The 72,089-nt window shown below is 42.0% G+C and overlaps 1 protein-coding gene across 2 annotated transcripts; it reads right to left on the bottom strand.

Annotated features, from left to right (window-relative positions):
* Positions 1-31,651: 31,651 nt before the first annotated feature.
* On the bottom strand, positions 31,652-66,611 carry LOC109888517 (alpha-N-acetylgalactosaminide alpha-2,6-sialyltransferase 5-like). 2 transcript variants are annotated; one of them, XM_031822446.1, is made up of 6 exons: positions 66,465-66,611; positions 65,502-65,681; positions 41,756-42,168; positions 34,864-35,082; positions 34,459-34,566; positions 31,652-32,121 (listed from the first exon to the last, which is right to left on the bottom strand). In XM_031822446.1, the coding sequence occupies exons 1-6, from the start codon at positions 66,477-66,479 to the stop codon at positions 31,881-31,883; spliced, it is 1,176 nt and encodes a 391-aa protein (XP_031678306.1). In that variant the 5' UTR covers positions 66,480-66,611; the 3' UTR covers positions 31,652-31,880. The 2 variants fall into 2 exon arrangements, with proteins under 2 accessions (XP_031678306.1, XP_020335278.2); XM_020479689.2 differs by lacking the exon at positions 34,864-35,082.
* Between the last annotated feature and the right edge of the window lie 5,478 nt (positions 66,612-72,089).

The raw sequence follows: 72,089 nt of genomic DNA, 5'->3' as shown, positions 1-72,089 counted from the left end.
AAAGCACACCTGCTCTTTCTATGACAGACTGACCAGATGAATCGAGGTGAAAGCTATGATTCCTTATGGATGTCATTTGTGAAATCCACTTCAATCATTGTAGAAGGAATTTTAAGCCTTGAGACAATTGAGACATGGCTTGTGAATGAATGTGTGCCAGACAGAGGGTGAATGGACTACTAAAAATATTTAAAGTGGAACTGACAGCATTTTAACATGAAATCTTATATAAAAGAATCTGTTCATATGCACCCTCAGGAAGAATATGACACCTTTTTGTTTACATATTCTGACAAGCCAGCACTTAGATATGGCAATTTTTATGTTTTCATTCATTCATAGAATGTTTTGGAATTACATATATAAAGGCATTTGAAAATTCTATAGCAATATAGAGTGGGAAAGCAGCCGTGCGTTTGGACAATTAGACACTGATGTAAATAAAACCAAATAAGGAAATGTCTGGTCCAGGACCGGAATCTACACAGACTGGTAAGCGATAGGCCTACTGTAGCTCCGATTGCCTATATGCAAATAAGCCATAAGCAACAGTGCAACTTTAGATCCTTAGAATGCGTTCGCCAAAAGCCATAAAATACACCTGAATGGATTTCTGCAAATATCACGGGAGTCCTCTTACACACTTCCAAGGTGCCTTCCCTCCTGGGAACAAAAACAGAATAACAAAATCACTGCGTCCTATTTACACAAACAGGACATACTAAAATGATCTCTGCAACAACCAACATAACCATACCAATCAGCTCTCTCAACACAGGACACACTCATTTGTCTTATCTCAGCTATCATCTGTCTTCTGAGGAACAGAACACTGGCTTATATGGCTTATATTCAGAAGGAGTTGGTAATTGAAGACAGCTGTACCTGACGAGAGGGCGAGGTCAGCTCCAATCAGCAATGGGGCCGACCAATCAGCTGCTTGGGGGGAATTTCAGGAATCCATCGTGAAACACACACATAAACAAAACCACAACACAGAAACTGGGGAACGTAACAGGAACATTAAACAAACGGTCTCAAACTTTTTCTACTAGTTGGCCATCAAAATTGCACTGATAAACGATGGGTGATGCCTGCTCATCCTTCTGCAGCTTGTCCGCCCATGCATGCTTGTCCCAACCCACGTTTTGACAACTGAATGGGAACTTCCCTGCCTGCCAACCAATCTTATCAATGCTAAAATACATTTTATTGACAACTAAGGGTGCGGTTGTAAATTGCCTCCAGTGTGTCAGAGTGCACTCTGGGTTGTTCCTAAATTCAGAGCATTGTCAGATTTTCTCTTCGTAAATTCAGAGCACACACTCCACTATTGACACTGGACGCTCTGGCCTAGCAGTAGGGTTGATCCGAGAATTCCCCACAACGGCAGTCAAACATCCAAGCTAACTGGCTAAAGTTGGATAGCTTGCTAGCTACTTCCAGACACAAGTGAGAGAACACATCACTCTGGCCATTTTACTCACCCTAGCAGAGCTTTTTAGGATGTTTACATGTTATCAAGAGTGTTAGTGACTAACTGTGCTGCTGGAAACATTAAAATTATTTTTTTTGACGACGTTTACTGATACCGGTCATATTCAGCGGGTGTTGCACGCTCATAAATTCATCAGGTATTCTGCATTCTGGCACACTTAGACTAGACTGCTCTGAAATCGGAGTAGTCATTCAAGTTCAGCATGCTCTAGCAAACAAGCTAGCTAGCAAAGCGATTTATATTTCTTTCTAGCTAACCAAATGACACTTGCGCCTCTAGCTGTAGCCACCCCAAAAAAATATGAGGGTGAAAAGTAGGCCACTCACTCACTCCTCCAATAACATAACATCCTCCCAGCAGCTAGCTACCTATTCTAGAGCAAAATGCAAGTTAACTAACAAATAGCCTACCAAAATGTCAGAAATGATAACAGAAACATAACTAAATTAGGCACAAAAAACATTTCCTGTACCTCCTGTCAAGGGATCATTCCGCCATCTCGGACTGTAGCCTACAGTGAATTTTCTATATTTACGGTTAAGGTCGGGTGCCTTCCTCAGATTTTCACTTTATCATATATAGTCGTGCGGCTGTAGATGGGTTATTAGCAATTGCGTGCGGATCCGGGTGAACAAACAGCTGACCCGCACACCACTAACTGGGACAGTTTGTGTTTAGGACTTGTCTGCAAGCTTTGTGTACCACCCTAGAAAGGGAAGAACCTAGGAAGAAATCTAGAGAGGAACCAGGCTCTGAGTGGGTGGCCAGTCTTCTTCTGGCTGTGCCGGGTGGAGATTATAAGAGTACATGGCCAGATCGTTCTTCAGGATGTTCAAACGTTCATAGATGACCAGCAGGGTCAAATAATAATCACAGTGGTTAAAGAAGGTACAACAGGTCAGCACCTCAGATGTAAATGTCAGTTGGCTTTTCATAGCCGAGTATTCAAAGGTAGAGACAGCAGGTGCGGTAGAGAGAGATTTGCACATTGTTACAACACTGTATATAGACATAATGTGACATTTGAAATGTCTTTATTCTTTTGGAACTTCTGACTTCTGTGAGTGTAATGTTAACTGTTCATTTTTATAGTTTATTTCACTTTAGTTTATTATCTACTTCACTTGCTTTGGCAATGTTAACATATGTTTGCCATGCCAACAAAGCCCTTAAATTGAAAGAGGAAGAGGGAGAGACAGGATTGAAAACAGTTGGGGATCAGGTTTCCAGCAGAACCCTGACCCCCAACTGGATCAGCAGAAACTGGGGGGGGGGGGGGGGGGTGGATTAGAGCATACTTAAGTTCAAACAGGACACCAGGTAAGACAGATTGACACTAGCCCCCCGGCACATAGACTATTGCAGCATGCATACTGGAGGCTGAGACAGGGGGGATTGGGGGACACTGTGGCCCCGTCCGATGATACTTTCAGACAGGACCAACCAGGCAGGATATAACCCCACCCACTTTGCCAAAGCACAGCCCCCAAACCACTAGAAGGATATCAACAGACCACCAACTTACTACCCTGAGACAAGGCTGAGTATAGCCCACGAAGATCTTCTCCACCGCATGGGCCCGAGGGGGCGCAAGACATCTGTGACTCAACCCACTCAAGTCGAGTATAGCGGGGAAAAAAGCCTGGCACGATGTGACGCACTCCTCCTAGTGACGGCATGTATGGGCACCAGTAATCCAGTGACTCAGTCTCCGTAATATGGTCAGAGGCAGAGAATCCCAGTGGAGAGAGGGGAGCCGGTCAGCGCCTTGCTGTTCACTTTTGCACACCTGGGCAAGACTACACTCAATTATAGGACCTACTGAAGAGATGAGTCAATAATGAAACCACAAATTAATTTTGGGTCCATGTTCTTCCACATAATGAACGCCTACACCCTTTGACATAGTCTATAAACCCTTTGCGTTAATCACAAATCAATGTTGACAACTAGTGTGACATTGGACTCATGACAAACTGCATGAGCAGGTAATAAAAGTCCATAAGAAGTTGTAAAATTACCAACAGTACTTTTTGACAGTCATCACCAGGGTACAAAAGCAAGTCTCTAGTCTAGCTTCTGTACATCCTGTGCAGTGGGGCGATGGATGTATTCCCACCTCCTCCTCAGCAGCAGACTCTTAATAACACCTGAATAAGTGACATGACACCTTAGAGAGGCATGGGCTGCGTCTCATACGGCACCCTATTCCCTATATAATGCACTACTTTTCACCACTTTTTATCCGGTATAGGGCTCTGGTCAAAAGTAGTGCACTATATAGGGAATAGGGTGCCATTTGGGATGCACCTGAGGGCTTCTCTGGTGTGAACAGCAAGTAATGATGTGCAGCAGCGCCTAGGCAGGCCATTCTGTCTCTGTGTGGTGAGAACACAGGATCAGCAGTGGCCATGGTAGCTTCACAGGGAAGCTAATCACACTCGCTTTCCCCCTGCACCAACCAACAAATGGGCCTGCTGTAATATACTGACTACTCAGAGCTGGTTGGGAGACTGTAGTGGATTGAGAGAAATTGGGAAATGGCCTGTAATGCGAGCTCTTTGCCACTCATGTCTCGACGGGCTGCATCAGAGCAGTTTTTACTGGCTCTATTACGGAGTCTTGAGTTCCCGCCAGTGGCAGTCTGAGCGTCCCCTTCCTCCAAACCTCTCTGTCCCCATCACCCTTTTCACACCATATCTCCAGCCCCAACGTGCTCTCCTCCACCCTTCCTCATCTCTTTATCACCATCCTCCCCTCCCTCCATCTCTCTACTCCCATCCAAACCACCCGGACCTCTCTCCCCTCTCTTTGCCATAATCTCTCTATCCCCATCTCTAACACACCCCTCTCATCATGTGTTCTCTCACCATGCTCTCCAGGGCACTTTTTTTCGCCTACAGAGGCTGCCGCTGTCGCACAGGGAACCCCGAATACCCCACCTGTAATTTGCAGACTGAGAGAGGCAAATGTTCATATCACAGGCTACACTTAGCTAGGTCAATGAGACTAGCAGATGGGGTTATGTCAACCTATCAGAGTACATTATCAGACTGAAAAAGAGAGCAGGTGAAGGACTGCTAGGATTATGATATATGAGATTGGTGTATTCATTTACATCTTTATGCAGAGAATAAATCAATCTAGAAAAGTCATCAAAAATTACCCCTCTCTGCTGGTATCATGCTCTGCTGCGAACCTTGAACGATGTTGGTTTTGATGACCTATTCCAACCTTAAAGTTAGTTAACTATTCCAACATTTGTCAGTTGAAGCTATGGCTGCTGTTAGAAACATAGAAGACAGCACACAAAGTACACAGTGGTTCCACCTCCGTGTCAGGAGCCTGCACATTAACCTGTCAGGACAGTCAGGAGTTTATCAAACGTTAACAGGGAAGAGACTGATCCTCAGAGAAAAGCAAACATGCTGATTGGAATCTTTTGTCAAGGGGACATGGCTATAAGTAACGAGAAACATTACAGGGATATTGTAGAAACATAACAGGGATATTGTAGAAACATTACAGGGATATTGTAGAAACATTACAGGGATATTGTAGAAACATAACAGGGACATTGTAGAAACATAACAGGGATATTGTAGAAACATTACAGGGATATTGTAGAAACATAACAGGGATATTGTAGAAACATAACAGGGATATTGTAGAAACATTACAGGGATATTGTAGAAACATTACAGGGATATTGTAGAAACATAACAGGGATATTGTAGAAACATAACAGGGACATTGTAGAAACATAACAGGGATATTGTAGAAACATAACAGGGATATTGTAGAAACATTACAGGGATATTGTAGAAACATTACAGGGATATTGTAGAAACATAACGGGGATATTGTAGAAACATAACAGGGACATTGTAGAAACATTACAGGGATATTGTAGAAACATAACAGGGATATTGTAGAAACATAACAGGGATATTGCAGAAAGAGTGCACAGGGACCTAGCCTACACTGCTTCTGTCAGTGTTGGGAGAGGACACTCACTCACATAGGTTTAAAGAGCTACACTTGACATGACACCAGTGCTTACCTGCTTTCAGCCCCAAATTTTTATCAATAATAAATAAATTAATATATATATATTGCCTATTTTGCATGTTATTTTGGCATTAATACGTGTCACATTTGCAAACGATGTAAAAAAACAAAAACAATGTTGTTTATAAAACCACATACAAACATGGTCTCTTTTTTGTTTTCTTGAGTAAGGCAGCTCCAAAATGCAGGTATTTCAGCCTAGCTCAGTGCTTTCTGTGGTGGGGCAACCCAGCAGAAAGTAGGAGCATTGCGCCTTGATTGGCTCAGTGTTCTGTCGCTCATGGGGACACTGTGTCACAGGCAAAGTCTAAGTCCTTAGGAAGGGTAGACATCAAACATTTCAGCCCTTTGGGTCCTGCCATAGAATTACATTAGAAGAGCCATTCCAAGAAGGCTCAAGGTCAATGACCACAGATAAAATGACGTCAAATCACGTTATATGTACAGTAGCTTTGATTGGACTGATCATGTCAACATCTTACTTTCAAAATCTTAGCTAGCAGTCCTATCATGAATCAAGCTGACAATCTACTGGCAAATCCTTTTTAATCCTTGTCACATGAAGAGAAATAATGAAGAGAAATTATAGATTAAAGGTATCATTGCTCATTGGCTATAAACATTACACAACAAGTTGTAAATTGTAAATTAAACAATGAGTGGTTTGGAAGGAATCAGTGGCTATCTATCTGCAAGCATTGCAAAGGAACCAACAGCCTGTTATTCAGAGGAGTGACTGTGTTTTCCCACCATCAATCCAGAGAATGCCAGACTTTGATGACAAAATTTGCCCACAAAAGACCGCCTCGCCACCTTCCTCCTTAAAGGCAGTAAATGAGGCTGAATGAACTGTTTTGCTGCCAGACAAGGCTCTGTTGATAGCCAGGTGTAGCAGTGGTAAGGTATTGGGTCTGCTGTTGGGATAACTTTATGTAGGATTGTGTTTCCTCTTCTCTTCCCCAATAAATGTATTTAGATTCTGGCCCAATTACCCACAAAATGTATATCATGAATGCATTTAGTCACCATTTTATCTCTGCAGGCTTTATATTTGAATGTATTTCAAAGCCAGCTCTTGAAAATAGTAGTTTGGATGTAGATGGTGAAAATCTATTGAATGATACTGAAAATGCTGGTCAGGAGTTTTCTTTTAGGAAATTCACTGATAAAGAAGTCATGGATGCTTTGTTAACATTAGGCAAAAACAAATCTACAAGGGCTGATCATTTGGAGCCTGGTCTGCTTAGGTGTGCAGCACCCTTTATTGCTGGCTTGGTAGCCTGCAGTTTTTATTTAACATTGTTATCAGGAAGTATTCCAAAAGCATGGAAACCCATATATGTGCTACCACTGCATAAGGGCGGGATATAAATGCTCTGGACAACTATCGCCCCATTTCAATACCAACTTGTTCATTGATCTGTCAAAGGTGTTCAACACTGTTGAGCATTCTGTTTTGCTGAAGAAATCATCAAGAGTAGGCCTGGGATATACAGCCTGTTTATGGTTTCAGAATGATCTTAGTGACAGAACTCAGATCATCTTGACAGATGGCAAAAGGTGTTCCTCAGGGTTCGATGCTGGGTCCATTATTGTTCACTTTGTATATTAATGACATAGGAAACACTGTTAATACTTGTAACATTCATCTCTATGCAGATTACACAGTTTCCTATTCCTGTGCCACCCCAGTGCTGCAGGCCATTTGTGAACTTCAGCATGACCTTGATTCAATTCAGAAATCACTTACAGATCTTACATTTGTGTTAAATACAAGTAAAACCAAGCTCATGCTGTTCTCTAGGTCCCTAAATGTTGACCCTGACGACCTGTATATTTGCTTTATAAATGGAGCCCAAATTGAACTTGCTTCTCAATATAAGTACCTGTGTCATGCCTGCTTCCACTCACCCTCCTTAGCGCTACGCACACCTGTCACCATCGTTACGCGCATCAGCGCTTCTTTGGACCCACGTGGACTCCATTACTTTGTTGATTGCTTCTTCTATATCTGTCTGTTCCTCAGTTTGATTCCTGTGTTAGCATTATTGTCGTTATGCATTATTGTCGTTATGTCCAGACGCTGTGCTTGTTTGTTTTATGTCAGTTATTTTTTAAATGTTCACTCCCTGTACTTGCTTCTCGTCTCCCAGCGTTTGTCCTCACAGAATGCTGACACCAATATTGGAAGCATCAGGGAGTTCTGTTTTTTATTTTGGTTGGTGACGTTGGGCCCGGACCAAGGGGGCCTCAGCTGGCTCGAGAGCCATATCATGCCTCAACGGGCTCATTGGGCTCCCACTCCTCAATGGGCTCGTCGGGCTCCCACGCCTCAGCCGGATCGTCGGGCTCCCACGCCTCAGTGGGCTCGTCGGGCTCTCACGCCTCAGCGGGCTCGTCGGGCTCCCACACCTCAGCCAGTTTATCTGTCTCCCATGTCTCGTCTGTCCCGTCAAGCTTTCCCAGGTGGGATGCAGGCTGGCTCCCCTAGACGGGGGGACAGTTACTGTCACGACTGCTCCCGCTCCCCCTCTCTGGCGCTCAAGGGTGCCAGGCTGCCCATCATTACGCACACCTGTCACCATCATTACCCGCATCAGCGCTTCTTTGGACTCACCTGGACTCCATTGCTTTGTTGATTGCCCCTCCTATATCTATATTTTCCTCAGTTTATCCCCGTGTCAGCATTATTGTCGTTATGTTTCCCTGTCCAGATGCTGTTCTTTGTTTTATGCCGAATATTTATTAAATGTTCACTCCCTGTTCTTGCTTCTCGTCTCTCAGCGTCTGTCCTCACAACCTGGGTGTCTGGATTGGGTGTCTGATCCTAGATTGTTTTTTTATATAGAAATAAATCATGCCTTAGTATTAAAAATAGGAAAAAGATTGTTCAAACAAGTCTTCTCCCTGTATTGGATTTTGGGGATATTGTTTATGTGCATGCGTCAGCCTCTGTTTTAAAACCCTAGGACGCAGTCTACCATTCAGCAATACGTTTTATCACGGGGGACAATTTTAGGACTCATCATTGTAGTCTGTACAAAAATGTGGGATGGATCTCTTTGTAAGAAGAGAGCTACATTCTCTTTTATTTATTTACAAAGCAATCTGACAGAAACTCCCTCTATATGTAACATCATTAATTAAGATAAGAATCATAAGTTACCAAACCAGTTCACAGGAACGGATAACACTAGAGATTCCTCCAGTCTCCACAGATTTGGGGAAGTCTGCGTTATGTTTTTTGCCACTAATTTGTGGAACAATCTGCAGTTACTGCAGTTAGATGTGCTGGTGTCACTCAGGCATTTTACATTATTGATTGAGGACCTCTATGTAGTTGAATGCTTTTATTAAATGTACATTTTTATTGTGTTGAGTTATATTGTTTTATACACGTATGTGTTGTTTTAATCTTCTGTTTTTATTTTAATGTGTACAGGGCTCCCTTGTAAAAGAGAATTTTAATCTCAGTGTGACTCCTTGTTTAATTAAAGGTTAAATAAAATAAAAAAATGAAAACATAGGCACTAACAGGTTGTGGGCACGGTTTGTCACCGTTATAGTGCAATTAATGTATTGTTTAGTGTTGTGTTGTATAGTGGCTTTGATGGCATGCATCCCACATTCTTTTTGCCCCACCAAGATGTTCATGCTAAAATGGCCACTGCATGACACACCCGCCTGCAGTTAGTATAAGATTCATTGAGATTGTGTGTTCATTAGTGGTCAATGCAGGATCAGGACCTAGGGGCAAATTTTGTGAAATAACTATGTGAAGCATGGTCTGTTGCATGACCCTGGTGTTGTAAACCACATTATGTGCTCTGTCTTCTCCAAGGATTCCTTCCCATGTGGTCAAACCCAATAACGACTCAAAAAAGGGAGGAAAAACAGTTCGGTGTAAATTCAAGTACGGGGCTTCCAGCATTTCGAAATGTCTATGGGAGTTTTTCTCAAGGTTGGGACAACATCTCCATCTGCTGGTTTAAGAAGCACACTTCAACCACTGTTATTTCTGAAGGCTCGTATCAATCTCCACTCCAGTTGTTTGGGAACAAATTTAAAAAGGATGCATATCCTTCTGAAATGTAATTGCAGAGAAATATATTCATATATTAATGTACATTTTATTCGGTTACATATGATGCCATTTCTTAAGATTTCAAAATTTACTCGGTAGACTAGCTAAATTACAAAGACTAGGTGATTGAAAATATACCTTTATTGTTGATGAACAGAGAACACACCCCAGTTATCACCACTACAGTAGGGTCTATGGCAGAAACTGGCCCTAACTGGCCCGAAACCCGTTGTACATATAATGTCGGGGCCTGTAGGGCTGGGGTCGGGTCGCAGAGCTCTAGAGTCTATGGGAGACACACCCAGTTAGGTAGACCGGAACCTACTTTTTTTTCCAACGGTAAACGGCCTGAGTGAATTATCTTAATTTATCCACCATCTTTGGAAGTACTACTGTCACCATGAACTATTGGAAGATTCTCAATTGGGCAAAAGTCTGTCCCCTCCTTGACTCCTCCGTCCTCCTCTCCTCCATGACCCGGAAACCGAAAAGTGGCTGCCATATGTAGGAGTGTCAATTTGTTAAAAGGTGAACGAAAGAGTGTCCTCCTCGACTCGATAGCCACTAAAGATGGTGGATAAATGAAGATGGCCCATTCAGGTTGTTTACCATTGAAGAAAATGGTCATTGACTGAATATGAAACCAGACAAAAGGAGCGAGTGAGATGTCTCGCTTCCTCTTTCATCTCTGTAGCCTCCCCCGAGGAAGCACAAGGTCTCCTTCCACTGCTTAGCCGACAGGCGATTGGCCGACTGACTGATCACTAAGAAGTCATTTTCCCGGTGCACTTGGAACTATTGTTGACCATAGACTACCCACACACTGCAAAATGTCCCACTATGCCAACAATCAGGGGTGGACTGGCCATCTGGCAGGTGGGCCTGTTGTCGTGTCTTTTGCATCATTAAAAGTGAAGACTGTTATTTTATCAAATCAATTCTCTGTAATTATTATTACGTGACTAAACTAATCATGTAAATGTAATTAACTAGAAAGTCGGGGCACCAAATCTTCAGATTACAAAGTTATTTTAATATCTGATCAATTACTCTTCTTATTAATGAATTATTCTTTACCTCACATTAGTCTCATTCCAAACGTCGTAAATTGTTGGTTATCTGCAAGAACCCAGCCTTTACTATGAATCATCCATACACCAATTGGCTTAATCATTTATTTACTAACTAACAAAAAAATGCATAAACAGACAAACAGTAGATATATGTTACTAACAAGGATAGGGAAGATTCCCTAGTGGGCTAGCCGATATGATGGCTTGGTGGACAAAGGGAAGTGGATGTGGACTGAGCCAGAGCGGGAAAGACAAAAGGGGTCACTACCCACAGTTGATAATTATATTAATTGAAATGCTAATCCTTTGCACATAACGCTAACTCATTCGGGAATAATTGCAACCAACATATATTTACGCCCAGGTGTCGTCATGATCTCTGTTGGAATCCGGTCCGTCTGCTGGAGTCAGTTCATCTGAGTCTCTTTCTCTCTCTCTCTCTCTCTGAAGATCAAAATATTTTGTGGTTAGAATGTATACTTCAGAGTACCATTCAGAAATGTTCATATAGAATAGATGTTTCGGTGGTTGTCGGTATTCACATTCCAGGTTTAAATATTTTTTTAGCTGCAGACTAGTAATTAGTATCTAAGATTTACTCTTATTCTGTGGGGATCAATAGTCTCAGAGTATAACCATTTCCAGCAGTGAAGCCAATGCTCTATGTGGTATGGTTAGGAATTTAATACATTTTCGCAATCACAGCTCACGCTGTGGGTTTGCTTAGTCTAAACTCAAACCTGTGCCACCTCAGTTTCCATCGAGGTACACGTGGTCTGAAGAGGATTTCCTCAGGAGGGTTTTTTATTCGTAACAGTCGAAAGGGCAGTTCTATGACTCCTGATCATGTCTGTGCTCACAGGGGCGGGCCAATAACTTAGTTCAACTTTAACCTCTTGAGTGTAGGGGGCAGTATTTTGATGTTTGGATGAAAAACGTACCCAAATTAAACTGCCTATTTCTCAGGGCCAGAATCTAGAATATGCATATAATTGTCAGATTAGGATAGAAAACACTCTAATGTTTCCAATATTGTCTGTGAGTATAACTGATATTGCAGGCGAAAACCTGAGGAAAATCCAACCAGGAAGTGCTGTTTTTCCTGAAACCTCTTTGTTCCATTGCATGCCTTCCCTCCATTTAAAGGGATATCAACCAGATTCCTTTTCCTATGGCTTCCACATGGTGTGAACTGTCTTTAGACATAGTTTCAGGCTTTTATTATACCATATTTTGCAAATAAATTCATTAAAAATCCCACAATGTGATTTTCTGGATTTCTTTTCTAATTTTGTCTGTCATAGTTGAAGTGTACCTATGATGAAAAGTTGAAGTGTACCTATGATGAAAATTACAGGCCTCTCTCATCTTTTTAAGTGGGAGAACTTGCACAATTGGCCCCACTGTATGTGTTTCCTGTCCTCTCTGAGGTCACCAAATGAAACACACTTGTCATACCATCCCTTAAGTGTCCATGGACCATTCCCACCTTCTCACAAGTGGACATTTTCTTTCATATTCCCATTTTGGGGATTTAGGAGTTCGCCACATGAAATCCTTTGTTGTCTCTGCATTTTTCTCTCTCCATGACCAGGGGGAGAGAGTCTCTGCCAGGAATTTATTGCCTGAGATAACATAACCTGGGTGTAGGAGAGTGACAGAGAGGGGTAAGCCACTATCTATACCCAGAAAGGGCCACGTCATGACACTGTCTCAGTTGGGTATTTTGCACAAAAACTATCTGGATAATCATGGGGGCCTCAAGGGAAAAATTAGACGGTGTGGGTGCCTCAAGGAAAAAAATTGTGGTCCCAGTCCGTCCCTGCTCACAATCTAATCAAATGTAAATAGTCATTGTTCAACTTTCTCCCAAACTCATAGACCACAGTCCCATCAGATGGACACAAATGGCCACTATGTGTCAGGGCAAACCAACAGTAATATTTCCTAACACTCCTCATAACCTTCCATTTAAAAGGAGACAATCATTTGATTTGATATGATTTGATCTCCAGCACCTGCTAAGTGTTGGATGTAGGCAGGCTCAGTATTGGATGTGGGTAGTGTCATGACGTGGCCCTTTCTGGGTTTAGATTGTGGCTTCCCCCTCCCTCACTCTCTCCTACACCCAGGTTCTGTTATCTCAGGTCTGAAATTCCTGGTGGAGACTATCCCCCTTTTCATGCAGAGTGAGACCACAGATTTCACGTGGTCGAACTCTTAAATCCCCAAAATTGGAAAATAAACTATATGTCCACTTGTGAGAAGGTGGGAAGGGTCCGTGGACACTTAAGGGACAGTTATGTTAAGTGTGTTTCATTTGGTGACCTCATGAAGGACAGGAAACACACATAATCTCTGAATGTGTACATTTCTCAATTATGGTGTTTGCATCTAATTCTTGTATAAAATGAATAAGTAAAGATGAAACTATTTGTGAAATGATGCAATATGTTAACCTTTACTTTTGAGAGAATTGTATTCCCTTTAAAGTTGAACTAAGTCATTGGCCACGCCCCCGTGAGCACAGACATGATCTGGCATCATGGAACCACCTTTTCTATTGTTACAAATAAAACCCCCTCCTGAGGGAATCCTCTTCAGACCACGCATACCTCGGTGTAAGTTGAGGTGGCACAGGTTTGAGTACCAAGACTAAGCAAACCCACAGCATGAGCTGTGATTGCGAAAAGTTATTGAATTCCTAACCGTACCATGTGGAACCTTGGCTACACGGCTGGAAATTATTAAACTCTGAGACTATCGATCCCTACAAAATAAGAGCAAATCTTAAATACGAAGTATTGTACATTTCTGAATGGTACTCTGAGGTATCCATTCTAACCACAAAATACTTTGATCTTCAGGGAAACAGAAAGAGAGAGAGAGACTCGGATGAACTCTCCAGCAGACGGACCGGATTCCAACAGAGAAAACAACAATGGCATACACCGTAAATATGTACTTGCAATTATTCTCAAATGACTGGCCGTTCATGTGCGAAGGATTAACATTTCAATGTATATAATTATAAACTGTGCAATGAATCCATTTTGTCTTCCCCGCTCTTTCTCAGTCCACACCAACTTCCCTTTGTCCACCAAGCCGTCATATCGGTTTAGCCCACTAGGGAATCTTCCCTATCATTGTTAGTAACCAATATCTACTGTTTGTTTGTTTATGCATTTCTGTGATTATTTAGTTAGTTAGTAAATACATGATTAAGCCACGTTTGGAATGAGACCAACGTGAGGTAAAGAACAATTCATTAATAGAAGACTAATTGATCGAGTTATATTCTGAAAATAATCCATTTGTAATCTGAAGATTTTCCTTGGTGCCACAACTTCCTAATGAATTACATTTACACGATTAGTTTAATCACGTAATAATAATTACAGAGAATTGATTTGATAAAATAACAGTCTTCACTTTTAATGATGTCAAAGACACGACAGTGGGCTCAGTATTAGATATGGGTCGGCTCAGTATTGGATATGGGTCGGCTCAGTATTGGATATGGGTCGGCTCAGTATTGGATGTGGTTAGGCTCAGTATTGGATATGGGTCGGCTCAGTATTGGATATGGGTCGGCTCAGTATTGGATATGGGTCGGCTCAGTATTGGATGTGGTTAGGCTCAGTATTGGATATGGGTCGGCTCAGTATTGGATATGGGTCGGCTCAGTATTGGATATGGGTCGGCTCAGTATTGGATGTGGTTAGGCTCAGTATTGGATGTAGTTAGTGTGGTGGAAGAATTTGGGGTGAGCTGTTGTAACTTCTCAAGGAATATATTCTGTGTTGGACTGTGATATAATGATGGATAATAATGGACCCCTGTTATTATGTCTGCACCCTAACACAAGGCCATTATGTTCCAGAACTGTTACTCTTTGAGTTCTTTCCTGTGAAATCAGAGATAGATCTCCCCTGCAGCTGCTTGATTAAAGATGTTTCTATTATATCATTAAATAGTGTCTGTCTTAATCTTTGGATCGAGTTTTCCACAACATTTGCTGTCATGAGGTAAGAGTTAAGAGACCTTATTCCAAAATCTCTGTGAGGGACTGTCTGTCTGTGAGGGACTGTTTGTTTTCCAGCCAAGCCTTAATGGTGAAAGATCTCTTGTCCTCCTCATCCACAAAATGTTGGGGTTCAATTTGGCAAAACTATTTTCCTATAATAATGAATCTGACCGGTGAATGGTAGGATCTAAAGAAATTGATCCAGAATTGACATTGATCAATGGGAGTAAAACCTAAGGAAACTGGTTCGGGGGAATCTAAGGAAATTGATTCAGAATTGACCTTGATCAATGGGAGTAAAATCTAAGGAAACTGGTTCGGGGGAATCTAAGGAAATTGATTCAGAATTGACATTGATCAATGGGAGTAAAACCTAAGGAAACTGGTTCGGGGGAATCTAAGGAAATTGATTCAGAATTGACCTTGATCAATGGGAGTAAAATCTAAGGAAACTGGTTCGGGGGAATCTAAGGAAATTGATTCAGAATTGACATTGATCAATGGGAGTAAAACCTAAGGAAACTGGTTCGGGGAATCTAAGGAAATTGATTCAGAATTGACCTTGATCAATGGGAGTAAAACCTAAGGAAACTGGTTCGGGGGAATCTAAGGAAATTGATTCAGAATTGACATTGATCAATGGGAGTAAAACCTAAGGAAACTGGTTCGGGGGAATCTAAGGAAATTGATTCAGAATTGACCTTGATCAATGGGAGTAAAACCTAAGGAAACTGGTTCGGGGGAATCTAAGGAAATTGATTCAGAATTGACCTTGATCAATGGGAGTAAAACCTAAGGAAACTGGTTCGGGGGAATCTAAGGAAATTGATTCAGAATTGACATTGATCAATGGGAGTAAAACCTAAGGAAAATGGTTCGGGGGAATCTAAGGAAATTGATTCAGAATTGACCTTGATCAATGGGAGTAAAACCTAAGGAAACTGGTTCGGGGGAATCTAAGGAAATTGATCCAGGGAGTAAATCTAAGGAAACGGATTTACATTAAATGCTAGTCATAATATGTATATAATTAAATACAAGCACAATATGTACTGTATAGCCGATTTCAGACAGAGGAAGTGAATTGAAGGATAGAGCATGTTTAATGAAGTTGGTAGAAGTAAGTGAGAAGGTTGAAGGTAATTACAGGCATGTGACTGTAATTATTTGGTTTGTATTAGGACGGGTTGAGTATAGAGAGAAAGTGATTGACCAGTGGTGGAATTGTGGAATAGTGTCGGTTGAGAGACGTCGTTGGATAAAGAGAGATTAAGTAATAAAGGTGCATATAATGGTTTACTAGAGTTTTGATAAAATAACAATTAAAAAAATGGAGAGAACCCCAAAAATTGAAGTTATTCGGTGTAATAATACAGGACTAAGAAAACAATTTGAAATAACGGATGGTAAACCCTCGGAGAGTCCCCTCCCCCAGCTCCTCCTACACAGCCTCAATCCCCACCACCAGTGGTTTTGTATCATCCACTGAAAATAGAAGCCCAAACAGCAGTGTTACACCGCTACCCTGCTTGAGTAGATTAGACCAAAATGACATCCTGTGTTATGACTGATGGTTTAGATGCCCATGGTTTCTCGAGCAGAATGACTTATATTTCAAGCACTCTGGAATGGCGTCTGATGCAGAGGGAGTTAACTGCCCCCTGGTATCAGTATATGTGTGTGGGTTACCAAAGAAGGCCTTTGAGCTACACAAACAAATGACTCCAGGTTGGCAGGCTAAAACCTTACTGGAATTACTATCCTAGCTCAGCATTAGATGGAAACTATTAAGGATAAATCCACCAAAATGTACTGTGGATTACAGGCAGCTCAGCTGCAGGTTTACACGGAAGGGGCTTTTCAACCTGGGGGCCGCTCCAGGGGTCGTGGGCATGGGCTGAGTGACTGGGTGGCGACAACGGAGCAGCCAGAGGGGATAGGAGTAGGGATAATAGGAGTAGAGATAATAGGAGTAGGGATAATAGGAGTAGAGATAATGAGGGCTGTTTCTTTTGTCACAACCCCACCCACTGGAAAAATGAGTGTCCAAGTAGGTTGGAACCGCAAAGACAAGGATACAGATCAGAATAGGGATGCCCCTCAGGGGAAACAACATCTTTAATACAGCAATACCCACAGATATAAGAAGACCAATATAGCCCAAACATTATGGTAAAAATACAAGGGAAAGAAATTCCATTGTTGGTAGATATGTGAGCCACTACATCTACTTTTGGTAAAGTTACAGGACTTGACCTACCCCTAACCAACAAAACTATAAACGCTTATGGGATTTCCTCAAACCTCAGTAATACATTTTGAAATAAACACGCCCTGTTCAATAGGACCAATTCATGTTAAACATGATTTTTTGTATTCACCCTCTCAACCGCTTAGGATCTAAACCAATGTGTGAGTAGGCAACATTGAAAGACAGTGATAAAGACAGTCAAATTGAAAGATTCATGGTACTATCAGTTATCAAATTTAATGTGTGCTGACAGTATGCGAATGGTAATATGTTATTATTGGCTTTCAGATAGCACTCTAATAATGCAATATCTTAGTAATTTGAAGGATGGTAATATAGGCATAGTACTCCCGAATTAGCATTTTTAGGACTGATTAAGATGTAGACTAAGTACATGTTTATTTTTTCTTCAAGGTCCATTACCACGTTTCCTGATGAGTTTAACAATGATTCTGTCTCTCCCTTTGAAATTCTTCCTGAGACAGGTGCCTTGGGAGAGCAGTTAGTAAAACTCTGCAGTACTTGGCTGTTACGGGAGCACCCAAATTAAGTAAGGCCATTTGTTTGTTGTTGCCCTTTCATTTTTACCACACACACACCAGCATACATACACACAACCCCCTCATTTATACTTATGAATATTTGTTAGTGGTGTTAATACCATGCCTGATTTATCGTGTGGGGTTTTTCTCTTTGGGTTTAGTAGGTTCTGTACGGTTAGAAAGGACGCACCTTAAAGGGCACCCAAATAAAATGACTTGTGAGAAGGAGAGAGACAGGGTGCTACCACTAAAGGAGAGAGACAGGGTGCTACCACTAAAGGAGAGAGACAGGGTGCTACCACTAAAGGAGAGAGACAGGGTGCTACCACTAAAGGAGAGAGACAGGGTGCTACCACTAAAGGAGGGAGACAGGGTGCTGCCACTAAAGGAGAGAGACAGGGTGCTACCACTAAAGGAGAGAGACAGGGTGCTGCCACTAAAGGAGAGAGACAGGGTGCTACCACTAAAGGAGAGAGACAGGGTGCTACCACTAAAGGAGAGAGACAGGGTGCTACCACTAAAGGAGGGAGACAGGGTGCTGCCACTAAAGGAGAGAGACAGGGTGCTGCCACTAAAGGAGAGAGACAGGGTGCTACCACTAAAGGAGAGAGACAGGGTGCTACCACTAAAGGAGAGAGACAGGCTGCTGCCACTAAAGGAGAGAGACAGGCTGCTGCCACTAAAGGAGAGAGACAGGGTGCTACCACTAAAGGAGAGAGACAGGGTGCTACCACTAAAGGAGAGAGACAGGGTGCTACCACTAAAGGAGAGAGACAGGGTGCTACCACTAAAGGAGAGAGACAGGGTGCTACCACTAAAGGAGAGAGACAGGGTGCTGCCACTAAAGGAGAGAGACAGGGTGCTACCACTAAAGGAGAGAGACAGGGTGCTGCCACTAAAGGAGAGAGACAGGGTGCTACCACTAAAGGAGAGAGACAGGGTGCTACCACTAAAGGAGAGAGACAGGGTGCTACCACTAAAGGAGAGAGACAGGGTGCTGCCACTAAAGGAGAGAGACAGGGTGCTACCACTAAAGGAGAGAGACAGGGTGCTACCACTAAAGGAGAGAGACAGGGTGCTACCACTAAAGGAGAGAGACAGGGTGCTACCACTAAAGGAGAGAGACAGGGTGCTACCACTAAAGGAGAGAGACAGGGTGCTACCACTAAAGGAGAGAGACAGGGTGCTACCACTAAAGGAGAGAGACAGGGTGCTACCACTAAAGGAGAGAGACAGGGTGCTACCACTAAAGGAGAGAGACAGGGTGCTGCCACTAAAGGAGAGAGACAGGGTGCTGCCACTAAAGGAGAGAGACAGGGTGCTACCACTAAAGGAGAGAGACAGGGTGCTACCACTAAAGGAGAGAGACAGGGTGCTACCACTAAAGGAGAGAGACAGGGTGCTACCACTAAAGGAGAGAGACAGGGTGCTACCACTAAAGGAGAGAGACAGGGTGCTGCCACTAAAGGAGAGAGACAGGGTGCTACCACTAAAGGAGAGAGACAGGGTGCTACCACTAAAGGAGAGAGACAGGGTGCTACCACTAAAGGAGAGAGACAGGGTGCTACCACTAAAGGAGAGAGACAGGGTGCTACCACTAAAGGAGAGAGACAGGGTGCTGCCACTAAAGGAGAGAGACAGGGTGCTACCACTAAAGGAGAGAGACAGGGTGCTACCACTAAAGGAGAGAGACAGGGTGCTGCCACTATGGGAGAGAGACAGGGTGCTACCACTAAAGGAGAGAGACAGGGTGCTACCACTAAAGGAGAGAGACAGGGTGCTGCCACTAAAGGAGAGAGACAGGGTGCTACCACTAAAGGAGAGAGACAGGGTGCTACAACTAAAGGAGAGAGACAGGGTGCTACCACTAAAGGAGAGAGACAGGGTGCTACCACTAAAGGAGAGAGACAGGGTGCTACCACTAAAGGAGAGAGACAGGGTGCTGCCACTAAAGGAGAGAGACAGGGTGCTGCCACTAAAGGAGAGAGACAGGGTGCTACCACTAAAGGAGAGAGACAGGGTGCTACCACTAAAGGAGAGAGACAGGGTGCTACCACTAAAGTCGAGAGACAGGGTGCTACCACTAAAGGAGAGAGACAGGGTGCTGCCACTAAAGGAGAGAGACAGGGTGCTACCACTAAAGGAGAGAGACAGGGTGCTACAACTAAAGGAGAGAGACAGGGTGCTACCACTAAAGGAGAGAGACAGGGTGCTACCACTAAAGGAGAGAGACAGGGTGCTACCACTAAAGGAGAGAGACAGGGTGCTACCACTAAAGGAGAGAGACAGGGTGCTGCCACTAAAGGAGAGAGACAGGGTGCTGCCACTAAAGGAGAGAGACAGGGTGCTACCACTAAAGGAGAGAAACAGGGTGCTACCAGTAAAGGAGAGAGACAGGGTGCTACCACTAAAGGAGAGAGACAGGGTGCTGCCACTAAAGGAGAGAGACAGGGTGCTGCCACTAAAGGAGAGAGACAGGGTGCTGCCACTAAAGGAGAGAGACAGGGTGCTACCACTAAAGGAGAGAGACAGGGTGCTACCACTAAAGGAGAGAGACAGGGTGCTACCACTAAAGGAGAGAGACAGGGTGCTGCCACTAAAGGAGAGAGACAGGGTGCTGCCACTAAAGGAGAGAGACAGGGTGCTGCCACTAAAGGAGAGAGACAGGGTGCTACCACTAAAGGAGAGAGACAGGGTGCTACCACTAAAGGAGAGAGACAGGGTGCTACCACTAAAGGAGAGAGACAGGGTGCTACCACTAAAGGAGAGAGACAGGGTGCTACCACTAAAGGAGAGAGACAGGGTGCTACCACTAAAGGAGAGAGACAGGGTGCTGCCACTAAAGGAGAGAGACAGGGTGCTACCACTAAAGGAGAGAGGCAGGGTGCTGCCACTAAAGGAGAGAGACAGGGTGCTACCACTAAAGGAAAGAGACAGGGTGCTACCACTAAAGGAGAGAGACAGGGTGCTACCACTAAAGGAGAGAGACAGGGTGCTACCACTAAAGGAGAGAGACAGGGTGCTACCACTAAAGGAGAGAGACAGGGTGCTACCACTAAAGGAGAGAGACAGGGTGCTACCACTAAAGGAGAGAGACAGGGTGCTGCCACTAAAGGAGAGAGACAGGGTGCTACCACTAAAGGAGAGAGACAGGGTGCTACCACTAAAGGAGAGAGACAGGGTGCTACCACTAAAGGAGAGAGACAGGGTGCTGCCACTAAAGGAGAGAGACAGGGTGCTACCACTAAAGGAGAGAGGCAGGGTGCTGCCACTAAAGGAGAGAGACAGGGTGCTACCACTAAAGGAAAGAGACAGGGTGCTACCACTAAAGGAGAGAGACAGGGTGCTACCACTAAAGGAGAGAGACAGGGTGCTACCACTAAAGGAGAGAGACAGGGTGCTACCACTAAAGGAGAGAGACAGGGTGCTACCACTAAAGGAGAGAGACAGGGTGCTACCACTAAAGGAGAGAGACAGGGTGCTGCCACTAAAGGAGAGAGACAGGGTGCTACCACTAAAGGAGAGAGACAGGGTGCTACCACTAAAGGAGAGAGACAGGGTGCTACCACTAAAGGAGAGAGACAGGGTGCTACCACTAAAGAAAGTACAAAGGTTCCTTGAATTCCCTTATGGTATAAAATCATTTCCTTATGGAGTTACAATTATTCTAATTGTATTTGTTATTCAGATTTGGCTTATTTTTATTTCACCGGCAGTGTTTTGTTTTGGAGGGACACATAGGGGCGGCATGTAGCCTAGTGGTTAAAGCGTTGGACTAATAACCGAAAGGTTGCAAGATCAAATCCCCTGAGCCGACAAGGTAAAATTCTGATCTTCTGTCCCTGAACAAGGCAGTTAACCCACTGATCCTAGGCTGTCATTGTAAATAAGATTTTTTTTTTTACTGACTTGCCTAGTTAAATAAAGGTTCAAAAAAATCACAGTATGAGTCATGTGTCCAAAGGGGGAATGTTAAGTGGTTGTAGAAATGTATGCAATCAAATTTACTACGATAGCTGCACATATCTGTGCCCAATGTCTAATTTTTCAAGAACACAATGCATGAAAGCAAGTACCGACCTCTTTGTCTAGCCTATCAGTCCCCTGGGACTCTTTAATAAATATGTAAATTGATTTTGTTCACATGCCTGCCTGTAAAATAAAAAAATATATGTTGGTAATGGTTGACAGCTATTCCAAATGTATTGAAGCCTTCCCCACATCAAATTAGGAAGCAAAGACTGTGGCTAAGTGCTTGTTACAAGACATTGTTACACGATTCGGTGTACCACAAAGTTTAGATAGTGATAAGGGGACACAACTTGAAGATAATGAAAGAACTACAGTGTATTGTGACATGATGCAAGTTAAGAGAAATGTGCACGTACCGTTTCACCCGGAAAGTTCTGGACTTGTTAAACACTATAATGGAGTTCTGAAAAATAAAATGGCAATATATGTGTTCAAACAGGATTTACCTGGATGGATGTGCTACGCATCGTCTTGTTTTCAATGCGTTTCTACCCAGTCAGGAAAACTGGCCTCAGTCCACATGAGGTACTGATGGCCCATCCCATTAGGACCCCCACGTCACCACCAGCTGCAGTCCCAGATCTGCATCTGTTGGATGACACTATGATGAAGTACTGTATAGCTCTGTATAGCCTTTGAAATCCAGGTGGAAAGGACCACATCAGATCGCCCTAAGTGCTTAGGTACTGTAGGTGGTAGCCACTGTAAACAATCTAGATAACGATTGGGGTTGAGATCTGTTTGCATGGGGAACATTGGAACTCTCATGTTGCAAGGTCTACTAAACCTGGTTGGAGTCCTTGTGCAATCATTCTGCCTGTTCTCATGCCTGATGACATTGGTGAGGAGATTATGTGAAACAGCAGTATCTCCTCCTCCCCAGATGGTCATGCCCACAGAAGTAAACTTGAATGACCTGATGGATCTCGCCACTGTTTCACCCTTTATTGGGGAACCAAATTGCCCTATTGGATATGATAGTGCCTACTGCCAGCGACATGACCTCGATCCCTATGAATAAAATTAAATCAAACTTTATTTGTCATATGCGCCGAATACAACAGGTGTAGACCTTACAGTGAAATGCTTAACCAACAATGACATTTTAAGAAAAAAAGTGTTAAGAAAGTATTTACTAAAATAAACTGAAGTTTATAAAACACTTTTTAAAATAAATAATAATAATAATTAGGAGCAACAATAAAATAACAGTAGCAAGGGGGTACCGGTATAGAGTCCATGTGAGGGGGCACTGGTTAGTTGAGATAATTGAGGTAATATGTACATGCATTTTGAGGTAAAGTGACTATGCATGGAGAATAAACAAATAGTGGCAGCAGCGCACAAATGGGGGATGGGGTGGGGACAACACAAATGGGGAATGGGGTGGGGACAACACAAATGGGGGATGGGGTGGGGACAACACAAATGGGGGATGGGGTGGGGACAACACAAATGGGGGATGGGGTGGGGACAACACAAATGGGGTGGGGGATGGGGTGGGGACAACACAAATAGTCCAGGTAGCCATTTGATTAACTGTTCAACAGTCTTATGGCTTTGGGGTAGAAGCTGTTAAGAAGCCTTTCGGACCTAGACTTGGCACTCCGGTACCGCTTGCCGTGCGGTGGCAGAGAGAACAGTCTATGACTAGGGTGGCTGAAGACTTTGGCAATTTTTTGGGCCTTCCTCTGACACCGCCTGGTGTAGAGGTCCTGGATGGCAGGACGCTTGGCCCCAGTGATGTACTGGGCCGTACTCACTACCCTCTGTAGTGCCTTGTGGTCGGAGGCTGAGCAGTTGCCATACCAGACGGTGATGCAACCATACCAGCCGGTGATGCTCTCGATGGTGCAGCTGTATAACTTTTTGAGGATCTGAGGACGCATGCCAAATCTTTTCAGTCTCCTGACGGGGAGGGTGGTATTTAGTCTCAGGGTCCATAGCTTAGTGATGAGCTTTGAGGGCACTATGGTGTTGGATGCTGAGCTGTAGTCAATGAATAGCATTCTCATGCATGTGTTCCTTTTGTCCAGGTGGGAAAGGGCAGTGTGGAGTGCAATAGAGATTTGCATCATCTGTGGATCTGTTGGGGCAGTATGCAAATTGGAGTGGGTCTAGGGTTTCTGGGATAATGGTGTTGATATGAGCCATGATCAGCCTTTCAAAGCACTTCATGGCTACAGATGTGAGTGTTATGGGTCAGTAGTCATTTTGGCAGGTTACCTTCGTGTTCTTGGGCACAGGGAACCCCCCTTTTCCCCAGATTGTAATTATTAAGTTACCTTTCAGTAGTCCCATTCAGACCACTCCTTTCTGTGTAAAATGTCAATGCCAATTTCCCAGAAACCAGAAAGCTTTAAGTTCTTTCTGACAACAGCTCTGATATATCATGTATTGTGATGCTTATGGTTTCCATGGCAACAAATGGGGAATTGTGGTGGTTGAATTTAGGGTGAGCTGTTGTAACTTTTTAAGGCATACGTTCTGTGTTGAACTGTGATGTTATGCCTTTCATAGTCCTGTTATATCTTCATCCTAATGTAACAGGTGTAAAATATACTTGTTGTATTTCACCGAAAATCCCTCATATTTATTTAAATGTATTATTTTAAGGTTATTTTGAGATATATTACATTACTTTCAAGAGTGAACTATTTTATTGTATTTATTTTCTAAATTGTGTTAATGCTGTGATGTCATCAACGGGAGCCATGCTCTTACTCCTCAGTTTGCTCAGAGCATGATGAGGAGAGGTATGTGTTATGTATGCTCCAGCCTTTTGAATGCACATGTTCACAAATGCACAGGAAAAGACAAGAAAAAGTTATATCGTCATTGATTTAGTGTTGCATTGCTGTTTATAGGAATATATAGTAATGTGAATGGGGACAATGTTCGAGTGCAACTTCACAAGGCTAGCCCAGCTACCGTTAGCTTTGTTGGGGGAGAGGGTCTCTTTCAGGTGCAGACATCGTGAGTTTTCTGATGATTTTCTCAGGGTGTGAGTTGGGGTGGGCATTCTATTCTCTATTATTTGTATTTCTATGTTTTGGCCGTGTAGGGTTCTCAATCAGGAACAGCTGTCTATCGTTGCCTCTGATGGAGAACCATACTTAGGTAGCCCTTTTTTTCTCAAGTGTCTTTGTGGGAAGTTGTCTTTGTTGGAAGTTGACTTTGTTTAGGGCACATAGCCTTCATGGTTTGTTTTGAAGTGTTTATTGTTTTGTTCGGCGTCTTTTCCAAATAAAGAGAAAATGTACGCTCACCACGCTGCGCCTTGGTCTTCTTCCTTCAACAGCCGTGACAAGGAGAGGCAAATGTACTTGTATGGGAGTTCAGAACGGCAGCATTAACTTTTGCCTTGTATTTGTATCCATTCCATTCAGTCATTAAAAGAGAGATAACCGGTAGAATTGTGTCCACAGCCTTGTCTTCCACCTACACCTCACCAGAACACAACACAGAGAGGTACCGGTACAGAGCCAGTTACACTAACACAAGGCCATTGTGTTCTGGAACTGTTACTGGTATAAATAACTGTTGTGTAACAATATGATTGTATTGTCACCTCTCACTATATAAGGGACATGGAACCATTTACTCTTAGAGTTCTTCCCTGTGAAATCAGAGGTAGATCTCCCCTGCAGCTGCTTGATTAAAGATGTTTCTATTATATCATTAAATAGTGTCTGTCTTAATCTTTGGATCGAGTTATCCACTACAGTAGGCTCAGTATTGGATGTGGGTAGGCTTAGTATTGGATGTGGGTAGGCTCAGTATTGGATGTAGGTAGGCTCAGTATTGGATGTGGGTAGGCTTAGTATTGGATGTGGGTAGGCTCAGTATTGGATGTGGGTAGGCTTAGTATTGGATGTGGGTAGGCTTAGTATTGGATGTGGGTAGGCTCAGTATTGGATGTGGGTAGGCTTAGTTTTGGATGTGGGTAGGCTATGTAATCCTTTCCTAGACTGAATCGTAGAAAACAGTTTGGTCCCACTGGAGGATGATATTTTTAAGAATCACCACCAAAACATCTTCAAACCATATCCCCTACAACCAGGGTCTATCCACATTTGTCATTTCTGTAATTTAGCGCCAGAGTATATCTATGTCAGTAATGGGGATTTGTGTCATGCTAGAAATTGCTGCTCAGGAGATTAAAGTGTCAGACTATGATATGGAACATTGGCTGTTTCTCCTCTGACTCAATTTAAAGAGGTTTCAAATCCTGACACATACTGTAACGCATCCACAAACTGTAGGCTTTCTAAGGGGAGAAAGTTTAGCATTGTTGAAAGGATTCCCAAGTCAAATATGCAGGACAAGACTGTTCATTATTTGTTTGCCAAGTACCCCACCGTGGCACTTTTGGTCCTATAAAACCCATTTTCCAACAAGAACAAAGAAAGCTGAATTGAATGTAAATACAGTTTGTAATCACAAACTGTATTTTGTATCACCCAAAACCTTATTTCCACCATATTTCCCAACCTTTGTTTATCGTCTGTATTTAACCAGGTAAGGTCAAACATAATCACCATGTCGCCCGAGAGTGTGATTACAGGGACTAGACAAATTGAGAACCAGGCTTGTTAAAACCCAGCTAGTCCTTTAAAGCCCTTCAATCCAACCGTTCCACTCCAGGGATGGTCATTGGTGTGCTGAGCACATGTTCCAGGTCTCAGGAGGACGCGGTGCACATAGCATGAAATCTGAAGGGTCGTCTTTGTGGCCCCAACCTTTTTGGGATTCCACCTCAGCACTGGCTCTCATGGTGTAGAGGCAACATGAACAGCAGAGCAGGCAGCAGGCCAATATCCTCTCAGCAGCAGCCGGTACAGGAGAGCCACGGGAGGGCCTGGGTGGGAATTCTAAAACAAGCACTGTGCTCTTTCACCCACGAGGAGTGGACAGATAGCAAGCTGTGGCTCCTTTACTATGAATCAACCTGCAGGGTTGGGCTCGAATAGTATGCTCTCATCACTTTGATAGGCTCATTTGTACCATCCATGAACTATTAATGCTCTGTACTGTTAATATGCCTTTGGCTTTTTGTTTTGAAGTTTGGCTTTAGAAACAGAACGACTCAGTGCTTAGAGTATTGCCATGCTGGTCTACTTGGCCCTTCTCTCAAGCCTCCATCTGCTTCAGAAGCCCCAGCAATTGTGTAGCCTCTTGCAATGCCTTAGACAAGGATATTGAAGAGATATACTACAAATGTATGCATACAATACAATAACCTTTCATATTTGTACAATACAAAAAGTGACTTTTCCAAAAGATGTTGGAAAACCAGAGAAAAAGTATGTTCAAACTGTGCAGCCATAGAACAGATAACATTTTCATATGAATAAATGTTATCCTTACATACAGTACATTTTAGTCTTTGGGTAAAATACAGTAACAACATGCTCTTTTTGAAACATCCAGCGAATGGTTCTGGTATGAAGCACCACATAAATTAGCAACCTAGTACTAACACATTCTCGAGACACTTCCTTATGGGTATACACTGGCATAAATCAAGCCAAATTCCAATAAAATTGTATTGGTCACACACACATATTTAGCAGATGTTATTGCGGGTATAGATAAATGTTTGTACAAAATAATACAGTAGAATAGAATACAATATATACATATGAAATGGGTAAAGCAGCATGTAAACATTATTGAAGTGACCAGTGATTCCATGTCTATGTATATAGACCAGCAGCCTCTAAGGTGCAGGGTTGAGTAACTAGGTGGTAGCCGACTGGTGATGGCTATTTAACAGTCTGATGGCCTTGAGATAGAAGCTGTTTTTCAGTCTCTAGGTCCCAGCTTTGATGCACCTGTACTGACCTGGTCTTCTGGATGATAGCGGGGTGAACAGGCCGTGGCTCGGGTGGTTGATGTCCTAAATGATCCTTTTGGCCTTCCTGTGACGTTGAGTGCTGTGGGTTTCCTGGAGGGCGGGCAGTGTGCCCCCGGTGATGCATTGGGCAGACCGCACCACCCTGCGGTTTAGGGCGGTGCAGGCGGTGATACAGTCCGACAAGATGCTCTCAAGATGCTCTCAATTGCGCATCCATAAAAGTTTGTGAGGGTGTTAGGGGCCAAGCCAAATTTCTTCAGCCTCCTGAGGTTAAAGAGACGCTGTTGGTTATCAGGCCTACTATGGTTGTGTCGTCTGAAAACTTGACGATTGAGTTAGAGACGTGTGCAACCACGCAGTCATGGTTGAACAGGGAGTACAGGAGGGGGCTGAGTACGCACCCTTGTGGGGCCCCTGTGTTGAAGATCAGTGAAGTGGAGGTGTTGTTTCCTACCTTCACCACCTGGGGGAGGAGGCCTGTCAGGAAGTCCAGGACCCAGTTGCACAGGGGGTTCAGACCCAGGTCCGAGCTTGATGATGAGCTTGGAGGGTACTATGGTGTGGAAGGCTGAGCAATAGACAATGAACAGCATTCTTACATAGGTATTCCTCTTGTCCAGATGGGATAGGGCAGTGTGCAGTGCAATGGCGATTGCATCGTCTGTGGATCTATTGGGGCGGTAAAGCCAATTGAAGTGGATCTAGGGTGTCAGGTAAGGTAGAGGTGATATGATCCTTAACTAGCCTCTCAAAGCACTTCATAATGACAGAAGTGAGTGCTATGAGGTGATAGTCATTTAGTTCAGTTACCTTTGCTTTCTTGGGTACAGGAGCAATGGTGGACATCTCGAAGCAAGTGGGGACAGCAGACTGGGATAGGTAGAGATTGAATATGTCCGTAAACACTCCATCCAGCTGGTCTGTGCATGCTCTGAGGATGTGGCTAGGGTTAACACTCTTAAATGTCTTATTCACTCCGGCCACGGAGAATGAGAGCCCACAGTCCTTGGGAGCAGGACACATCGATGGAACTGTGTAATTCGCATAGCAGGCGAAGGGGTTTAGCTTGTCTTGAAGAAAGACATCGGTGTCCGCGATGTGGCTGGTTTTCCCTTTGTAATCCGTGATTGCCTTGAGACCCTGCCACATACGTCTCATGTCTGTTCCATTGAATTGTGACTCCACTTTGTCTCTGCACCTACGTTTTGCTTGTTTGATTGCCTTACGGAGGGAATAACAACACTGTTTGTATTCGATCATATTCCCAGTCACTCTCCCATGGTTAAATGTGGTGGTTCATGCTTTCAGTTTTCGATTTTTGGTTTGACTAGGTTTTAATAGTCACACTGATGAACTTAGTACCCTTGTCTGTGTATACATCAATGATATTACCAGAGGCTACCCGGAACATATCCCAGTCTGCGTGATCAAAACAATCTTGAAGCATGGATTCTGATTGGTCAGTCCAGCATTGAATAGACCTGAGCATGGGTATTTCCTGTTTGAGTTTCTGCCTATAGGAAGGGAGCAGCAAAATGGAGTCATGATCTGATTTGCCAAAGGAAGAGCAGGGGAGGGCCTTGTAGGCATCCTGGAAGAGAGAATAGCAGTGGTTGAGTGTTTTCCCAGAGCGAGTACTACAGTCAATGTGTTGATAGAACTACAGTAGCGTTTTCCTAAAATTTGCTTTGTTAAAATCACCAGCTACAATAAATGCAGCTTCAGGATATGTGGTTTCCAGTTTGCATAAACTCCAGTGTAGTTCATGGAGGGCCGTTGTAGTATTGGCTTGTGGAGGAATATACACGGCTGTGACTATAACCGAAGAGAATCCTCTTGGGAGGTAATATGGTCTGCATTTGATTGTGAGGTATCTTAGGTCAGGTGAACAAAAGGACTTGAGTTTCTGTACATTATCACAATCACACAATGAGTAGTTAATCATGAAACATACTCCACTGCCTTTCTTCTTCCCGGAGAGTTCTTTATTCCTGTCTGCGCAATGTACTGAGAACCCAGATGGCTCTATGGACAGGGACAGTATAACTGGAGAGAAACACGATTCCGTAAAACAGAGTATGTTACAGTCTGATGTCTCTCTTTGAGGAGATCCTCGCCCTGATCTGGTCTACTTTATTGTCCAGAGACTGAACATAAGCGAGTAATATACTCAGAAGCGGTGGATGGTTTGCCCGCCTCCTGAGTCGGACTAGAAGTCCACTCCGAATACCTCTACTCCACCGGTGGCATCTTGGAGCAGCCTCTGGGATACTTTAAATTGCCGTGGGAGGGTGCCAACAAACGATTAAATTCGGATTCCTGGTCGTAATGCTGGTGAGTTACCACTGCTCTAATATCCAAAGGTTATTTCCGACTGTATGTAATAACACAAAAAACATTCTGGGCTAATATTGTAAGAAATAACACACAACAAAAAAAAATACTGCAAAGTTGCTTAGGAGCCAGAAGCAGAGCTGCCATGTCTGTTGGCTTCATCTTACTTGCAGCTACCCACTTCCTTGAAGTCTACTTATCCAGCAGCAGCTTGTACCAGTCCACTTCATACAGACTCTCCCATATGGGACACAGGGAGAGGATGGGGAAAATCAGTTGGATTTTGGTGCAGGTCTACAATTTGGTTACTGGTGTCATTTGACAGCTCTTTGGTCTTGGCCATAGTGGAGTTTGGAGTGTGACTGTTTGAGGTTGTGGACAGGTGTCTTTTATACTGATAACAAGTTCAAACAGGTGCCAATAATACAGGTAACGAGTGGAGGACAGAGGAGCCTCTTAAAGAAGAAGTTACAGGTCTGTGAGAGCCAGAAATCTTGCTTGTTTGTAGGTGACCAAATACTTATCTTCCACCATAATTTGCAAATAAATTAATTAAAAATCCTACAATGTGATTTTCTGGATTTTTTTCCCTCATTTTGTCTGTCATAGTTGAAGTGTACATATGATGAAAATTACAGGCCTCTCTCATCTTTTTAAGTAGGAGAACTTGCACAATTGGTGGCTGACTAAATACTTTTTTGCCCCACTGTACATATCTCCCTGGCATATTACATCATTTACGCAGCAGCATACAATACATTTTTGGACTCACCTTGTTGAGCTCTGCTCACATGGGCAAATTTTGCCATCAAACTTCGTCATCAAAGTCTGGCATTCTCTGGATTTATGGTGCTTTCAAGACAACTAGGAAATCTGAAGAAAAAAAACAAGGTTGAATCATGATGACGTCAGTGATCTTCAGGTCGAAGCTCTAGAAAGCTCCAAGTCAGATGACCGTTCAAAACTGGAGCTTGTTTTTTCCCCCGAGTTCCCAGTTGTCTTGAACTCACTGAAGTCTGACATTTCCCAGTTCCGAGTTCCCAGTTGTCTTGAACTCACTGAAGTCTGACATTTCCCAGTTCCCAGTTCCCAGTTGTCTTGAACTCACTGAAGTCTGACATTTCCCAGTTCCCAGTTCCCAGCTGTTTTAATCATGGCAGAAGTCATGCTGGATTGACAGCATAGCCAGTGTTGAATGTTTATAATTTTAGTCTTGGAAAAGAGACCCTCAAACCCAGACTTGGACCACACACCCACTCCATGGAATAGCAGGCTAGTGATTACTTTGCAATGCTTGCAGTTAGCCACAGATTCCTTCCAAACCACTCATTGTTGAAGTTGCGATTTCCAACGTGTTGTGTAATGTTTATGTCCAATGGCCAATGAGCACAGATGAATTTTATCTATAATTTCTCTTCATTATTTCTCTTCAATAGACAAGGATAGAAAAGGATTTGCCAGTAGATTGTCTACTTGACTATGACTGCTAGCTTGCTAGCTAAGTTTTTGAAAGTATGATGTAGACATGATCAGTCTAATCAAAGCTACTGTAGATATAACGTGATTTGACGTCATTTTATCTGTGACCAATGACCTTGAGACTTCTTAGATGGGCACTTCTAATGTAACTCTATGGCAGCACCCAAGGGGCTTGAATTCTTTAGCTCTACCTGCAGATGATTTTGTGGTGACGTAGTGTCCCCATGAGTGACAGAACACTGAGCCAATCACGGTGCAACTAGAGAACATTACCCACCCCTATGCTCTGTATTTTCCACTGGCTGCCCCACCACCAGAGAAAGCACTAAGCTAGTCTGAAACACCTGCATTTTGGATCTACCTTACTCAAGAAAGCAAAATAGAGAGTTCGTATGCGGCTTTATTAACTCAATTATATTTTATTTTTTTACATTGTTTAGAAACTGACATGTGACACGTATTAATGCCAAAACAACATGCAAACAGGGGGAGGAAAAAATGTATAATCCTTTTTTTGCTAAACAGGTGGGGCTCAAAACAGGTGGTGCTCTTCCCCACCTGCCCTGAATGACGGGTCGCCACTGGTCCTGTGGACCGTTCTGTCTGTCTGTCTGACTGTTTATCTGGTATCAGGAGACAGCTGTAGCAGGTGTGTGTGAGCTGCTTCCATTGAGAGTGGAGGACGGGCTCCAGTCTGGCTGGTAGAAGTGGATGTCATACTTCTGGGCCCAGTTGGCGAACACCGTTTTCTCCGTGATGAAGCTGTGGTGGCCGCCGCTCTGGTTGTGCTCGTGGGAGAGATACAGGGAGCACTCGTCTGGGCCGGAGGGCTCATAGTAATGATACGGCACCGAGAGATGAGAGGGAGTACTGTGAAAAGAGGATGAGAAGAGAGAGGGAGAAAGGGGAATACGAAGGGAGAAAATGGAAGAGGTTGGAGACAGAGAATGGACAGGGGAGTGATGGAGAGATAGATTAACAGAGAGAAAAAGGGAAAGTGTGCATGCGTGCGTGAGAGAGAGAGAGAATGAAAGAATGAGGAAAGGGGTGTTAAACGGAGGGAGAGAGAGGGAAAGAGAAAGACAGAGAGATGAGAGAGATATCATAAAAATATTTCTTAGCCATGAGAGCCCTGTGCTCATCAAAGCTAGTCCCATGATCCCTATGATGATCCTGAAAGTATTACACTCAGTAGACTCGGGCCTCAAGAGGGGCGTTTGAGCCAGCAGACAGAGGGGCGGTTGAGCCAGCATGAATCATTCAAACAGCAAAGGCATTTGATATGGTCCCATGGACCTGCCTATGGATATCAGCTTAATGTCTGAAGCTACTGTAATCCTCCATCAATCTACAGGCGGCAGACAGCCTAGCAGCATTCGGCCAGTAACCAAAGGTCACTGGTTCGAATACCCAAGCCGATAAGGTGATAAATCTGTCTGTACCCTTGAGCAAGGCACTTAAACCTAATTTGCTCCAGGGGTGCTGTACTACTACGGCTGACCCTGTAAAACAACACATTTCTAGTCAGGATATTCAGGACACAAGCAGGTACATTGTACATTTAGGTACATTTATAAAAAATAGCAGTAAAAGTTACCTATGGAATGTTCTATAATTTTAGTAATTAATGCTAAAATAAAATAAAATAAAAAATACAAATATACAATACCAGTAATTTGCAAATAAATTCATAAAAAGTCCTACAATGTGATTTTCTGGATTTTTTCCCCCTCATTTTGTCTGTCATGGTTGAAGTGTACCTATGATGAAAATTACAGGCCTCTCTCATCTTTTTAAGTGGGAGAACTTGCACAATTGGTGGCTGACTAAATACTTTTTTGCCCCACTGTATATATATTTTTTATTTATTTCACCTTTATTTAACCAGGTAGGCTAGTTGAGAACAAGTTCTCATTTACAACTGCGACCTGGCCAAGATAAAACAAAGCAGTGTGACACAGACAACAACACAGAGTTACACATGGAATAACATGGAATAAACAATAAACAAGCCAATAACACAATAAACAAGTCAATGACAAAGTAGAAAAAAAGTCTATATACAGTGTGTGCAAAAGGCATGAGGAGGTAGGCAATAAATAGGCCATAGGGCGAATAGTTACAATTTAGCAGATTAACACTGGAGTGATAATTGAGCAGATGATGAAGTGTAAGTAGAGATACTGGTGTGCAAAAGAGCAGAAAAGTAAATAAAAACAGTATGGGGATGAGGTAGGTAGATTGGGTGGGCTATTTACAGATGGACTATGTACAGCTGCAGCGATCGGTTAGCTGCTCAGATAGTTGATGTTTAAAGTTGGTGAGGGAAATATGTCTCCAGCTTCAGCTATTTTTGCAATTTGTTCCAGTCACTGGCAGCAGAGAACTGGTTGGAAAGGTGGCCAAATGAGGTGTTGGCTTTGGGGATGATCAGTGAGATATACCTGCTGGAACGTGTGCGTGTTGTTATCGTGACCAGTGAACTGAGATAAGGCAGAGCTTTACCTAGCATAGACTTATAGGTGACCTGGAGCCAATGGGTCTGGCGACGAATATGTAGCGAGGGCCAGCCGACTAGAGCATACAGGTCGCAGTGGTGGGTGGTATAAGGTGATTTGGTAACAAAACGGATGGCACTGTGATAGACTGCATCCAGTTTGCTAAGTAGAGTATTGGAAGCTATTTTGTAGATGACATCGCCGAAGTCGAGGATCGGTAGGATAGTCAGTTTTGCTAGGGTAAGTTTTGCGGCGTGAGTGAAGGAGTCTTTTTTGCAAAATAGAAAGCCGATTCTAGATTTGATTTTGGATTGGAGATGTTTGATATGAGTCTGGAAGGAGAGTTTACAGGCTAGCCAGACACCTAGGTATTTATAGTTGTCTACATATTCTAGGTCAGAACCGTTTAGGGTGGTGATGCTAGTGGGGCGGGCGGGTGCGGGCAGCGAACGGTTGAAAAGCATGTTGATGGTTTATTTTTTAGGATAAGGCCACACAGAGGGCCAAAGATAATAACAGACACCTCTAAAGTACCCAAAAAGACCAATACAAAATGTTAAGTTTCCAAAATTCTGGTAGTTTGCTGGTAAACTTAGAAAGTTTCCAGTAATATACCCTACCTTTGCAAATGTATATGCCAATTAATAATCTATTAGTACAATTGGGGTAATAATCCCTATCGGACAGCACTTCACAGAACCCAACCCACCTGCAGAAGTCCGGAGCCACCATGCCATAGACATTGACCCTGTCACACAGTTCCAGGGCAATGGCCATGGTGAACCAGCCAGTGGTCAGCCACGATTTAGAGGTCTTCCTGGATGAGGTGAATGGAGAAAAGACATGTTCAACAGAATGTACTGTATGATTCAATAGAATTGAATGTTAATCATGCCAAAACCTCCCTATGTAGTGCTCGCAGTGACATCCGTTCTGGCCAAGGCCCTCAATTTATTTGTTCATTTTTAATACCATAAGTTTACACACTGCCATATTCCTAATTTACATGATTTGACATGAAATGACGGTTTCAAGGCCGATAAACAGCCATCAAACCGGTGCCCCCTGTAATATGGAGCCCTCTCATCTTTTGTCGGGGCTAGACCTGCCACACCTGCCGGCCATACCAGCCCCTCGCTGTAGGATATCCCAGATGACAGCGGAGCCAATCGTGTCTGGGCTCATCCTGTGTGCTGTTGGCAACGTCTGCCAGATAGAGTGCCAGGGAGAGTGCAAGCCAGTGAGAGTCTGGTAGGACCTGTAATCGGTTTCTGCTTCCAACTCTGACTCAGCGACATCATCTTGTGAGGCAGTGTAGTGCTTCTGTAACTTCCTGTCAACAGTTAATGAAGACACCAATTATCTTGTAGTATCATAGCATATGCATCTGTCATGTAGCTGCTGGAGCTAATTTGGATTGCTAGAGATAATCTGTCAGCATCTATTAATGATTAGTATGTTGGGTTGGCTCCCCATGACATAAATGTTTAAGCGCGTCACTTACTGTAGGCTAGCTACCAAGCCTATGATGCTGTATCTGACTGACTGACTGAGATGAGCAGACATTGAAATAGCACATGCCCAACATACACAGCAACATTGTGTATTCATACCAATTGGATGTACAGTTGAAGTCAGAAGTTTGCATACACTAAGGTTGGAGTCATTAAAACTAATTTTTCAACCACTCCACAAATTTCTTGTTAACAAACTATAGTTTTCGCAAGTCGGTTAGGACATCTACTTTGTGCATGACACAAGTAATTTTTCCAACAATTGTTTACAGACAGATTAATTCACTTATAATTCACTGTATCACAATTCCAGTGGGTCAGAAGTTTACATACACTAAGTTAACTGTGCCTTTAAACAGCTTGGAAAATTCCAGAAAATGATGTCATGGCTTTGGAAGCTTCTGACAGGCTAATTGACATAATTTGAGTCAATCGGTGGTGTACCTGTGGATGTAGTTCAAGTTCTACCTTCAAACTCAGTGCCTCTTTGCTTGACATCATGGGAAAATCAAAAGAAATCAGCCAAGACCTCACAAACCTTTTTTTGTAGACCTCCACAAGTCTGGTTCATCCTTGGGAGCAATTTCCAAATACCTGAAGGTACAAATAATAGTAATCATCTGTACAAGTAATACAAGTATAAACACCATGGGTCATCATACCGCTCAGGAAGGAGACACGTTCTGTCTCCTAGAGATGAACGCACTTTGGTGCGAAAAGTGCAGATTAATCCCAGAAAAACAGCAAAGGACCATGTGAAGATGCTGGTGGAAACAGGTACCAAAGTATCTACATCCACAGTAAAAAAAGTCCTATATCAACATAACCTGAAAGGCCGCTCAGCAGGGAAGAAGCCACTTCTCCGAAACGGCAATAAAAAATCCAGACTACGGTTTTCAACTGCACATGGGGACAAAGATCGTACTTTTTGGAGAAATGTCCTCTGGTTTGATGACACAAAAATATAACTGTTTTGCCATAAAGACCATCGTTATGTTTAGAGGAAAAAGTGGGAGGCTTGGAAGCCGAAGAACATCATCCCAACCATAAAGCACGTGGGTGGCAGCATCATGTTGTGGGGGTGCTTCGCTGCAGGAGGGACTGGTGCACTTCACAAAATAGATGGCTTCATGAGGGAGGAAAATGATGTGGATATATTGAAGCAACATCTCAAGACATCAGTCAGGAAGTTAAAGCTTGGTCGCAAATGGGTCTTCCAAATGGACAATGACCCCAAGCATACTTCCAAAGATGTGGCACAATGGCTTAAGGACAACAAAGTCAAGGTATTGGAGTGGACATCACAAAGCCCTGACCTCAATCCTATAGGACATTTGTGGGCAGAACTGAAAAAGCTTGTGCGAGCAAGGAGGCCTACAAACCTAACTCAGTTACACCAGCTCTGTCAGGAGGACAGTGGGAAGCTTGTGGAAGGCTACCCAAAACGTTTGACCCATGTTAAACAATTTAAAGGCAATGCTACCAAATACTAATTGAGTGTATGTAAACTTCTGACCCACTGGGAAAGTGATGAAAGAAATAAAAGCTGAAATAAATCATTCTCTCTACTATTATTCTGAAATGTCACATTCTTAAAATAAAGTGGTGATCCTAACTGACCTAAGACAGGGAATTTTTACGAGGATTAAATGTCAGGAATTGTGAAATAAATGAGTTTAATTTTATTTGGCTGAGGCGTATGTAAACTTCCGACTTCAACTGTATTCAAATTGTATTGTGCTGCAAAGTGGGATTCAAATGTACTATTATTTTGTTTTTAAAGATGAATAGAAATTAAATAACAAAAATATAGTCGTTGCGCAAGTATTCAGCTCCCTGAGTGAATACATGTTTGAAACACCTTTGGCAGCAATTACAGCAGTGAGTGTTCTTGGATATGTCTCTAAGCGCTTTACACACCTAGACTGTGCAGTATCAGCCCTTTACTCTTTTCATAACTCTTCAAGCTCCTTCAAGATGTTGGGGATCATGGATAGACAGCCATTTTCAAATCTTGCCATAGATTTTCAATCAGATTTAAGTCAAAACTCAGAAACAGTTTTTGCCGATGTCAAGCAAACCCATACCATGATGCAGCCACTTGAAAATAAGGAGACCGTTACTCAGTGATGTGTTGTATAGGATTACACACATAAGGCTTTGCATTTAGGCCAAAAAGTGCATTTCTTATTATTTCCTTCTTCCAGTATTACTTTGGTGCCTTGTTGCACATAGGATGCTTGTTTTGTAATATTTCTATTCAGTATATTTGTACTCTTATTTTCACGCTGTCCTTCAAGTCATTATTGTGGAGTTGCTACAATGTTGTTGATCCATCCTCAGTTTTCTCCCATCAAAGCCATTGAACTCTTCAACTGTGGCCAATGGCCTCATGGAGCAGTTCATTCCTGTCCTGCAGCTCAGCTCCAGAGGATGACTGTATCTTTGATGTGTCTGGGTGGTTTAATACATAATCCACAGCATAGTTATTAACTTGACCAGGCTTAAAGAGATATTCAATGTCTGATTTGTTATTGTTACCCATCTACCAATCACTGCACTTCTATATCTGTCACGACTCCTACCGAAGGTTACTCCCCTTCCTGTTCAGATGGCACTCGGCGGTCGTCGTCACCGGCCTACTAGCTGCCACTGATCCTTTTTTCCCCTTGTCTGTTTATTAGTTACACCTGTGTTTAATTAGGTTTATTAGTGGGGCTTTATTATCCAGCCGGCCCGCCTACTGGGTGTGCGGGAATATTCTCTGTGTACATTTGTGCACGACTGTAGGTCACGGTTGTCCGTGTATGTGTGTATTTTCTGGACTGCATTTGTATGGGTTGGCGTCGGTTTCACCTGTGTGGTGAATTAAAAGTATTGCTACCCTGAACTCTCTGTTTCCTGCGCCTGACTTCTTCCTCCACTACACCCCGGGCATTACAATATCAGGCTTTTATGAATCTGTCAACCCCTATTATTTTACACAGAGTGAGTCCATGTAACTTATTACATGATTTGTTAATCCACATTTTACTCCTCCACTTTAGATATCAAATTTGTTTGAATAATTATTTTTTTTTAAATCCACTTTGACATTACAGAGTATTTAGAGGAGAATGATGACCAATTTTTTTTCTCTCGATTAAATCAATTGTAATCCCATTTGGAATACAATAAAATGTGAAGAAATCCAAGGGTATGAATACTTTTGCAATGCACTGTAGCTGTTAACTTTTCACAACATTGTGTGCAACTTTGTGCTGAGGTAAAAACAGCACTTGCTATCAGGTTGTCTCAATGTTGTTCTCGTTTCTTCTTCTACCTCTTCCATTCCCAACGTGATTCAGCCATTGTTTATTTATTCGGGACAGTGTTATTGTACCTTCAGATAGTCTTAGAATCTCTCTCTACCCTGCATCGTACACTTAATTTGGACTCTCATATCCCATTGGATCTACAGTAAATCCTCCTGAGTATGAACATATATTCAGACTGCTTTGAACTAAATCCCATTTAAGGATACTGTGATATGTTTGGTGGTTGTTGGGATTTATTAATTGGTCTTTTGTTAAGAGCGTCAAAAATGCTCAACGGCAGCTTTAAAATTAGAATATATACAGTTGAAGTCGGAAGTTTACATACACCTTAGCCAAATACATTTAAACTCAGTTTTTCGCAATTCCTGACATTTAATCCTCGTAAAAATTCCCTGTCTTAGGTCAGTTAGGATTCATGCATGATTCATGTATGACATGCATAAGACCAACATGCAAGGAATTAAATAATAATAATAATAATAATTATATTAACTCTACTTCTGCATGCTTATTAAATCAAATAAAAGTTTATTGGTCTCTTACACAGTTTAGCAGATATTATAGCGGGAGCAGCAACATGCTTATGTTACTAGCTCCTAATAATGCAGTATAATGTCCAACAAGTTCACAAATATTTGACATTATACTGCATTATTAGGAGCTAGTAACATAAGCATGTGCCTTCTCCTGCTATAATATCTGCTAATCTGTGTAAGCAACCAATAAACTGTTATTTGATTCTAACCAACTTGCGAAAACTATAGTTTCTTAACAAGAAATTTGTGAAGTGTTTGAAAAATGAGTTTTAATGACTCCAACTTGTGTAGCACAACATCTGATTGCCCACCTCAACAACAGCCCCTTCACATTACACTCCATGCAGTTTGGCTTCAGAGCGAAACACTCCACAAAAATTGCCAACTGCTTTCTTCTGGAAAATGTGAAGTCCAAAATGGACAAAGGGGGCGTTGTTGGGGCAGTGTTTCTGGACCTAAGGAAGGCTTTTGATACTGTTAACCATGAGATTCTCATCACAAAATTGTCCAAGTTCAACTTTTCCCCTGATGCCTTGATATGGATGAAATCATACCTTGAAGGCAGAACTCAGTGTATTCAGAGTGAGCAATGAGCTGTCGCCCACTCTTAGCTATGATGTGGGAGTGCCCCAACGGGCAATACTGGGTCCCCTCCTGTTCAGCCTGCACATTAATGATCTGCCTTCTGTCTGTACTGGGTCTGAAGTTCAAATGTATGCAGATGATACAGTGATATATGTGCATGCAAAGAGCAAACAACAAGCTGCACAAGAACTCACTACTGTAATGGTCCAGGTTACAAAGTGGCTCAGTGACTCATGTTTGCATCTCAATGTGAAAAACACTGTTTGCATGTTCTTCACAAACAGGGCAACAGATGCTACTGAACCAGATGTCTATGTGTCAGGGGAGAAGCTCCAGGTGGTATCTGATTTTAAGTACCTTGGCATCATACTTGATTCCAACCTCTCTTTTAAAAAACATGTGAAAAAGGTAATTCAAATAACCAAGTTCAACCTAGCTAATTTCCGATTTATACAAAATTGTTTGACTACACAGGTAGCAAAACTGTACTTCAAATCTATGACACTCCCCCACTTAACATACTGCTTGACTATTTGGGCCCAAGCTTGCTGTACAACATTAAAACCTATTCAGTCTGTCTACAAACAGGCTCTCAAAGTGCTTGATAGGAAGCCCAATAGCCATCATCACTGTTTCCCTTAAGGAAAAGCACCTTTAGTAAATCCGCTTTCTCTGTGAGAGCTTCCCATGTCTGGAATACACTGCCATCAGACACACTTCCACAAAATGCATGAAGACATGGCTAAAGGTCAATCAGATTTGTGAACATAATCCCTTGCCGCTTTCCATGTTGTCTGTTATCTGTAGCTTGTGAGGTGTGGAAACACTTTGTTGCTTTAATGAATTTTGTCTTGCTGCTTTTTGTTCTATGTTGCTCTGTCTGTATGCTACGTCTTGCTTGTCCTATGTTGCTCTGTCTGTATGCTATGTCTTGCTTGTCCTATGTTGGTCTGAGTGTGCTCACTGCTCAATGATTGTCTATATTGTAATTGTTTTTAAATAACCTGCCCAGGGACTGCGGTTCAAAATTAGCCGGCTGGCTAAAACCAGCACTTTTACTGAATCGTTGATTATTTATTTAATTTTATCTTTATTTAACCAGGCAAGTCAGTTAAGAACAAATTCTTATTTTCAATGACGGCCTAGGAACAGTGGGTTAACTGCCTGTTCAGTTCAGGGGCAGAACAACAGATTCATACCTAGTCAGCTTGGGGGTTTGAACTTGCAACCTTCCGGTTACTAGTCCAACGCTCTAACCACTAGGCTACCCTGCTGCCATTTAATTGGCACTGTCTCTGTAAAAAATAAGATAAACTCAAACCTAAGTGTATGTAAACTCCGACTTTAACTGTATGTGTATTAGAATATGTATGTGTATTAAAATGTGCATTAAAATATGTGTGTATTAAAATGTGTATTAGAATATGAATGTGTATTCAAATGTGTATTATATGTATGTGTATTCAAATGTGAATTATACTATATATGTGTGTTAATATGTGTATTTGATTATGTATGTGTATTAAAATGTGCATTATATTATATATGTGTATTAAAATGTGTATTATACTATATATGTGTATTAATATGTGTATGTGTATTCAAATGTATATTATAATATATATGTGTGTATTAAAAGGTGTATGTGTATTAAATGTGTATTATTATATATATGTATATTAAAATGTGTATGTGTATTAGAATATGCATGTGTATTAAAATGTATAGTATACTATATGTATTAGAAGGTGTATTATAATATATGTGTATAAAACTGTGTATTAGAATATGTATGTGTATTAAAATGTATAGTATACTATATGTATTAGAAGGTGTATTATAATATATGTGTATAAAACTGTGTATTAGAATATGTATGCTCAAGAGCTCTGATAACAATGCATTTGGCTTCCCTGGCAAATCCTGATTCAAGTTCTCAAACACAGTGCCTGTATTCTTCAGATGTCATCCTAGACCAGAATTGGACAGCCAGAATCACATACTTAAAACCCAATGACATTATTGACCCAATGGTCAAAATGTCAAAATCCTACCTGTCTTTTCCCGTTTCATTTTTGAAGAGCTCGTCAAACTCCAGCATCTTGAGGGGGGAGATGACGTAGATCTTGAGCTTGGGAAGCAGCTGGTTGATCAGACGCAGGTTGTTGAAGACCCTGCCCTTGCCGTCGCGCCGCATGGAGCTGGTGGGTCCCCAGAAGAGGAAGACAGAGTCCTGGTTGGTGTTGAGCAGCTCCTGCCGTCTCTGCAGCACCCTCTGCAGGCTGGAGTGGGCGATGACGCGCAGGCTAGTGCGCCGGCCCACATCCTGTTTGAAATTGTTTCCGTTCGGGGCATTGTTCATGCGGATGACGCATTCGGTGCGGTCAATTTCGTCTCCTCGGTTGCTGCCAGTAAGGTGGCCCGAGCTGGACACCAGGGCACAGCAGTTACAGTGCTTCCTCAGAGGCTGGGGGGTATAGCACAGTGAGGTCAGTGTTTACACAGGCCCTTAAACAACATAAAAAAATGTATGCTTCCTTCTTTTCTTGCCCTGAAATGTTGTGGCTAACAGCATTGGACAAGTGAATGCACGGTACCCACCACATTGCTCAAGCTTATCAGAAGGCAGATGAGAAAGAAGGATGCATGTTGAAGTTTTCAAACAGAATCTGCACTCTCTGGGGGCCGAGCAAAGCACAAAGGGTCTTCTACAGGAATCACACAATCCATTATCATTCAATAGAATGTGAGACCATATTCACAGAGGACATTTTGCCTGAGTATCTTCCTATGCCTTTAACAAAATAACTACAAGTGTTTAAAAGTGAATGAAATCCTCCCTCTCTGTCATCGAGGTCAATGGACACATGGAGAAGTGAGATCCATGGCATTAGATTAAAATCTCCCTGCCAAGAGGAAAACTGTTTTTCCCCAAATCCAATAGCACAATCAATACCCTCTACAGCACAGAGTAGAAGGCTAGGCAAAAGGGCATCCATCTCTAATAGTAAAAACCCTGAGACCCTCTCATGAATTATTCTAAGGCTTAATGCAGAGGTCCATTGTCATTCATAGCTATACTCTGGTCTTCATGCTTGAGTGGGGCCTGTGGGGGTTGTGCGTACATTCATATACTGTATACATACAGGTGAGATTACCGACTTCACTGCCTCACTGCCTCCTGGTCCCATTCTACTGTTTACACATCTCTTCCTTTAATCTCTGTGATTCCAAACATATTAATTACCAGGGGAAACTTAGAGGAAATGGAGATGACCCTGAGCACGATGTGGGAAGTGTGTGTGAAGACACATAAGACAATGAAGACAGAAGATAACTAAGACAGAAGATAACGAAGACAGAAGATAACGAAGACAGAAGATAACAAAGACAGAAGATAACGAAGACAGAAGACACAGAAGACAGAAGATAACGAAGACAGAAGATAATGAAGACAGAAGATAACGAAGACAGAAGACACAGAAGACAGAAGATAACGAAGACAGAAGATAACGAAGACAGAAGATAACAAAGACAGAAGATAACGAAGACAGACTATAAAGAAGACAGAAGATAATGTAGACAGAAGATAACGAAGACAGACTATAAAGAAGACAGAAGATAACGATGACAGAAGATAACGAAGACAGACTATAAAGAAGACAGAAGATAATGTAGACAGAAGATAACGAAGACAGACTATAAAGAAGACAGAAGATAACGATGACAGAAGATAACGAAGACAGACTATAATGAAGAAGAAAAAAAGTCAGGAAGTTTTGGGCGGAGCCAGAAAGTTGGCTTTCAGAAATATTACAATGGAAACTTACTTTTAATCCATCTGTCTGCATATTTCAAGACATGGCATATGGAGGTTTAGTGAGATACCAAATGGGCTGGATGATTCTCTTCATCACCCATCTTGAAAAAACGTATACTAAAAAAGTGGAAATCAATCCGCCATCATTAACACAATGGAAAAATCGAATGATTTATTATTCAAATATTCAAAATGCATGGACGACGACGAAATAAAAACAAATGGATACAATTTAAGGCCAAATGACAAATAATAATGCAGGCATTAGGAATGGGGGTATGAGCATGTGGGTTCTGGGCAGATGAGATTTAGTGATTGTTTGTCTTCGTCTGTAAATTGTTGTTCTTATGTATAAGTTTGTATATCGATAAAAAATAAAATAATAATAATAATAAAAAATAATTATATTAAAAAATATATCATAATAATAATGAAATCCCTGCAGGCCGAGGTTGTGTTTTCTGTCCCGGTGTGCCCGGATGAGCGATTAGGGTACTCCTATCATGGTAACATTTGAAACTTCAAACTATAGCCTTTTTCCTAGCAATAGTGTGGATGTATTGTTCCTTTGTGCTAGCCAAACATCCTACAAGTAGACAAGAAAGAATTACTCGCCCCACCACACGATTATAGCCAATCTCTTGCCATGCTACGAAAATAACTAGGGAAGACATATCTTCTTTCTTCTTAATGTTTGCAGATATGGTACACACACTGCCCATGGCAAGACAAACCAATCTTCTTACTAATTCCTACTTAATGCGATACAATGCAATACAAGAAAATGATGGCAGACGTGCAATTCATGTTGGTTTAGTTCCATTATTCTCCCTGTAGGTAGGTCTTCATGCGTGTCACTTCTGCTGAAGCGCAACAGTTTTCTCTTGGTAGCTTATTCGCATCTCTGAGGCTATGCTGCTTTCTCTGTCTGAACTGACTATGTTTATCTGTGAACATTTCACAGCACATTCATTTCTCCTCTGACAAGTCAAGAAATCAGATTGATATTTGGATTTGACATGACGGAATAGTTTTTTATATATTTTTTTAAACGTTAAGGAATATCAGGGCAGCAAATGCAGACATTGCCCAAGCAATAACATTCAACTCTATTAATGTATCGTACTTGTGGCCTGGAGCATCAGGGAAATTCTCCCAGTAATAAAAGTGTTTTTGCAAGGAAGACTAAATTGTCTTTGACAGTCTATGCCCAGAGCTTCTGTCAGCTCGATGATTCTACGTGGAAACAGCAATGACTTATCAACCTTCATTCTGAGGAAAAGGTTGAAACTGAGAATCTTTAAGAGGGGAAACCTCATCAAAAAGGATTCTCAAACAACACTGTTGAGAATCTGTGTGAGCTGAGCCCTTTTCCCAGGACAACTAGCTTATCAGTAGTAGTCATCTTGTTATGGGCTAGGTTGAATTTATGTGTTACAAATAGACAAATGGGACAGTACAGAAGGAGACGGTCTCTGTCGTGCAAGTATGTCTGCAAGTGTTGTATAAACATGTTTTGCACAAGTGGATGGAATGCATCTATCTGGTTTAGGACAAAGTCGCGGTTGAGTTACTGTTCAGCAAGTTCTAGTTTCTGTACGAAATGGGGAGAATGCAGTCAACGTCGAAGTGAAAATATCAGGATGCAGAGGAAGAGCCATACAGTCCTTCCTGGGCCATTTCCCTTTATATATGAAGAACTGTGTGACTTTGCTATTCAGCTGAAGCATACAGGTGGGTGAATAAATCTGGTTTTTAGTTTTGTCAGTCTCCACCTGTATCTGATTATATTTTCATCATTTAGCAGACTCTCTTATCAAGAGAGACTTACAGTAGCAAGTGCAGACATTTTCTTCATACAGGTCCCCTGTGGGAATTGAACCTACAACCATGCTGTTGCAAGCACCATGCTCTACCAACTGAGCCACACGTGACCGTAATAGATTAGAACCTAACATCACATTATTGAATCAAATTCATCATTATGGAAGTTTCCTGATTTAAGCCTTAAAATGAAACCAAAAGTAATAATAATTGTGCAGATCGATGCATTTTCAACATGTTCGTTTTAGATGTGCTACATTATCAACCAATTTCAATCACAGGATCTGCTGAGGGGAGAACGGCTAATAATAATGGCCGTAATGGAACCAATGGAATGGCATCAAACACCTAGAAACCATGTGTTTGATGTATTTGATACCATTCCATCTATTTCACTCCAATCATTCGAACAAGCCCATTCTCCCCAAATTAAGGTGCCACCAACCCCCTCCTGTGATTTTCAATATGAGCACACTTACCTACAGTATGCTGTAGGAACCTTACTAATACGACTGTCTGTCTCACACATCATTCATAAAAGGAAACGATTCGTATTCCACTCAAACTTAACGTCCGAAATGGCACCCTATTCCCTATATAGTGCACTACCTTTGACCAGGTCCCATAGGAAATAGGGAGCCATTTAGGATACAGTCCCAGAGTTGGAATGCTAGCGGGACGTTGGCAGGTTCAGACTTCATATAACTCTAACGTGGAGTATATTAGATTAGTTGAGCTACAATACATAGACCACAGAGCTCACAGCACAGTTACGAGCACAGCTCCAACTCAGTCAGTTGCCACCCACAAAGCAACTGGTCACTATCATCCTGCTCAGACCAGGGAAACCAGGGTCTTAATTGCTTTGAGAATGACGCCATCCATTTCCTGTAGCTTCTCTCGTTCTTTCTGTCTAGCAAGCTACCTCCAAGAATACTCATACACAGCACCCGAGGTAGACAGTAGCCTCAACTTACAGTCTTGCAGTTCTGCTACATGTAATATTTCAGAAACAATGGTCTGACTTGTGAGACTAAGAGCACAGAGCCCTTCCTTTATGATTTTTTGATCTATGACGATTAATGTGTTTCTATAATTGAAATTAATATGTGTCTACATCAACAACAAAAAAATTATGGGGGGGGGGTGTGTCTTTGTCAGTAAATTGTTACAGTATGTCTGATATTTGTCTTAAACATTGTTCCCCGCTATGCTGCTGTCTTGGTTGGACCAGGCCTCTCTTGATAAATAGATGTTATCTCAATGACACTAACCTGGATAAATAAAAGTTATCTCATTGACACTAACCTGGATAAATAAATGTTATCTCATTGACACTAACCTGGATAAATAGATGTTATCTCATTGACACTAACCTGGATAAATAGATGTTATCTCATTGACACTAACCTGGATAAATAGATGTTATCTCATTGACACTAACCTGGATAAATAGATGTTATCTCATTGACACTAACCTGGATAAATAGATGTTATCTCATTGACACTAACCTGGATAAATAGATGTTATCTCAATGACACTAACCTGGATAAATAGATGTTATCTCATTGACACTAACCTGGATAAATAGATGTTATCTCATTGACACTAACCTGGATAAATAGATGTTCTCATTGACACTAACCTGGATAAATAGATGTTCTCTCTGACACTAACCTGGATAAATAGATGTTCTCATTGACACTAACCTGGATAAATAAATGTTCTCATTGACACTAACCTGGATAAATAGATGTTATCTCAATGACACTAACCTGGATAAATAGATGTTCTCATTGACACTAACCTGGATAAATAGATGTTCTCATTGACACTAACCTGGATAAATAGATGTTATCTCAATGACACTAACCTGGATAAATAGATGTTCTCATTGACACTAACCTAGATAAATAGATGTTCTCATTGACACTAACCTGGATAAATAGATGTTCTCTCTGACACTAACCTGGATAAATAGATGTTCTCATTGACACTAACCTGGATAAATAAATGTTCTCATTGACACTAACCTGGATAAATAGATGTTATCTCAATGACACTAACCTGGATAAATAGATGTTTTCATTGACACTAACCTGGATAAATAGATGTTATCTCAATGACACTAACCTGGATAAATCGATGTTCTCATTGACACTAACCTGGATAAATAGATGTTCTCATTGACACTAACCTGGATAAATAGATGTTATCTCATTGACACTAACCTGGATAAATAGATGTTATCTCATTGACACTAACCTGGATAAATAGATGTTCTCAATGACACTAACCTGGATAAATAGATGTTATCTCATTGACACTAACCTGGATAAATAGATGTTCTCAATGACACTAACCTGGATAAATAGATGTTCTCAATGACACTAACCTGGAGAAATAAATGTTCTCATTGACACTAACCTGGATAAATAGATGTTCTCATTGACACTAACCTGGATAAATAAAGGTTCAATAAAAAAATGAAAAAGCATGATCAGATGAAGAAAAATAGCAATATTCAGAACGTGTGTAACAGAGGAGGTCGTTTGACTTTGAAGACAATGCACTGAGGGGGGAAATTTAATTGGAAATCAAATGGTACTTATCTTTTCCATTAATTTGCTATTGTGAAATATTGCTTGATTTACAAAAGAGATGGGCCTGGGACGTGGACTTCTCTCAACATAAAACCCCTTTTGAGGTTTGAAAAGATCTGACAAACAAAATTGTTTTACTGTAATGTCCCTTTAAGATGGATTGGCAATTGTCAATAGAGTTGTTTCTTCTAATCTAATGTCATAGAGAACATTTGATCAAAGCACATGCTTTCTCAAAGCTCCATTAACACTAGAAACGCAGAGACAGTCATTTTGACTGCATATGAATTTAAAATTCACATTTCTAAATCACACCCCCTTCTGAACTCCACTTTTTATAAATAAGTCTCTTCACCACATGTATGTTGTTAGAATGTAACATGTTACAAACAGGATTGGTGTTTTAAGCAGTTTTAAAGAGGACAAGTCATTCCCCCCCCCCCCAGAGTCAAATGCAGGTAAGACATTTTGATTTCTATACTGAACAAAAATATGAACGCAACATGCAACAATTTCAAAGTGTCACATCTTCCCCTGCTCCTCCCCTCTGGCATACGACTTCGCTAGAATGCTAACCACGGGTCCTGGGATTCATCTTACGCACACCTGGCACTCTTCATTACGCACACCTGGCACTCTTCATTACGCACAGCTGTTAATCATTATGATTCACACCTGGACTTTGTTCTTGTGTACTGTCTTGTAGCCACATGGAATTGTCTTGTTTCTGGTTTTGTTATTTATTAAACGTTTCACCTGCACTTGCTTCCTGACTCACAGCTCCATTATTACACAAATATTTTACTGAGTTACAGGTCATATAAGGAAATCAGTCCATTTAAATAAATTCATAAGGCCCTAATCTATGGATTTCACATGACTGGGAATACAGATATGCATCTGTTGGTCACAGATACCTTTAACAAAAAGGTAGGGGTGTGGATCAGAAAACCAGTCAGTATCTGGTGTGACCATTTGCCTCATGCAGCGTGACACATCTCCTTCACATAAAGTTGATCTTCCATGGCTGTGCGAAGTTTATAATGGCGGGAACTGGAACACGTTGTAGTCCACATCGATCCAAAGCATCCCAAACATGCTTAATGGGTGACATGTCTGGTCAGTACGCAGGCCATGAAAGAACTGGGACTTGTTCAACTTTCAGGATTTGTGTACAGAACCTTATGACATGAGGCTGTGCATTATCATGCTGAAACATGAGGTGATGGCAGCGGATGAATGGCACGGCAATGGGCCTCAGGAACTCATCACGGTATCTCTGTGCATTGAAATTGCCATCACAGACTGTGCCAAGGACATGGGGAAAATTACTGTGAATATGCCTGCCAGCAGATCTACGCATGGTCTGAAAACGCGGCCTTGAATACCGTCCAGCCTCACGGCCTTGCAAGTGTTGACTTGATCACGTCGACCTCGGAGAGCGAGATCACCCAGTCCTCTGGGTCGGTGGGGGGCCTCACGTATGGTACGGTGTTGTTATTGTCGAAGCGTGCATAAAATGCGTTAAGTTCGCCTGGAACAAAGACATTGTTGGGCAGATCACGGCCGGGTCTTCCCTAGTCCCCTCCTGTATTCTCTGGCTGCATCACTGGCTGCATCACTGCTTGGTATGGCGACAGCACCGCCCTCGTTTGCATGGCGCTACAGAGGGTGGTTGGGAAATCCCAGTGCATCACTGGGGCCACCTCTATATCAGGCGGTAGAAAAGAAGGCCAGCAAAACTGTTAAGGGCTCCAGCCACCCAAGCCATAGACTGTTCTCTCTGCTTCCGCATTGCAAGCGGTACCGGTGCATCAAGTCTGACACCAAAAGGCTCATGAACAGCTTCTATCCCCAAGTGATAACACTGATAAATAGCTACCTGAATGGCTACACAGACTATCTTGTATTATTTATTTAATGCACACTCACAGGACTCTACAGACGCACACTGACACTCCAACACACTAATTACATGCACACACATTTATACGGAGTCTACACACTCACTCACATTCAATCATCATATACACTGCTGCTACTCTGTTTATCATATATCCTGATCCCTAGTCACCTTAGCGCTATACATATCTGCCTCTATCCCTCCAGTATCCCTACACATTGTAAATACTGTATTGGAACAGACCCTGTATATAGCTTCTTACTTTCCCAACTCAAGTAAAAGTGAAAGTCACCCAGTAAAATAATACTTGAGTAAAAGTCTAAAAGTATTTGGTTTTAAATATACTTAAGTCTTGAAGGTAAATGTAATTGCAAAAATATACTTAACTATCAAAAGTAAAAAAGTATAAATCATTGCAAATTACCTATATTTAGAAAACCAGACGGCACAATTTTCTTGTTTTTAATTTATTTACAGATAGCCGGGGGCACTCTCCAACACTCAGACATAAACAAAGCATTTGTGTTTAGTGAGTCCACCAGATCAGATGACCAGGGATGTTCTTTTGATAAGTGCCTGAATTGGACCACTTTCCTGTCCTGCTAAGCATTCATCATGCAAAAAGTACTTTTGAGTGTCAGGGAAAATAAAAAGTGTAAAAAGTGCATCATTTTCTTTAGGAATGTAGTGGAGTAAAAGTAAAAGTTGTCAACAATGTAAATACTCAAGTAAAGAACAGATACACAAAAAACGACTTAAGTACTTTACACCACTGCTTGTGCACATGATATTAAAACTTGAAACAAAAACTGCAGGTTTCCACTTAGATCCAAGATACAGAATACAGTTGCCTCTCAGTGATGATATTCATTGCTTCCTGTTGTTATGGTTTTCTAGTGGTGATGAAGGAGAGTCGGACCAAACTGCAGCGTGTCAATTGCGATCCATGTTTATTTAAACAAACGTAAAACACGAACACTACAAAAACAATAAACGAAACGAAAACCAAAAACAGCCTATACTTGTGTCAACTAACATAAACAAGGACATCAAGACAAATAGGACAATCACCCACGACAAACTCAAAGAATATGGCTGCCTAAATATGGTTCCCAATCAGAGACAACGATAAGCACCTGCCTCTGATTGAGAACCACTCCAGACAGCCATAGACTTTGCTAGATAACCCACTAAGCAACAATCCCAATACCACCACCAAAACCCCAAGACAAACACACCACAATTACAAAAACCCCATGCCACACCCTGGCCTGACCAAATACATAAAGATAAACACAAAATACTTTGACCAGGGCGTGACACCTGTCAACTTCCTGTCAGCCCCGTCTATCTATCAGTTCATGAAGAAGTGGTGCTCTTGGATTAATGAGGACTGGGATCCTTTGAAAAATGTCTATCAGTGAGGAGGAAGTACAGCAGCAGCACAGCCAATCGGTTACGTGTGTTAATGACATCCAGAGGATGATGTCCAATAAGGTTAGCCATGGTTCGGTTGAGCATTGATCTAGCTAGTCTCTGTCTAGGCCTTTAGGTTATGTGGTTAACCTTTTCCTGCAGTGGGCTAAATCACGGTCACAAAGAGTGATTCTTGGTAGTATTAAACAAATCTACTTTTGAGACAAAAGTATATATCTCACACACATGGTTAAGGGCTTAAAAAAATAACTTTATATACATCATAGAAGACTGAAATATATTTTTTTAAACTGTTTGATAAACACCAGGTTTTGTCTGGTTTAAAAAAAAAAACTTTACTAATAATCTTTACTAATTTATTAATAATCTTAAAAATCTTTAATAAAAAAAGAAGGAAAAATATTAATAACATTCCACCCATGAGGCCAAAGAGGGCGCTTTTGGTCATTGACTGCAGGAAAGGGCTACGATATCAGATTGATATCTTAGGCAGGAATACACTGATTCTCTTTGTTAGGAATTCTCTATGTACTAGTATTTGTCTGGTGTTCTATAAAACTGGTAAAGGGCATCATTGACAGGCAGTCTCAAAAATAAGTCAGTTCTGCACTTCTGGTTTTCTTTGGTTATCTACATGTTTCTGTCTAGTTCTTATAATTACAGCATCAAAAAGGCTGTAATAATGATCCATGAACCCACACACACGTGCGAAAACACACATGCACACACACACCTAATTGACACACACACACACACAGACTCACAAAGACACACACACACAAAGACTTGTATAGACACACACACACACACACACACACACACACACACACACACAAAGACTTGCATAGACACACACACACACACACACACCAAGACTTGTATAGACACACACACACAGACTTGCATAGACACACACACACACACACACACAAAGACTTGCATAGACACACACACACACACACGTTAGCAGGGAGATTTACAGAAAAGACAGGTTTTGTGATTACCATGTGTAAAGGCCAGTGCAGATGGATGCTGCTCACTACTGTTTAAAGGTCAACATCTCTTTAACAGGAACAGGCAAAGCAACAGAGGAGTGGTGGAGGGAGAGGGGGGTGAGAGGGGTAGGGGAGGAGAGGGAGAGAGGGAGGATAGGAGAGAGAAGAGGTGAGTCAGAGGATGGAACTGTGATGTTGTCACTAAATGTATCTAGTCTACCATGTGTGTGTGTGTGTGTGTGTGTGTGTGTGTGTGTGTGTGTGTGTGTGTGTGTGTGTGTGTGTGTGTGTGTGTGTGTGTGTGTTTGTGTGTTTGTGCTTGATACTCTGCTGCTATAATCAGATTGTCAATGCTGAGAAAGCAAGAGGGAGGGATATTCTCAGAAAAGAAGGCAGGCTCTGTGACAGAGAGAATGAGGAGAAAATAACACAATGGGAGGAGCATAGTGTAACGGCTGTCGTCGGATGAAGAAGGAGACCAAGGTGCAGGGTGGAAGGCGTTCATGATTTTTAATAAAACTTAACACCGCAACAAAATAACAAAGTTCAACCAAACGAAACAGTTCTGTCAGGTGCAGACACTAAACAGAAAACAACTACCCACAAAACCCAACCGAAAAAGGACAACTTATATATGATCCCCAATCAGAGACAACGATAGACAGCTGCCTCTGATTGGGAACCACACCAACGTAGAAATAAAGAAACTAGAATGTCCACCCTAGGGCGTGACACATCGATTCATTATAAAGTCTGATTAAGTAGATCAGAGATCAAACACTAAATTAATAACTGTGTTACTATATTTATTTGTATGCTAACTTTATCGGCACGGTTTAATAAACTACTGGTATAAATTAGTCTTACTATAATACTAAAAACAACGCCAACATCTACAGCTAGGTATTGGGTGCACCAGTATTTGTCCATTAGAGATTTTGAGGAAGAGTAAGGAAAACTCTACAAGTCGAAAATGCCACCTGAATTCGCTACAATTATTAATTATTGGTTCACTGATAAGTAATATCTTCATACTTACAGTACCAGTCAAAAGTCTGGACACACCTACTCATTCAAGCGTTCTTCTTTATTTTTTAAACAATTTTCTACATTGTAGATTAATAATGAAGACATCAAAACTATGAAATAACAGATATGGAATCATGTAGTAACCAAAAAAGTTACAACTTTGAGATTCTTCAAAGTAGCCAACCTTTGCCTTGATGGCAGCTTTGCACACACTTGTCATTCTCTCAACAAGCTTCATGAGGTAGTCACCTAGAATGCATTTCAAATAACAGGTGTGTCTTGTTAAAAGTTAACTTGTGGAATTTCTATCCTTCTTAATGAGTTTGAGCCAATCAGTTGTGTTGTGACAAGGTAGGGGTGGTATACAGAAGATAGCCCTAAATATGGACTTGTAAAAGAACAAGTTCATATTTATTTTTGTAATTCGTTTTTTTTAGAATTAAACCTTTGTTTAACTAGGCAAGTCAGTAAAGAACAAATTCTTATTTACAATGACGGCCTATCAGGACTATGCTGGGCCAATTGTGTGCCGCCCTATGGGACTCCCAATCAAGGCTGGATGTGATACAGCCTGCCATATCTTGCCATATTATGGCAAGATCAGCTGAAATAAGCAAAGAGAAATGACAGTCCATCATTACTTTAAGATATGAAGTTCAGGAAAATCTGGAAAATTTCAAGAAAGTTTCTTCAAGTGCAGTTGCAAAAACTATCAAGGGCTATAATGAAACTGGTTCTCATGAGGACCACCACAGCAAAGGAAGACCCAGACCTACCTCTGCTACAGAGGATAAAGTCAGTTACCAGCCTCAGAAATTGCAGCCCAAATAAATGCTTCACAGTGTTCAAGTATGAGGCACATCTTAACATCAACTGTCCAGAGGAGGATGCGTAAATCAGGCCTTCACGGTCGAATTTCTGCAAAGAAACCACTACTAAAGAACACCAAAAATAAGAAGGGACTTTCTTGGGCCAAGAAACACTAGCAATGGACATTAGACCAGTCTGATGAGTCCAAATTTGAGATTTTTGTTTCCAACTACCGTGTCTTTGTGAGATGCAGAGTAGGTGAACATATGATCCCTGCATGTGTGGTTCCCAGCGTGAAGCATGGGGGAGGAGGTATGTGGGTGCTTTGCTGGTGACACTGTCTGTGATTTATTTAGAATTCAAGGCACACTTAACCAGAATGGGGCTACCACAGCACTCTGCAGCGATACGCCATCCGATCTGGTTTGCACTTAGTGGGACTATCATTTCTTTTTCAACAGGACAATGACCAAAACCATTCACAAGGCTCATTTGAATTTCCTGAAGCAGCAGGAAAGTTCTCTGCAACAAAAGAGTGATCAAGTTAAGATCCAACCTTTGTATGGAGATTTGATGAGCAATTATCTGCATTTACTCCCGTTACGGCCAGTTGGAACATCCAAAAAAAGGTTTAAATAAAAATGTACAAGCAACTGAAAAGATGCCTATTCCTGCACCTCCAATGTAAATCATTCATTAGTGCCACACACAGGTCCGAAGTCTACAACAGCTCAATACATTGGAGGTGCTGAATAGGCATTTTTGTTCGGTAGCTTGTAAATGTGTATTTAGAACTTTTTTGGATGTACATACCGGCAGAAACGGGAGTAAATGAAGATAGTTGCCAATCGAAACTCCATACTGTATTTGGTGAGTAACGAACATATTTTGACATTATAACGCTTGCAGAGCTGTCTATTGGAAGTTTGAATCGGAGCTTCCTGGGCGCTATCGCCACCACCACCACCACCACCACCACCTAGCTCACACATCCAACACCATCACAACCACAACCACAACCACAACCAGAGCTGTCTATTGGAAGTTTGAATCGGAGCTTCCTGGGCGCTATCGCCACCACCACCACCACCACCACCACCTAGCTCACACATCCAACACCATCACAACCACAACCACAACCAGAGCTGTCTATTGGAAGTTTGAATCGGAGCTTCCTGGGCGCTATCGCCACCACCACCACCACCACCACCTAGCTCACACATCCAACACCATCACAACCACAACCACAACCAGAGCTGTCTATTGGAAGTTTGAATCGGAGCTTCCTGGGCGCTATGGCCACCACCACCACCACCACCACCACCACCTAGCTCACACATCCAACACCATCACAACCACAACCACAACCAGAGCTGTCTATTGGAAGTTTGAATCGGAGCTTCCTGGGCGCTATGGCCACCACCACCACCACCACCACCACCACCACCTAGCTCACACATCCAACACCATCACAACCACAACCACAACCACAACCAGAGCTGTCTATTGGAAGTTTGAATCGGAGCTTCCTGGGCGTTAGAGAGGAAACACATCATATTCATTGTCTAAAGCTCCAAAGCACAGATAGTGGGGCAGGAACTGGGTGGTATGTGGTACGTAGGAGGTAAAAAGGAATAACCTCTCCTGTTATTCATCATGATTAAAGGAAAACTCAACCCCAAAACAATATTTTGGTATTTGTTTCATTAGTCCATTGTTGACATAGTCCCAAAACGTTTTGCTTATCATAAATTGAGTTTGCAAGATATATAACTTTCAAACTACAGAAATCATACCCGTATGATGTATTTTGCATCATATGACGCAAAATGCAGCATCATATGATGCAATATGAAAACATTTTGGAACTATGTTAACAATGGACTACTGAAACAAATATCAAAATATGTGTGGCCTTTATCAGCCTCCAGGATCAGACATGAAGAAGCTAGAGCTCACATATCCAACACCATCACAACCACCACCACCACCACTACAACCACAACCACCACCACCATCACCACTACAACCACAACCACCACCACCACCACCTAGCTCACATATCCAACACCATCACAACCACAACCACCACCACCACCACCACAGATCCACAACCACCACCAGGCTCACAGATCCATCACCACCACCACCACCTAGCTCACAGATCCACCACCACCTAGCTCACAGATCCAACACCATCACAACCACAACCACCACCACCACCACCACAGATCCACAACCACCACCAGGCTCACAGATCCATCACCACCACCACCACCTAGCTCACAGATCCACCACCACCTAGCTCACAGATCCACAACCACCACTACCACCACCACCACCACCACCACCACCACCACTACTACTACCGCCAACACCACTACTACCAACCCCACCACCACCACCACCACCACCACCACCACCACCACCACCAACACCAAGCTCACAGATCCACCACCATCACAACCACCACCACCACCTAGCTCACATATCCAACACCATCACAACCACCACCACCACCACTACAACCACAACCACAACCACCATCACCACCACTACAACCACAACCACAACCACCACCACCACTACAACCACAACCACCACCACCACCACCTAGCTCACATATCCAACACCATCACAACTACCACCACCACTACAACCACAACCACAACCACAACCACCACCACCTAGCTCACAGATCCACCACCACTACCATCACAACCACAACCACCACCACCACCACCTAGCTCACAGACCCACCACCACCACTACCACCACCACCACCACCACCACCCCCACCACCACCACTACTACCGCCACCACTACTACTACCACTACTACCGCCACCACTACTACCACCACCACCACAACTACTACCACCACCACCACCACCTAGCTCACAGATCCACAACCACCACCAGGCTCACAGATCCATCACCACTACCACCACCACCACCTAGCTCACAGATCCACCACCACCACCACCACCTAGCTCACAGATCCACAAGCACCACCACCTAGCTCACAGATCCACAACCACCACTACCACCATCACCACCACCACTCACGCAGCTGGGGCTGTATTGGGGTTAGTTGTGGGGTTGTGTACACCACACGAGTGTGTATGTGTGTGATCAAGGAGCCCTGCAGCATAGGCCGATTCCAACCGTCTCTGGGTGGGTCTGGAGATTTATACCAGGCTCAAAGGCTCTGAGTGCAGAGAGTGATTGATGCCAGGCTCAAAGACTCTGAGTCCAGATAGTGATTGATACCAGGCTCAAAGGCTCTGAGTCCAGATAATAATTTTCTGGATCTACAGAGCTACAGAGCTAAAGTTGAGAGTCCCCACAGGGGGAGAACAGACTCTGAGATAAGGCAGTCCACGATTGATGAAGTACAGTATACATCGTGCAGCTATACTGCCAGCTGTCAATAGGATGGCAGAGGACAACAAAAGGGAAGATTTTTCAATACACAATGAATACAGATGTTGCATCTTCATTTGATCACCCTTTTGCAGGATAACTTTCCTTCAATGCAGGAAATATAAAACTTGTAGGGTATTTGAGGTATAAAAAGGCTTCTGAAGTTTGCAATTTCCACGTTGAAATTTCCGACTTGATTTTCCCTTATGAAAAATGTATCAACCCCTACAAAAATATTGATAAAAAATAATCCACATAACAATTCACATGTCCTTGTTGCTGCAGGATTCTTTTCCTGCTGTAGTAAACTGGCTCAAATGAAGATCCCACATGTGTGTCAGACACAATATCATGATATGGGGAGAATGAGAACAACAACTAGATGTACTCACTGTGCTGTCTTTTCTTGGATTTAGACCAAATATAACAAAGTAAAAACGTATTCCTATCCTGTTTAGTCCAAGTTACTCAATTATTTCATCATCACATTCTAGCTCTTGGCTGGGAGTGGACATTAAATTGCTTCTGATTTTCTGGAAAAGTTTGGGAAGCTGGAAGAAAAGAGGACTTAGTTGTGCTGCACATGTACAGTACAATAGCAGCCAAAACTCTCTGAAGCTTGTAACCATTCAACCGTGAACAGAACATCTCCAGACACAGCTCCTGATTTTTTCCTGTTCTCAACTCCTGTCCTTTGTAGCCTCTCCTTGTCTGGAGCCACCTGAGAGACACAGAGTCCTTTCACGTGCCGTGGCTCACTACTTCTGTATCACTCACACCCTGAGGGAGCAGGGAGACAGGCAGAGGAGACCTATCTTTTCTGCATTCTGAAACACTATACAGTATTTTACAAAAGTATATGGACACCCCTTCAAATTAGTGGATTCGGCTATTTCAACCAAACCCATTGCTGACAGATTTATAAAATCGAGCCCACCGACATGCAATCTCCATAGATAAACATTGTCAGTAGAATGCTTCACTGAAGAGCTCAGTTACTTTCAATGTGGCACCGTCATAAGATGCCACCTTTCCAACAAGTCAGTTTCATCAAATTCCTGCCCTGCTAGAACTGCCCCGGTCAACTGTAAGTACTGTTATTGCGAAGTGGAAACGTCTAGGAGAAACAACTGCTCAAAGTGGTAGGAAGTGGCCACAAAATGGTAGAGAACACAAACTCACAGAACTGGACCGCCGAGTTCTGAAGCGTGGAGCACCAACATACATTTTTTACTCGGTTGCAACACTCACTACCGAGTTCCAAACTGCCTCTAGAAGCAACTTCAGCACAATAACTGTTCATCAGGACCTTCATGAAATGGGTTTCCATGGCCGAGCAGCCGCATACAAGTCTAAAATCACCATGCGCAATGCCAAGCGTCGGCTGGGGTGGTGTACTTGTATTTGTATTCACTATGGATCCCCAAGGCAGCAGCTACTCTTCCTGGGGTCCGGAAAAATTAAGGCAGTTATACAATTGTAAAAACATTACAATATATTCATAACAGATTTCACAACACACTAAGTATGTGCCCTCAGGCCCCTCATCCACTACCACATATCTATAACACAAAATCCATGTGTAAGTGTGTGTATAGTGCGGATGTTATTATGTGTGTGTGTGTGTGTGTGTGTGTGCATGTTTGTGTTGCTTCACAGTCCCCGTTGTTCCATTATGTGTATTTTTATCTGTTTTTTAAATCTGATTCTACTGCTTGCATCAGTTACCTGATGCGGAATAGAGTTCCATGTAGTCATGGCTCTACTGTATGTAGTATTGTTCGCCTCCCATAGTCTGTTCTGGACTTGGGGACTGTGACGAGACATCTGGTGGAATGTCTTGTGGGGTATGCATTAGTGTCTGAGCAGTATGCTAGTCGTTTAAACAGACGGCTCGGTGCATTCAACATGTCAAATACAAGTAGTGATGAAGTCAATCTCTCCACTTCGAGCCAGGAGAGATTGACATGCATATTATTAATGTTAGCTCTCTGTGTACATCCAAGGGCCAGCCGTGCTGCTCTGTTCTGAGCCAATTGCAATTTTCCTGAGTCCCTCTTTGTGGCACCTGACCACACAACTGAACAGTGGTCCAGGTGCGACAAAACTAGGGCATGTAGGACCTGCCTTGTTGATAGTGCTATTAAGAAGGTACAGAAGACAACACTTTATTATAGACAGACCAATATTAGCTACTGTTGTATCAATATGTTTTGACCATGTTTACAATCCAGGATTACTCCAAGCAGTTCAGTCACCTCAACTTGCTCACTTTCCACATTATTCATTACGATATTTGGTTGAGGTTAGGGTTTAGCGAATGATTTGTACCAAATACAATGCTTTTAATTTTTGAAATATTTAGGACAAATGTATTCCTTGCCACCTATTCTGAAATGAACTGCAGCTCTTTGTTAAGTGTTGCAGTCATTTCAGTCGCTGTAGTAGCTGACATGCATAGTGTTGAGTCATCCCCATACAAAGACACACTGGCTTTACTCAAAGCCAGTGCCATGTTGTTATTAAAGATTGAAAAAAGCAAGGGGCCTAGACAGCTACCCTGGGGAATTCCAGATTCTACCTGGATTATGTTGGAGAGGCTTCCATTAAAAAACACCCTCTGTGTTATGTTAGACAGGCAACTCTTTATCCACAATATAGCAGGAGATGTGAAGCTATAACACATACGTTTTTCAAGCAGCAAACTATGATCGATAATGTCAAAAGCCACACTGAAGTCTAACAAAACAGCCCCCAAAATCTTTTATCATCATTTTATCTCAGCCACTCATCAGTCATTTGTGTACTGTGCTTGTTAAATGTCCTTCCCTATAAGAGTGCTAAAAGTCTGCTGTCAATTTGTTTACTGTAAATTATCCCTGTATCTGGTAAAACACAATTTCTTCAAAAATGTTACTAAGGGTTGTTAACAGGCTGATTGGTCGGCTATTTGAGCCATTACTATTCTTTGGTATACTTTCACTTCCCTCCAAGCCTGAAGGCACACACTTTCTAGTAGGATTAAATTGAAGTTATAGCAAATAGGAGTGGCAATTTCATAAATGTGTCAAGTGCAACGTCTGTTTGCTCCTCATTACACACCACAGACCAACAAATATTATTTACATCAACAACATAGGATTCACTACAGAACGTATTGTATGACCTCTTACACACTATATTAGGCCCAGCCTTTAGAACATTGGTTTTCCTACTATATTGCCATCACTACAGCCAATGGATCTGTATACTGCTTTCAAGCACATTTCTGCAGGATTAGTAAAGATGTGATCAATACATGTTAATGATTTCATTCCTGTGCTGTTTGTAACTACCCTGGTAGGTTTACTGATAACCTGAACCAGGTTGCAGGCACTGGTTACAGTTTGAAGCTTTTTCTTAGGTGGGCAGCTTGATGAAAGCCAGTCAATATTTAAATCACCAAGAAAATATACCTCTCTGTTGATATCACATACATGTCAAGGATTTCACACATGTTATCCAGATACTGTCTGTTAGCACTTAGAGGTTTATAGCAGCTTCCCACAATAATGGGCTTTAGGTGAGGCAGATGAACCTGTAGCCATTTTACTTCAAGAGTATTTAACATGAGATCCTCTCTAATCTTTACAGGAAAGTGGGTCTGAATATAAACAGCAACACCTCCACCATTGGCATTCTGTTATACAATTGTATTGCTACCACTGTATCATCAAAGGTATTGTCTAAGTGAGTTTCAGAGATAGTCAGAATATGAATGTCATATGTTACTAGCATGTTATTAATTTCATGAACCTTGTCTCTTAAGCTACATATGTTAACGTGGGCTATTTTGAGCACTTTTCTGGGATGCTTGCTTGCTTGTAAAGCTTGCCGACAGTGGACTCTGGAGCAGTGGAAACACGTTCTCTGGAGTGATGAATCCTGCTTCACCATCTAGCAGGCCGACTGACGAACCTGTGTTTGGCGGATGCCAGGAGAACACTACCTGACCCAATTCATAGTGTCAACTGTAAAGTTTGGTGGAGGATAAATAATGGTCTGGGGCTGTTTTACATGGTTCGGGCTAGGCCCATTAGTTAAAGTGCAGGGAAATCTTAAAACTACGGCATAAAATGACATTCTAGACAATTGTGTGCTTCCAACTTTGTGGCAACAGTTTGGGGAAGGCCCTTCCTGTTTCAGCATGACATTGCCCACATGCACAAAGCGATGTCCATACAGAAATGGTTTGTCGGACTTGACTGGCCTGCACAGAGCCCTGACCTCAACTCATTTGAACACCTTTGGGATTAGTAATTGGAACACTCTTGTGGCTGAATTCAATGGAAGCAATGCTCCAACATCTAGTGGAAAGCCTTCCCAGAAGAGTGGAGGCTGTTATAGTAGCAAAGGGGAGACCAACACCATATTAATACCCATGATTTTGGAGATGTTCGATGAGAAGGTGGCCACATACTTTTAGTAGTGTAAGTTAGTCCCTGGCTACAGAATCAACATGCACAATACTATGAGTATGCTATGCATCTTCATTCATTCAGGAACAACAACAAGCAAAATCCAAAGGAACTAACAACAACCCATGAGGCACACCATTTTGTCTGACTGGAGAACTTTTACTGGGGTTGAGGAATGGGGTTGGTAGGGTTTGTCTGTCTGCTCTGTGTGTGTGTGTGTATATGTGTGTGTGTGTATATATGTGTGTGTGTGTGTGTGTGTCTGTCTGTCTGCTGGTGTGTGTGTATGTCTGTTCAAAGGGCAGATGCCATCTTAATCAGACAGCGTTATGAAAGGCACTATCAATGGCTTCATTTGATATTTTGGAATGATACACAGCTTGATTGTTACACAGCCTGAAGTTAAAGGAGGAATAGCTTTCTCCTACAGGGAACAGTTACCAAAACACATCATGAGCCTTTTGATCCACTTTCAGGTCAACACAGTGTTATCCGCCATAGCTCTGTGAGCATGAGAAATGAAAAGTAGGTTAGTATACGAATAAAGCTACTCTATATGATATACAGGTTAGGTTAGCTCTTGTATGAGACTACTTGGGAAGCTTTTGAAGCTTTACGCACAGGATGCTTCTCCTTAAAATACGTTTTCTCATTAAATATTTTATGTCAGGCACACGCATAAATTATGAATTTGGAGAAAGCGTATCAAACTACAGAGAGAATTTTAAGATGGGGCATCCCTGTCGAGACCTATACGGCCAAGCTCGAAGAGACTACTGCAGTAATATAGGAGACAACATTGTCTAGACTACACTCAAGTACTTATCATAAAGAAAGAAAACAATATATTCAGTTCTGTCATGCATCTGTTTCCCAATTCAAATAACAACTACTAAAAGTAAGTAATTCACATCTGAAATGAAGAAAAAGTGCATAGCTGAAATATATTCTGATGGTCAAAACAATGCACAGTACAGATGTAGGATCTTAATTTGACCAGTTTCGTTTTTGATTGTAAAAAAGTAATTATTCTAATGTGAAATTAGTTGTGATAGGCTATAGTTTAGGTGTACACTTGTATGTCGTAATGGAGATCAATATCTATTTTGTGTTATAAAGCTATGTAAAACAATGGTTGTTGATGTGTACGGCTGCATTTCAAATACATTTTTGTACATTTGAATGTCAAAGTAGGATCTACAGTAATAGGACAGTTATTCTCTCTTGTGCTTTAGCGTTTAAGCGAGAGAGAAAGAGAACTGCAGCTTTTCAGTGACTTTATGTAAATCACAAGGCTCATTTGAATTTCCTGCAGTGCAGAAAAATTCTCATCGACAACACATTAACCAAATTAAGATACTCCACCTGTACATCAAAACGGAAAATAGTTGAAGAAAGGACACTGTCTATTGGACAGATAGACCTCATGTACACTATGATCTTAATACAGCAAAGGACACTGACTGCCCATAAACTGCCCATAAACCAAACCCTGTATAATCTACAAACTGTTATAATGGCATTGCTTTCAAGACAAATTAATCAAAATAATCTGACTACCAATAATCCTAATTGACTGCTTTGGAAATGGAACTCAAACATACTGCAAACGGTTACCATTATCAAAGGCCTATACCCAGTCAGTCTGGCTCAAGGGAAATCCCCAAAGCTTTAGCAATATGCCATTTCAAGTGTAGCCTACAGTACCTGGGCTATTCATATTCATGTGAGCTGACCTGCCAGTATTACCTGAACGACAACAACTGAACACATATCAGGAGGAGCAGCATGAATTACAAATGCACAACATCACTAGAGCAATCAATGTGCCTCTCAGGTGCCTGATGCCCAACATATCGGGTAAGGCCACAGATTACAACTGTACTCAAAAGACACAGAATCGATTAGCCCTCACCTTAGTTTGTTTTAAATGTATGTAGTTCAGTTCTTGAGCTGTTCTTGTCTATTTATGTTCTGTATTCATGTTTCATGTTTTGTGTGAACCCCAGGAAGAGGCAGATGCTGATATTGCAACAGCTAATCGGAATCCTAATATAGTACCAAAATACCAATACCAAATGATTGAACCTTAAACAGACTGTATGAAGGTGTGTGTGGCAACGAAGGGCATCAGGGAATTGAAAAGTCTAGTGATCATGTTGTAAACAGTGCTTTGGAAGATAGGATTTACTGAATACCGAAAATGTTGAAATATCTAGGCTACAAAGCCTTTGAAATAAATTATACATGCAACAACCTTTGTCTGTTGACAGCATTGGTTGTCCATACATTCTTTCCACAGAAAACCACATTATTATAGTCAGTAGGGCTGGGTAGTATACCTTATTTTATTATGGACCGCTATTGATGCAGGAACCTGTTTGGGTTTTTACTTTACCTTGTATAACAGTATTTCAATGTTTGTTTTGTTAAATGTGATATGCAAATCAGGCGTATGTAATGGACGTTTTTATGGTTAACTTCGTTTGTTACTTGAGTCTTCTTTCTCCCTCTCCTCCTGCTGCATAATGACAATACTACTTTGTGTATCTTACTGTCTAAAAACTACTGTCTGCTTGTTTGTCTTTTCTTAGCAAGTTCTGTCTAGAATAAAGTGTTAGCTTGCTAAATGTACTAAGTCAGAGCAAATTTATCTAGCTAATACAGCCTGGTACCAGTGCTGGTGGAGGCCTAGATAAGCATGTTTTTTGAGAGGAGTAGTCGAGAGGAGTAGTCGAGAGGAGTAGTCGAGAGGAGTAGTCGAGAGGAGTAGTCGAGAGGAGTAGTCGAGGGGAGTAGTCGAGGGGAGTAGTCGAGAGGAGTAGTCGAGAGGAGTAGTCGAGAGGAGTAGTCGAGAGGAGTAATCGACGCATGCTTATGTTGACTAGCTACACGAGGTAAGAAAACATGTAATATAACATCTAATTAGGTTTGCCTGGAAACACTGACCAACACTTTAGCTCCGACACTATCAATAATTCCTTCCTGGTTTATTCATTCGTTGTCATGTCAAACATTGTATTTAAGGTGCTGCCCACTATATTCCAACTATAGAATTCGATTAAACATTCTATTTCCATGATTCCAATAGTTCACCAGTTAACTAAGCCTAGATTGTTTTGCCCATATTATGCATCTCTGTGGGGTACAGTGTGGAAATGATAACAAAAGTGCAGGAAATGCAGAAATGTATTGAAATGCTGAAAGTGGTTTTTGTTTGAAGTTGGATTGAACAATATAAAACATTCAGAATGGAGAAAGACCTACTGAAATCATTTCCACCCTAGGGTCATGAACTACTCATAAAGTATATTTAGAACTTGTATTATTATTATTATTATTATTATCAAAAACATAAAATACTGTCAAATTCCACAATACCTAATTTAAAAAATATATATATATAGTGATATGATATTTTGGCCATATCACCCAGCACTAATAGTCAGTGTAGCCTACCTGTTGATTGATGAGTCCAGTGTAGCCTACTGCTTACCTGTTGATTGATGAGTCCAGTGTAGCCCTCTAGAGTTGATGATAGGGCTCTTGGTGGTTTAGGCTGCGCTTTCCCGGGCTTCTCTGAGTGAAACTCTGACGTGTCGGTGAAGCTGTTGTTGTACACAACCATAAGAATGGTACCCATGGTAATAACGATAATGCCGATAACCCCATGGCACTATAATATGGAGGGAATTGGTAAAATAGGCTATATCATGAGGTACTCAACCGGTTTGCAAGAAGAAGAAGAAAGCAGTATACTATTAGTTCGCCTAATTTCAGTTTATGTGACAAAACAAGTCAATGTATAGTGTAGAGAATCATCATCTAAACAGCTGTGAAATATATTTTCAATAACCAAAAATATTGTATTTTCAGCTGTTTGAAGCTGTTAGGCCTAAACAAAACCGAAAAATAACTCAATTTAAGAACGGGATGCATATAAATAGTGCACACAGAACCACTCTACCACTTCTTAGACTAGCTTTGAAAGAGAATGACAGATCCATCTCATATTTCCATGTTCATTTTGTCGTGTACCCAAAAAGCTACATATTGCCGCTTTAGTGACTTATTTATAGCATTTCTATTGTACAATATAATGACAAATGAGACATTTTAAACTCTGTTAACAGCTTAGAAAAATTATTGTGCGATGACAAATAATAGCATATATCTTCTTTCTGTGATTACATTTCATTTTTCTCATCTCATCCACTAGGCCTACTCAAAACAACAGATGCGCTCTATGATTTAAAAACAATGACAGCTGTACGCTCTGGAACTCTTTAAATTCTAATCTTTAAATCCATCATCCAACCCATTGTTATAGAGAGAGAGGAACATGTTTAAACAGGAGAGTACAGTAGACAAGACTCGCAGCACGATACTGTAGAAGTAGGCTAGATGTCTATTTTCCCCTTAACTTCGCTCTTTCCAAGAGTTAAAAAAACAAACATACCACTAGTGTCTTCATTTTGTGGATGTCTTCCGTAAATTGTCCACTTTACATCACGGTTTAGATGCCCAAGCATCCACGTTGCTGAAAACGTTGCAGCCCATCCACTATTGCGCCAAATAATACCTGACTTTCTACCAGTGAAACGAGCGCATGCCTCAATGTAGCGGATTAGCGCTGATACAGTACATCAGTTCTCTTCCCTCTCGCAGAATCCAGAGCGCTCTGTAGGTACCTCCGCATGGTCATAATGAACGCAGGGTTAAGTATGGCACAATTTCATAAAGTTCAAATTATTGATTGGGGACCTCTTTACTAAGGAATGTGATTGTTTCTCTTGAGTGTGTTTGAAATCTTGTATATTTGTATGATGTTGTATTTGGAAATTGTGTATGCAGTGCTCCCTTATAAAATAGACATTGATCTCAATGGGACTCCCTGCTAAAATAAAGGTCAAATAAAAATGTCAGTATTAACAAAGAGTTTATGTGCTATTAATTACAGTTAATTAAGTGTTTTTAAAGAAGGATGAATAATGAAATTGAATGGGTGTAGGGTATGTAATGTATAGGCTATGGAAATATGTAGAATCATATTTATTTAATTCCTTCTCATGTTATATCATAGCCTAATAACCAGATTGTGGGATACTATTTCATAATGGGTACAATATACTGTACTTTACACTAGCTATTCTTATTCTTATTTATTTAATTATGTAACCATAAGGCATAAGGTAGTGGGAGAGCACCATGGGCAGGACTTTCTGTGGTACCACCTGTGTGTGCACTACCACCTGTGTGTCCACTACCACCTGTGTGTCCACTACCACCTGTGTGTCCACTACCACCTGTGTGTGCACTACCACCTGTGTGTCCACTACCACCTGTGTGTCCACTACCACCTGTGTGTCCACTACCACCTGTGTGTCCACTACCACCTGTGTGTGCACTACCACCTGTGTGTCCACTACCACCTGTGTGCCCACTACCACCTGTGTGTCCACTACCACCTGTGCATCCACTACCACCTGTGTGTGCACTACCACCTGTGTGTGCACTACCACCTGTGCGTCCACTACCACCTGTGCGTGCACTACCACCTGTGTGTGCACTACCACCTGTGTGTGCACTACCACCTGCATGTGCACTACCACCTGTGTGTCCACTACCACCTGTGTGTCCACTACCACCTGTGTGTCCACTACCACCTGTGTGTCCACTACCACCTGTGTGTCCACTACCACCTGTGTGTGCACTACCACCTGTGTGTTCACTACCACCTGTGTGTGCACTACCACCTGCGTGTGCACTACCACCTGTGTGTCCACTACCACCTGTGTGTCCACTACCACCTGTGTGTCCACTACCACCTGTGTGTCCACTACCACCTGTGTGTCCACTACCACCTGTGTGTGCACTACCACCTGTGTGTCCACTACCACCTGTGTGTCCACTACCACCTCTGTGTCCACTAACACCTGTGCCATAAATGCCTTGACCTCTTGTCTGCGACTAGCCTCAACAAGAGTACACATTACCAATCACCTGCCAAGTGTTGCCATGCAAAATACATTGGGAGCCCCAATGTGAATAGATAAATGATAATACACTAATAATGATAATACATTGAATTTGTATAGCCTCATACCATCTTACCATCTCCTCATCTAAATGTGGTAACCAGAGCAGAGTACCAGAGATCCCCATGGGAGAGCAGAATTGCTGGAAGCTGAATTCTAGTCTGAAACTGCTCACCTAAGTTTGAAGATACAGGGTCCTTCAGCTTGAGGGAGGTGGCACTGGCAAACAAAGTCATTTTAAATATCAATAGAAAACAATGCAAGCAGTCTAAGTTAAAGTAATAAAAGTGTGTGGAATAATTCAAGTCATTGTTTGGTCTCTTTTCACTCTGGTCTAAAGATGTACATTTGAATAATATCATTGCCCTAATTAGTGTAATCGGCATGGGGTTAGAGTAATTAGTACTAATCAAAGTCTTATATTCACATGCACGCATTCATTTTATTTAATATCTTTTGATATGTCTAAGGACATTTGGTCTGGAAGGGATATAGCTCCAGTGTGTTGTACGCATAGCTAATTCAAACTGGTTTAACACTGCACTCATTCCACTATGACTAATGATGAAAGGGTGTGTAAGGGCACATGAAAATGACCCAAAACTAACCTCATGAATAGGACCTGAGAGAGACTGGTAGAGGTTAATGGGGAAGATGTCACCGCAGGAAGTGAAACATACCGTCCATTCTTCCTGTGCAAAAGCTGTGGTCCTGGCTAACTGTTGGCAAGCCACAGGGACACTGTCACATCAGAAAACAATTCAACAATTGACTCACTGGGCACAGCCAACAATTCAATGTCTATTCCACGTTGGTTCAACGTACTTTAATTGAAATTATGTGGAAACAACGTTGATTCAACCAGTGTGTGCCCAGTGGGCACATACAGTGCCATGCTCCTTGGATTTGTTTACATTTTATTGCGTTTACAAAGTGGGATTAAAATAGATTGAATCCGATTTTTTTGTCAACAATTTACACAAAATACTCTGTAATGTCAAAGCGGAAGGAAAAGTGTTATTATTTATTATTTGTAAAAATGTGATAACTAAAATATAGTCATTGCATATGGATTCAGCCCCTTTGCTCAGGCAAGCCTGAATTAGTTCAGGGGTAAAATTACATTGACTCACTCTGTGTGAAATAATAAGGGCTGACATGATTTTTGAATGACTAACCTTTCCTCTGTCCCCAATACCATAACTTAAGTCTTGGAATTTAAGCACAGATTCAACTACAAAGACCAAGGAGATTTTCAAAAGCCTCATAAAGAAGGATAGTGATTGGTAGTTGGGTAACAATAACAAATCAGACATTGAATATGTCTTTAAGCATGGTTAAATGAATAATTATGCTGTGGATTATATATTAAACCATCCAGACACATCAAAGATACAGTCATCCTTCTGAACTGAGCTGCAGGACAGGAATGAAATGGCTCAGGGATGTTACCATGAGGCCATTGGATATTTAAAAACAATTACAGAGCAATGGCAGTGATGGGAGAAAACTCAGGATGGATCAACAACATTGTAGTGACTCCACAATAATGACTTGATTGACATGCATCTTGCATGCAACAAGGCACTAAAGTAATACTGCAAAAAAAGATGGCAAAGGAGTACACATTTTGGACTAAATGCAAAGCCTTATGTTTGGGACAAATCTAACGCAACGTAACAAATCACTGAGTAATTGCCTTCTTATTGTCCAGCATGGTGGTGGCTGCATCATGGTATGGGTATGCTTGACATCGGCAAATACTGGGGAATTATGAAAATAATAATGGGCTAATGGGCTAATATGGCACAATCCAGGTGTTTAAAGTTCGTAGAGACTTACCCAAGAAGACACACAGCTTTGATCGCTGCCAAAGGAGCTTCTAACATGCATTTAAAAAAGAAAAAATTATTTCACCTTTATTTAACCAGGTAGGCAAGTTGAGAACAAGTTCTCATTTACAATTGCGACCTGGCCAAGATAAAGCAAAGCAGTTCGACAGATACAACGACACAGAGTTACACATGGAGTAAAACAAACATACAGTCAATAATACAGTATAAACAAGTCTATATACGATGTGAGCAAATGAGGTGAGAAGGGAGGTAAAGGCAAAAAAAAGGCCATGGTGACAAAGTAAATACAATATAGCAAGTAAAACACTGGAATGGTAGATTTGCAATGGAAGAATGTGCAAAGTAGAAATAAAAATAATGGGGTGCAAAGGAGCAAAATAAATAAATAAATTAAATACAGTAGGGAAAGAGGTAGTTGTTTGGGCTAAATTATAGGTGGGCAGGTGCAGTATAGGTGGACAGGTGCAGTAATATGTGAGCTGCTCTGACAGTTGGTGCTTAAAGCTAGTGAGGGAGATAAGTGTTTCCAGTTTCAGAGATTTCTGTAGTTTGTTCCAGTCATTGGCAGCAGAGAACTGGAAGGAGAGGCGGCCAAAGAAATAATTGGTTTTGGGGGTGACTAGAGAGATATACCTGCTGGAGCGTGTGCTACAGGTGGGAGATGCTATGGTGACCAGCGAGCTGAGATAAGGGGGGACTTTACCTAGCAGGGTCTTGTAGATGACATGGAGCCAGTGGGTTTGGCGACGAGTATGAAGCGAGGGCCAGCCAACGAGAGCGTACAGGTCGCAATGGTGGGTAGTAATGGGGCTTTGGTGACAAAACGGATTGCACTGTGATAGACTGCATCCAATTTGTTGAGTAGGGTATTGGAGGCTATTTTGTAAATGACATCGCCAAAGTTGAGGATTGGTAGGATGGTCAGTTTTACAAGGGTATGTTTGGCAGCATGAGTGAAGGATGCTTTGTTGCGAAATAGGAAGCCAATTCTAGATTTAACTTTGGATTGGAGATGTTTGATATGGGTCTGGAAGGAGAGTTTACAGTCTAACCAGACACCTAAGTATTTGTAGTTGTCCACGTATTCTAAGTCAGAGCCGTCCAGAGTAGTGATGTTGGACAGGCGGGTAGGTGCAGGTAGCGATCGGTTGAAGAGCATGCATTTAGTTTTACTTGTATTTAAGAGCAATTGGAGGCCAAGGAAGGAGAGTTGTATGGCATTGAAGCTTGCCTGGAGGGTTGTTAACACAGTGTCCAAAGAAGGGCCAGAAGTATACAGAATGGTGTCGTCTGCGTAGAGGTGGATCAGAGACTCACCAGCAGCAAGAGCGACCTCATTGATGTATACAGAGAAGAGAGTCGGTCCAAGAATTGAACCCTGTGGCACCCCCATAGAGACTGCCAGAGGTCCGGACAGCAGACCCTCCGATTTGACACACTGAACTCTATCAGAGAAGTAGTTGGTGAACCAGGCGAGGCAATCATTTGAGAAACCAAGGCTGTCGAGTCTGCCGATGAGGATGTGGTGATTGACAGAGTCGAAAGCCTTGGCCAGATCAATAAATACGACTGCACAGTAATGTTTCTTATCGATGGCGGTTAAGATATCGTTTAGGACCTTGAGCGTGGCTGAGGTGCACCCATGTCCAGCTCTGAAACCAGATTGCATAGCAGAGAAGGTATGGTGAGATTCGAAATGGTCGGTAATCTGTTTGTTGACTTGGCTTTCGAAGACCTTAGAAAGGCATGGTAGGATAGATATAGGTCTGTAGCAGTTTGGGTCAAGAGTGTGGGATGACCGCAGCTGCTTTCCAATCTTTGGGAATCTCAGACGACACGAAAGAGAGGTTGAACAGGCTAGTAATAGGGGTGGCAACAATTTCGGCAGATAATTTTAGAAAGAAAGTGTCCAGATTGTCTAGCCCGGCTGATTTGTAGGGGTCCAGATTTTGCAGCTCTTTCAGAACATCAGCTGAACGGATTTGGGAGAAGGAGAAATGGGGAAGGCTTGGGCGAGTTGCTGTTGGGGGTGCAGTGCTGTTGACCGGGGGTAGGAGTAGCCAGGTGGAAAGCATGGCCAGCCGTAGAAAAATGCTTATTGAAATTCTCAATTATGGTGGATTTATCAGTGGTGACAGTGTTTCCTATCTTCAGTGCAGTGGGCAGCTGGGAGGAGGTGTTCTTATTCTC

This window comes from Oncorhynchus kisutch, linkage group LG4 (assembly GCF_002021735.2).
Source record: "Oncorhynchus kisutch isolate 150728-3 linkage group LG4, Okis_V2, whole genome shotgun sequence".
Lineage (NCBI taxonomy): Eukaryota > Metazoa > Chordata > Actinopteri > Salmoniformes > Salmonidae > Oncorhynchus > Oncorhynchus kisutch.
This window is presented reverse-complemented; position numbering and strand designations above follow the sequence as displayed.

Coding starts and splice junctions, on each gene's coding strand:
- LOC109888517 (XM_031822446.1), bottom strand. Junction 42,169..65,501: donor CTGGACTCATCAATCAACAG/GTAAGCAGTAGG, acceptor TATACCCCCCAG/CCTCTGAGGAAGCACTGTAA. Junction 34,567..34,863: donor GGGGCTGGTATGGCCGGCAG/GTGTGGCAGGTC, acceptor CACCTCATCCAG/GAAGACCTCTAAATCGTGGC.